This window comes from Lycorma delicatula, chromosome 5 (genome assembly GCF_047948215.1).
Source record: "Lycorma delicatula isolate Av1 chromosome 5, ASM4794821v1, whole genome shotgun sequence".
In the NCBI taxonomy this organism is placed as follows: Eukaryota; Metazoa; Arthropoda; class Insecta; order Hemiptera; family Fulgoridae; genus Lycorma; species Lycorma delicatula.
Window position 1 is genome coordinate 66,230,504 of NC_134459.1, and position 60,948 is coordinate 66,291,451.

The window sequence follows — 60,948 nt, forward strand, 5'->3', positions numbered from 1 at the left end:
CGGATCCGTTCCATGGCCATCAATAATTGAAGCATTACAAGGAATGAACATTAGCGATTACCTGATTAATCAAATCAATCAATACCTTCATCAAAGATATATTGAAGTGAAAACGCTAGAGGGGAAGTCTACATTCCAAATTTTTGGAGGTGTCCCTCAGGGGTCCGTACTTGGACCCATCCTCTGGAACATCTTTTACGATGGGGTTTTCAGACTGAACTACCCGGAGGGGGTATTCTGATGATTTAGCGGTTTTATTTGAAGATAAGGAGGTCGTGAACATAGAGGAAAAAGCCAATCGGGCTTTAAGTCTAATAGATGAGTTGCTAGAAAGGAACTTGCTGCAGATATCCCCTACGAAATCTAGCTGTATAATTTTCTCTGGAAGAAGACGGATAAGGAATATCAACTTAGACATTAGAGGAGAACGAATTATAGAGGTCAATAATGCAAAATATATTGGAGTTATACTGGACAAAAGCCTAAACTTCGGGAACCATGTCGATATAAGTAAGAGGGTAACCCCCACTATCAAGGCTCTGAGGGGTCTCTTTCATAACCACGGATGGAGATTAGGAGGTTGATAAGTGCAGCCACTACGTCTGCGATACTATATGCGGCCCCGGTATGGGAAGACGCTATGAACATCCAGAGGAACAAAATGAAACTAAGAAGCGTTCATCGGCTTGCTTTGCTACGGGTTGCTGCAGGGTACAGGACTGTTTCATATGATGCACTGTGTATACTGACTGAGGACCCCCCTATTGACCTACAAGTCAAAGGGCGTACATTAAGATTTACGGGACTGTCAAGAGATGAGGTTGCAGTTTTAATAGATCAGGAATGGTAGAATGCATGGGCTTGCTCAAACGTTGGGGATTGGACCAGAAGACTAATCCCTAACATAAGAGATTGGAAAGGTAAAAGAAGGGCAACGTAGACTTCTATGTTACACAATTATTGACGGGTCATGGCTCCTTTGGTCAGTACTTATATAAAATTGGAAAAAGGGCTACACCGCAGTGTGATTACTGCCAAGAGATAGACAACGCTGAACATACTATTTTTGTTTGTCCCAGATGGGCACGCAACAGAAGTGAGATCTCTGCAAACAGGCTAACACCGGATATTTTAATCAACTGGCTGGTGTTCAGTGATGTAAACTGGAATTGGTTTAGAAGGTTCGCGGGTGAAATTCTCCGATCTAAGGAAGAAGAAGCTAGAAAACGGGGAATGTAGTAGGGATGGAGGACAGTCCCTCCGTGGAGGGCCCGTATGCCGAGGTATGCGGGTTCCTGAGAAGGGAGGGAACTCCTGGGGAGAAGTTGGTAAAAGAAAGACTGAGTCCCGGCCGGCGGTGTCGGCCTGCGGGTGCCCTGGCACTTGGTGGGGTCGGTGCCGCCGGTTTGAGGCGTGGCATAAAGACTGAGACCCAGTTCCCTGCTGAGGTGGTGGGGGGCGGCGTAGCCAGACTTCATCTCTGAGGCGGGGAATTTGAAGCAAGCAAACAAAGAAGTAAAGATCCGAGACCTGGGAGGCTAACCTATCGTGCCGGGCGTACTACCAGTGGGCGGGGGACGCCTCCTTAGAGTAAATGGACACTCTCCCCAACTGAGTTATACTTAATTAGATATCCGGTTGGGGGGAGAAGGGGATAAAAAAAATAAAAAAGGTTTTTTAATTTTTCTATGAATGAAACTAATAATTGTGCAGAAGTCTTGTAATAAAAATAAATAACCCTAAATCTCGTTTATCAAGGAAACCTGTAACAAGAGGCGAATTTCGAGCGTTTATGGGACATTTTACTCATGTGGAACGTTAAATGAACAGAATAAAATTTTACTGGTATACAAATGTTTAATACTTGCTTTCCGTAATTGTATAGGCCGGAATAGATTTACGGTAATTATGAGCGAGAACAATAAATTTCTGTAATAATGAACAAGCAGCAGGTAATTAATTTTCATAAGATATAACTTTTTAATTAAAAAATGGTTAATTTATCTTATCCTAAAAAGGAATTATGAATAGACGAGGCTATGGTATTGTGGCGTGGGCGCCTAATTTTTCGACAGTATATTAAGAATAAAAAACGTAAATATGGGATTAAAAATGTATTGGATAAATAGTATTTTTTAATAATGATTTTCATAATAAATTAATTATATTGCATATAAATAACATGGATTACTAAGAGAACCATTAAAAACAGGCGGTGCCAAATAGTGTGTGTAGCCCTACAGAACATGCATTCATTAAGGAGGCCAAGAGGCGTCGTACACAGTTTATCTTAATATTAGAGAATAAAATGTTAGTAACCCCCTTTTTTGTTACTTGTTATTACTACTAAAAAAATCTGATGTGGACACTACATGACTAACTTGTACGCCTATTAAATTACATATACACATTTTTGAAATAAAATCTTTAGGCGCGTTGTCAGAATTTTTTGTACATAGGAAATTACATGGGAACATGTAATTGATCAAAATCTGCAACGTAACGCAAGACGCTAAGCTTATATATATATATATATATATATATATATATATATATGAAAGAGAAAAAGGCATAGAGCGAGAATATATATATGAATGTATAGTATATCTAGTAGCAGAGGATGGGAGGTGGGAGAAAAAACTGCCGGTGATTCACAATAATGGTCCTTTCTATCGCTCATAGTAATAAAAAAAATTGTTTAAATTCAGTGTAAGTGTAACATATTACGAGGGTTATTTTTTTTCAGGTCCGATCGGTCGCGAAATAAAAACCCGCGCAAAAATCGGATGAACCTATGCGCATATGTGTTGCGCAGCGTCTTTAGTATGGCCTGCAATCACGCCGCATTACTTCGTTTAGTTCTGAACACGCAGCTGGCACGTAATATGTTTACAACAATAGCATCTCCCACCAAGTGTGAAGTGCGTGCGGTAATTCGATTTCTTCAGGCTGAGGGGTGTAATGCAGCTGAAATTCATCGACGAATAAGTAATGTGTACGGTGAAACTTCAATGAGTGACAGCAAAGTGGGACAATGATGCAAAAACTTTAAAGCAGGATGTGCTGATGTTCATGATGCAGATGGTCGGGAAGGAAGAGTGTCAACCGATGATCTCGTTGAGCGAATGGATGAGGCAATTCTAGAAAATCGTCGGTTCACAATTTATGTATTGAGTAATTAGTTTCCTGAAATTTCAAGGTCAGCTCTCTACACCATTGTGAGTGAGAGACTTCAGTACCGCAAACTATGTGCGAGATGGGTTCCTAAGATGCTGTCCGACCATCACAAAACAATGAGAATGGACGCCTCCCTAACGTTTCTCCAGCGCTACCACAATGAAGGAGAAGATTTTTTGAACAAAATTGTCACAGGGGACGAGACATAGGTCCATTTCGAAACTGAAGAAACAAAAGAACAATCCAAACAGTAGATGCATTCTCATTCTCCCAGTAAACCAAAGAAGTTCAAGCGAACCTTTTCCAACAGAAAGTGTATGGCTACTGTGTTCTGAGACCGGAATGGAGTTCTCTTAGTGGAATTCATGGAACGTGGCACGACCATCACTGGAGCCTCATACTGCGTGACTCTTCAACGTCTACGAAGGGCAATTCAGAATAAGCGGAGAGGAATGTTGTCATTAGGCATTGTCTTTCTCCATGACAATGTTTGGCCGCACACTGCAGCTGTAACAAAGAAGCTCCTGCAGCGTTTTCGTTGGGAAGTGTTTGATCACCCACCATACAGCCCGGACTTGGCTCCATCCGATTTTCACCTCTTTGCTCACATGAAAGGCTGGCTAGGAGGACAACATTTTGGCACAGACATTGAGCTGCAGACCAGCGTAGAAACATGGCTGAAAACACAGGCGGCTCCGTTCTATGACGAGGGTATTGGAAAGTTGGTACCTCGCTACGACAAAAGTCTAAATCGAGTGACGATAGTCGGAGTGACGACTATGTAGAGAAATAGCGTAACTGTAAGTACTTGTTACAAATAAAAAAGTTTTTATTTTCACTGTGGTTTTAATTTTGTGACCGATCGGACCTTGAAAAAACCCTCTTATAATACGAGGGTAAGTCAATTATTATCCGCAATGTAGTTATACATTTTATTGCAATACAAATAGGAAACTTACATGTACATCATTTTTCAACATAGTCCCCTTGCATTTCAACGCACTTGGTCCATCGTTGCACAAGCTTCCTGATACCCTCATAAAAGAAGGTTTTCGGTTGAGCTGCGAGCCAGGAGTGCACAGCTTCTTTCACTGTTCGTCCGAGGTAAATCGACCGCCCCTTAATGACTCTTTGACTGGACCAAACAAGTGGTAGTCGGAAGGGGCAAGATCGGGACAAACAAGTGGTAGTCAGAAGGGACAAGATCAGGACCATACGGAAGATGAGTCAGTACTTCAAAGTTGAGTTTCTGGTGCGTTTCAGCATTGTGTGGACTGGCATTGTCGTGCAACTACACAACACCTTTCGACAGCAATCCTCGGCGTTTGCTTCGAATTTCAGGCTTCAGCTTGGCAGTAAGCATCTCACTGTAATGCGCACTGTCTATTATTGTGCTCCTTTCCACATAATTTTCCAGTACTGGGTCTTGTGAGTCCCAAAAAACTGTAAGCATCAGTTTTCCTGCGGATGTTGGGTCTTGAACATTTTTTTTCAGGACGAATTTGGATGTTTCCATTTCATACTCTGTCGCTTACTCTCCGGCTCGTAATGATGGATCCATGTTTCGTCACCAGTGATGATTCTGTCTAAGAAGATGTCCCGTTCGTTACCTTCTTCTTTGGTGCAAACAGAAAGCGGAGCAGCCATGGTTAACGGCAGGCAGCGATAGTGGAACTAACCTAGCAGCATCAAACCTGCACAGACATGACAACAATTAAACCTCGCATGTGTCATCTACGCAATACGATAGTACTACCAACATAAACAAAAATATAACTAATTTGCGGATAATAATTGACTTACCCTCGTATGTTTTTATTGAGTTTGGATAACATACGTATGTAAAGATTTTCAACACCTAATTTATATACATTAAAAAATCAATAACCTTAAAATATTGTTGGTAAAGATTGTTGTTTATTGTTAAAAAATTACTTTATATGAAATATTTTGGTCCTGTAATTCTGTGGGGGCGAATTTCGCTCGAACTAGTATCTCGAAAACGGTAGCCACTAGAGCAGTGATTCTTAACCGGAGGTGCCCGCACCCCCAGGGGTGCTGGAAGGTATTTTTTGGGGTGCGGGAGAAGCCTCTAACAATATACATATATTATTTTTGGGATATTTGAAAAGTATGTATTTTAATTTTCGATGACATCAACCAATTGTTTTTGTTTAAAAACGGTTAGGTAGATTTGGCTGCGTCCACTCCCACTCCCTTACTGAGTCTACCTGAGTCTATTATTGTTTCTTCGTCATCGGCAGTTTGTTGAAAAACCTCTTGAGACGGACATCTGTACGCATTTAAACATACGATTAATTACATTATTTACCTATTTAATACATTCGTATTGATCAGTGATTCAAGCCCAAATAGGATACATTGATAATACAAATGTAAGAATTTTTCTCACTAATTTAAAATAATACACCCGAGCCTCGTATAACACAGTTATATGGTTCCACCAAAATGTCGTGTAATACAAATCCGTGTTATACAAGGTTTGAAGTTCATACAAAATTAGGGTTTGGGTTCCAAAAAAAAAATATCGAAGAATTTCGCAACTGAAATGTTTCAAAATAAACGAAATTAGACGAGCCAAATTAAATATTAACATAGAAATAATAACAGTGGAGCTGAATTTTGGCACATCAGTTAAGTTCGTCATTGTGAATAAATCTCTAATAAATAAAACACCAAAAATTTACATCGATGCGATATAGGGAAAAAAATATTTACGATAAAAGGATAAAAACACTGATTTTTCGAAATGTATTTTTCAATGGGGTGCGGAGACCTTTTTTCAGATTCAAAGGGGTGCGGCTCACATAAAAGGTTAAGAAACACTGCGCTAGAGGCATGGGACTAGGACCTATCGTTCCGGGTGATCGCAAAGCACCCCCTTAAATTTAGGCTTTCAAAATCGCGTTAAGAATGCCCTAGGATGCACCATTTTTGAGATACGCCCTTTTTTTATTTAACGAAAGCTATATCTGAGAAATCCCGTTTTTTATGTAAAATATAAATAAAATAACATCAGCTGTCAATAATTAGCTATTACCACTATAAAAAAGTATAAATCCGCAACACCCGCATCGCTGAAAGCAATAGTGACTGATTGATGCAGAATATCTTTATAGATTTACAGCGTTAACTGAGTAGCTGTTAGATTCTAAAAACCAACAATAATTTTGAAGTTTGAATCGTAAATAATGATCATTGCATATATTAAATAATGATCAATGATATACACACATTTCCTTTCTTTCTTTTTCCTGTTTCGCCTCCGGTAACTACTGTTTAGATAATTCTTCAGAGGATGAATGAGGATGATATGTATGAGTGTAGTCTTGTACATTCTCAGTTCGACCATTCCTGAGATGTGTGGTTAATTGAAACCCAACCACCAAAGAACACCGGTATCCACGATCTAGTATTCAAATCCGAGTAAAAATAACTGGCTTTACTAGGACTTGAACGCTGTAACTCTCGACTTCCAAATCAGCTGATTTGGGAAGACGCGTTAATCGCTAGACCAACCCGGTGGGTTATACACACATGTCGCTGAAAGTAATGATGACCTACATAGTTGTCTATGAAAGTAATGATGACCTACATTGTTGGGGATGTAGGATGTAGAGGGTATACTGAAATGAAACGACTAGCACTAGATAGGGAATCTTGGAGAGCTGCATCAAACCAGTCAAATGACTGAAGACAAAAAAAAAAAAACATAGTTGTCATAAATTTAAAATTAATCATACTGTTTGCAGTTAAAACATATGTTTAACTATGAATTTTTCAGTAAATCAACTGTTTCAACACATGAACACACATTCACAATTGAAAGTAGTCGTTATTTAATGTGTTCGAATAAATCTATGAAAAGAGACATGGAGGTTCAATAGCCAATTTCTTTGTTGGTTCTTTGTTGTAATTTTGGAGGCATCTCAAACCTGTGTTTTACTATGTATTTTGCAGTAAATCCACTCTTGAAGCATGAAAATTTAACTACAAACAGGGGATAATTGTGGAAAACACATGTTAAAATTTTGCGTCAAATTGGTTCAAGGGGTCAGAGGTTAAAGTGGCTATTGAATGTAAACATTATATACTACTTGTAATGTATATTAATTTGAAACGATTGCAATCCCATACAAGTTTTCGCTTCGGTCGTGCGGTCTTAAGCACACATATTTTTTTTTAAATGAAAAGTACATATAATTTTATTTCATTAATAACTTCTGATTTTTTTTATTGAATTATTATTTATTGTAATTTTTTTTACAATAAAAGGTTAATAATTATTAACAAATCAATACATTTAAATTAAAAAAAAAGGAAATGAAATCGGATTTGAACCAACGTGCCTTCCCCTTCTAAGATCCAAATATTTCATTAATTAAAATTTCATTTGGCTATAACACTGGAACCAAAGAAAATAAATACCACTTATGATGTATCATTGAAAAGCTCTGAATGAGAGCTTAATACTGCAATTAAGAAAAAGTCCAAAATTCAATTTTTTTGGATTTTGGGCTTTTTTGGTCAAGTCGATTGCAATCAAAAGGGGAGATGCACAATTATGTGTTACAGCAGTCCTAAATCTAAAATTTCAACATTCTATGGCTAATTGTTTTTGAGTTATGCGAGATACATATGTACGTATGTATACACAACACACCAAAATGAGTCAAAATGGATTGTGGGATGGTCAAAATGGATTCTGTTGAAATCTGAAATTTTTCACTATTACAGTTGTGTTTATATTCAGCTGATGAATGCTTTACTCATGAAAACTATTCTTTTTATACTAATTATATTTGGCCTAAATTATTAGCGTGAAATTACTCTATATAGGAAGAATGAAGAGACTTCACAGTAAAGAAAATTGAAAATTGTTATTATGAACAGGTAAAAAACTGAGTAAATGGTTACAGAAGAATGTGTGGGTTCAGGAAGGAAAGTAGCAAAGGGCTTCAACTCAACTAGTAAGAACTGTTGGTGAGAGGTAAAAAAAAGTGTGTGTTTTATAGATATGACAAAAGCACTGAAACAGTTCCATAATCTAATGAAAATAATAAAAACCAAAACATAGTTTGAAAATACAGATGATTCTTGAACCTGAATCAGAAAATTCTGTAAAAATAAAGGATTGACCTAGGAGACTAGTAAGACAAGAATATTGCTTTCCTTAACCTTGGTTGATATGAATGTTGAAGATATGATCAAAAATGTTACAGAAAAAGATTAAAGGATCAGCAGAGATAAACCAATGAATGTCTATGTAAAAAGAAGAAGAGTTGAACAAGAAATTGAATTTATGCACCATGATAATTGAAGATTGAAAACTACATGAAAATAAGAATAGCAATGGCTATGTAAATTTTTAATTGAAAGAAATAGAGTTATTATGTACAGAGTATTTCTAAATTAGTTATTTAAAAGTAACCTTAAATCATGAAAAAAGTAAATAACTTACAGAAATGTTTGATACAACACTAAGTACAGTATACCTTCAAGTTTTATTTACAAATGTTCAGTGTTCTTTTGTGACATGGCAAATTTTCCATCTGCAGTCAATTTTTTACCAAATCCTATGAATCATTTCTTGATCTATTGTCACAATTATTTGTGTTACCTGTTGCTGCAGCTTTGACATTTACTGAAAGCAGGACTAACAAAACTCTGTCTTTAACGTAATCCCACACAGAGATGTCTGTCCATTGGAGTTAAATCAGGTGATTGTCCAATCCAAGTTGGTACTTTGCTATTGAGATAAGCGACAACTGTGTGATGATAATGTGTGGCTTGCCATCTTGCTGGAAAATGAAATCTTTGCCCATATCCCGTTGTAATTGTGGCATTAGATAATGTTGCAATATGCCAGTTACAGTCGACTCAGCAAAAAAGAAAGGACTGTAAATTTTTTAACAGCTTTCAGCACAAAAAATCATTTATCTTAAGCAAGTCCTGTACATGTTCAATTGTGTAATATGGAATCTATTCGCTCCATATCGTCACTGAACACAATTTTTATAAGATAGCAAATTTACACAAAACTCAGTTCGTTTTTCTTTATCCTTCACTCAAATCTTGTATCAGTTGTAATTTGTAAGGTTTAAATGACAGTCAATTACGTACATAATAACCTCCATACTGTAATCCTAGGAATATTCATTCCTAAGCCGATGTGCCCTGTTGATTTACCTGGACTAGGAATGAATGTCTGCCACACTTGTTCTATTGCCACTTCAGAAACTGAAGGTCTACTCTGACCTGGTGTCCTATGTGATACAAACATGTTTCAATAAAATGATTGTACCATGAAATAACAGACTGTCTTTGAGATGGTTGCTTGCGATATTCAGTCATGAATTGTCTCTGAATGATAGTAGCTAATTTGGATTAATGAAACCATAAACAATACAGCACACTCTGCACTGGTATACGACTCCATGTTAACTAATGGAATTACTCATTCGCACATGCCACCTAGTGAGAATGGTGGGAACTAACAGTGTTAGGCGGGAATGAAACTTAAATATACACTGTATTTAGTAATGATGTATCATAAAATTCGTAAGTTATTTATTTTTTTCATTATTAAAGGATGCTTTTGTATAACTAATTTAGAAATATCATTTACTGTAAGTTATTATAAGCATTAAAAGAAATTGTTATATTTGGAGTATACTTTAGTTGATGTGGACACTAAGAAAAAGGGTGAAGGGATTTGAAATTGTGTAGAGGTTTGGAAAAGATTAAATGGATAGAGTAAAAATTTGAAATGGTAGATTAAATGGAGAAGAATAAAAGTTTAATCATTATAAGAAAGGTATCTGGCCAGCCTCTTCTGAATCATAAAAGAAGAAGATTTGATTAAAGGAAATCTAGGATTATTAGAGAATGAAGAGAGGTTGGTAATGATCTCTTTAGATCTCTTGCAGATGATCTAAAGGGATTTTGGAGTTATCAGAGACTCAAAAGAAATGAGGAGAACCTAACAGTCATAGTGTAAGGGAGCTGTCTAAGGGCTGATGATCATATAATGATGATTTTTAGTACTATATGTAGTGATGATTATAATAGTTTAATGTTCTAGTAATAACAGAATCATTCACCTTATATTTATTTTGGTAGAAGTAATGCAGATTTCTTTAAGATTTCATTTGCCTTACACAATTATAGAGTAGTTGTCTTTTACTATATACAATTTTAATATTTCCAAATGTAATTAAATCATTAAGTTTCACCTAAAAGAATCTTAGGGTACAGAAAATGTTAAAATTTTTGTAGAGAGCAGGGAGAAATTGGAAATAAAATATTTTTGATTGTAAGGTAAAAAATTTGTAAAACAACAAACTGTGTTTTATCTAAGACAAATGTTTTAAATTTTAATACCAGAAATACTCTTCATGTTCAGAATTATTTGTAAAAGAAAAAAATATAAAAAAATTAATTGGCATTAAAAAACGCCAATTTTTATTGCCTTTTAGTTGAAATTAAAAATTCTTTAACCGAGAGTTAAAAAAAAAATCTAGTACATTTTTATAGATTATGCGTTATTCACGAAAATAAAATTGTGAATATGAATATGAAAATTTATCGTTTATATTAATTTGAATTTCCCGGTTATAATTGTGTGACAGTTCAGTGTTTGGCCTCGCCCACGATTCGACTCGCGACTTGGAAAAGAATGTGAAAAGGAGATTACGTCTGGTTTATGTGGCTACAAAAATCTGATGTAAAGTACTGTGTACGTTTGAAATTCCAGTTTATGTGTTTTGAAATTATGCTACTGGCGAAAAGGAATTATTTACTTAACTACTAATGACACTTAAAACTTCCGAAATACGTCGATGATATGGTAGAAATCATTTCTATGTAATTAGAAATGACCACATCATAATATTTTATCCGAATTTTTCTTGTAAGTATTAGTGACTTTTTTAATGAATGATTTACAGTACTTTGTTTATTTGCATTATATAAAAGAGTATAAAAGTATCGTATAAAATAAATATATTGTGCTATAATGTACCAGGTAGTTCTAACCTGTTACAATTCTTCAGTTAAAACATTTAGTTTGATTTTGTTTTTCATTCGTATCGTGTAATAATATATTACTTTATGCTCATTTTATATAAATTACAATCAGTGATTTTTATGCAGTTTATTTTAGTTGTATAAGAAGTATAAATTATTGTAATTATGCTTACTGAGAAGAGGTTAATCTCGAGTGGTTTTCATTTTATGTAAAAAAAAAACAACATAATTTATTAATAACTATAGGTAATATGTTTCAGTCACTACTCTTTAACACAGTATTTATACAAATTTTAGAAAGAAACTTGCGGTTTCTTTTTTTTTGTAAAAAATATTTTTAATAAAATAGATATAGGTTGATGTAATGTGATTTAATACCAATTTCTCGTAACTGAATTAATGTATCGCTAATGTAATAATAATTTCTGTTATTTTTATTTGTGAGGTGCATAAGAAAAATTAAAAACATGCTTTTCTTCAAAGAAATAACAAAACAAAGTAATCTCACTGAAAAGTAAAAAATAATTCTTTAAAACAAACATCATACTTATCCCATGTTTAAAAAACTTAACTAAACCCTTCCATCATCAAATTCTATATTAACTCAATTTAACATTACTGCACAGTACAATAAACGCTTAAAAGTCTCCATAGTAAATAGGGTTGGCACAACATTGACAACTACCGAGGTATCCTAGATCCTAACCACCATAGGGGAAGACACAAGTCTTTGATTATTCTGGTTGTCACCCCCCTCCCTATCATGGTATCCTACAGATAAATAGAAGGGAAGCATATTAATACTTAAAAAAAGAAAAACGCAGCCACGATTAAGCTAAATCACAGCATAACAGAAGATGCCACTGATAATGACTGCAGATGCAGTAGAGAATGTTTTGATATGAATAAAAAGTTCTTTAACATTTCTAATTTGCCTTCGTTTGCTATTAAAATTGTAATCTTATTCTTTATTGTTTATTTATTTTCACTTTTTTATGAATATTCTGGAGGTCTCCAGATATCCCGTGCAACTTTGTGGATCAGAGCTTTTAGGCAGTCGCATCCCTTGTTCAACCATACCCAAGATGTGTGGTTAATTGAAAGGCTAACCACCAAAGAACACTAATAACCACAATTTAGTATTCAAATTCAAATAAAAGCAACTAACTTTATTAGGATTCCAACCTAGAACTCTTAAGTTTGAAATCAGTTGATTTATGATGATGAGTTTAACCACTAGACCAACATGACTCTTGGTGACTATCATGGATAAGAAAATCAGTTCTTAAATCTTACAAAATCAATTGATCTAAGAAATCGTTAAATATATTTGTTCAAAATTTAGCAGTTTATGCTCATAAAACATAGGACATAGGAATACAGAAAGGAAAGAATGTAGGGTTTAAAATATGGTGTAGATGGTGTTGAAAATTTGGTGGGTTGATAACATTCAAATGAAAAGGTCAGACAATGAATAGGAGAAGAAATCTAATAAAGAGACTAGTTAGTTGTGTTGGTCATCTACTACAATATGCAAACGCTATTAAATTTGGTGTAATTATATTGATGTTAAATTAAACTTGAATTAAATTTGGTATTAAATTAAATATGGTGTTATTAATTATTGAAGGTAAAAATTATATTGGAAGAATGTATAAGACTGGTAATTGAACGTGTAGGATGTAGTAAATATAATAGAAGTTAAAAAAAGTAGCATAGAAGAGAATGGAGAATAACATAAAAAAGACACCATTAATTTTTAAAATAGATTTAAAAAATACCATGTTCAACACATTACAATGTTGGTGTTGGAACATAATTTTGTAATTATTAAATCTAAAACTTGAATAAAGTTAACTCTGGATTATCTGCAAGCAATTTAATCATGTTGCGACTTAACTAACCATGATGCCTCTTAAAAAAAATTTTTTTTAAACTTATAAAGAAGATAAAAATTTAAAGTTTTTTCATCATTCTGTTTACTACTTCATTCATTTGCTACTTGAATATGTACTTGTTCTGAATATGATAATGCTGTGCAATAAGTTCTTTTTGGATATGATAGTTCATTGTTAGTTTTATTGTTTCATTGTTGTTGATAGTCATTGATAGTTTTTGGGTAGTTCATTGTACAATACTATTATGCTGCACAAACTACAAAGTTAGAAGAAAGTGTTTTCAGACACTAAAACAATGATCATTTGTGTCCTATTAAAAAAAAAAAAAAATCTGAAAGAGTAAAATGCATAATTTATTAATTTTTTTTAATGTATATATTCTTTTTTCTCGTTAGCTACTATAATTTTAATAATTGTTTGTTAATGTGTTTTAATAAGTGTTTGTTAATGTATGTACTGTGTACATACAGTACCACATGTACAATATATTTATGCACAGTATTAGTGGTAGAAAAATTATTTACATACAGTATTAGTGGTATTGAAAATTTGTTATATGTTATGTACTTTGAATAGTTTCTGGATGTTAATTTTACCAGGTATGTAATAGTATAGTGTACTGTATTTTATTCTATTATTTACCGTTAGGTAATGTAATGTGCATGTAAATACTGTACTGCAGTACAGTATTTACAGTGCGATTTTGCTATGATTTTGGATTATTCACAAACCTCTTCTTGGTTATTGTCACGGATAAATGGGAGTTGACTATACTACCATTTACTACTAAAGACACATCAAAAATATGAAAATTCTTGTACTAAATTATAAAGTAAAATTGTGTTTCAATGATGATTAAAATTAGAAATAGTTTTTTAGTAATTATGTGTGGACTGTTGCTTTCAGAGTTATTGCTCTTCACAAATTACTAAATAAAAATTTGTGTGTGAAGTATTTGTTAATGAAATCAGGAGGATATTGAAGTTGCTTAAGAACTACTTTGTCTCCAGCACAGCAAAGTCCAGAAGTTTAATCATTCCAGTTTTTTGGCTTGCAATGTTTACATATTTTAATCATGTAACCAATTTGAATATTTTTCAAACTCAGATAATCAATTTTAGGGTGATAATCAAAAGATGATTTGACATACTTCTCCAAGGTTAAACTTGATTTTCAGCCGAGCACATTCGTTATTCCTGAAGTCTTTGACAATGCTCTGGCATAGATTCACCTTGTGTATGATCATAAATTCTAGTAGCCCTAGAAGTTCTAACCATCATCTGTGACCTTGTTGACCTAGGCAGGCATTATGAAAATATTAATACAAAATTTAAAGCCAATCTAAGCCAGTTACGTGTATGGCTTACCTCAATGGAACTTCTTAATTTAGGACTTAAAAATCTATAGAGTGCTACTTTACTAGTGTGAGGATAAGTTTTTATGGATTGCCACCAGATTAGACAATGGCATTAAAACTTCTGAAGATATTGATATCAAAATTCAATATTGCTCAAACCATCAAAACTTTGTAATTGTCATTCTCATTAATTTTATAATCAAACTAATTTGTGTTTATATATATATATTACAGTAAAATAGTACAGATTGACCTTTTATAGACATTAGACATTGATATTAAATTTCATAAATAAAATAGTAACTGTCTGAAGAAGTCGATATTGATATAGCAATGACAATCAATATAAACAACATTAAATTTAGTAAAGGAAGTTCAAGGCTATTTATTTATTTATACTTTCTTTTTTTTATTTATGGTTTATGTATTGTAAGATTGTTGAGGTTTGAACTGTGGTAAACATTCTGGGGGTCATAAGAAAGCTACTATTAAAATTTAATTTGGATTGGTTCAGTAGTTTTCATGGTTATATCAGGAACAAAGAAAAAAGATGTCTCTTTGTAGAGTAGTGAGTGAGATTTGCTAATATATATTAGCAAAAAATGTTGTGAGTATAGGTTATTCACCTAAGAAAAACGCTGTTAAAATTATTCATACCATATATGTATTTATCAAATTATTTGTTAAACAGTTCTGTTTTATACAGTGAGATTTAGATTTTTAAAACTGTAACAAATGTAGCAGCCAATACATTACCCATATTCTGTTCAAAAATCTCACAGCATCCAAAACTGTTAAATTCTTTATCACACACACACACACACTCTCTCTCTCTCTCTCTCTCTATATATATATATATATATATATATATATATCAAAGACAAAAATATAAAACAATTTACCACCAAGAGTACAAATTCAATTATCTTATTACCTCTCGCCACATTCTTTAAATGAGGTTTAAATCACCATCAGGCGGGTGTAAAGGAGGCCCTTACATTTTATTTAGGAACACAAAAAAAAAACTACACAAAACATTTAGACACACACATACATATATTAATGACACTGTGAACATTGCATATCTTAGTATAGGATTTCTCTTCTATAATGTAGTTTATCCCAGCTTCTGACATTATACTTACTAGTCTAATGTCTAAGGTCAATAAGTGCCTGTGGCGTATTTATTCTGCTGTTATGTATTACATCTAACTTTCGTACATGCGGTTTTCCTAGTGGATGAATATACAATACATCTGTAGTTGAGTTTCGATTGAACAAATGCTTTATACAGTCTCAGTAGTATTTTTTTATCTGAGCCCCAGTTGATATTGGATAAACATTTAATAATGTTTAGGGCTTTTTTGCATTTTATCACTCAAGTCCTGTATATGTAATCCCCATGTAAGGGATTTATGTAGTAATAGACCTAAAAATCGCACATTATTCTTGTATTCTATTGGATGGTTGTCGATGGAGAGGAATTCTCTTTTTATAGAAATGTACACAGAACATTTTCTGTGGTGAAAATTTGAAACCATTATTTCTTGCAACTTTGTTGTGATCATTTATCACATGTTGCAATTTGTACTTCACCATTGCTGGCATGTACAATTGCCAGATCATCGACATAAACACTTTAGCTCATTTCTGCTGGAATGACTAATATAAATTTATTAATTGCAATTGTGAACAAGGTACCACTCAACGGCGAACCTACCTTGAGGTATGCCATTTTTCAATCTTTTTTCTGTTGAGTATTCATTGTTGACACATACTTGAAAAGTACATTACTCATATAGTTGCCAAGTACTACCGGCACATTGCCGTGAATGTCCCATTCATGTAATTGAAGCATTATTCCATGAAGCCAGGTCATATCAAATGCCTTCTGCGGGTCAAAGAAGACTCCCGATACAATGTTTTCTTGTCATACAACTGTTATATATTATATTCTCTAAGTTAATCATTTAATCAGTAGTCAAGTGGTATTGCCTAAAACCTGCTTGAAGTGAGGACAAGACATTTTCTTTTTCTAAAATTTAGACAAGTTGATTATTTATCTTTTTTTCAAATATTTTTCTCATAGTGCACATCAAAGAAGTAGGGCAGTAACTATTAGGATCTGTCAAATTTTTATCTTTCTTTGGCACTGGAACAATATGTGCTTTTTTCCACTGCTGTGGGTACATCCCATCCCTCCATATCTGATTATATAGTTCTAACAATCTACGTTTTGCAGTGGTATTCAGCTGCCTGATCATGTCATAATGAATTTCATCTGGACCAGCAGCTGTGTTGCCTGCTTTCTGCAACGCTTTTGCTCATTGTTCTATTTTAAGAGGTATTATTCATTATATGAATAATTTATTTCAGTTTTGAAATTTAGTAGACCTTCAAGTTCTGCTTTTTTCGTCCTAAAATAATCATCATAGTTAGCTGTTTTGCCGGCTTTTTCGAAATGATTGGCTAGTAACTCTGCAATTTCATTTGGAATATCTCTAATTTCATCCTAATATTAAAGGTTAGATATGGGAGTAAAGTTTGTATGCCCACAAACAGCCTTCATCTTTTTCTTCTAAACGTCTTGACACAGTTGTAATTCTGTTAATGGATGACACATATTGCTGCCAGGATCATTTTTTAGCATCCATCTTTTTGCATATGTCCTGTATTTCTTAAAGACAATTAGGTTTTCTAATGTTAAATGTTTCTTAAAAGCCTTAAATGCTTTTTTCTTTCTTGTAATAGCTTCACTTATTTCATTGTTCCACCACAGAACAGGTCACTTCATGAGTTTCCCAAATGTTTTGGGAATATACCATGATGCTGAGTCGAGTATGGCATTAGTTATAGTGTTGACATAGGCTTCCATAACTCAGTTGTTTCAGGGAGTATTGTCCTGGCTGTGAAGCTTGTCCAGTCTGCCTTATCAAACAGCCATCTTTTGGAGATGGGTTATAGTTGCCTTGTAACAAGTCAGTTACAATTTGCACTGGAAAATGATCACTTCCATGTAGATCCCCTAAAACACGGAAAGTATACCTCGGTGCTGTTGATCAACTCATAAGTGTTAGATCTATACAGGATGTCATCCATCTTTGGCATTGAAAAAAGTTCCACAACCATCATTTAAGATAATGAAATCAAAATTCAGTAGGAACTTTTCCAATTCTGTTCCACGGGGATACTCAATCCGACCCCCAAAGAGAATTATGTGCATTGAAGTGGGGCAAGCTGAGGAATTAGTTGTGCTATGTCATCCTCCTTCCAATCAAGATTCGGCAAATATATGCTGCAGATAGTGATCTGCAGTGGATGCTTCATTCTGACTGCGACCACTTGTAGATTTGTGTTTATTTCAACCGCTTTGGTGGTAGCTCTAGTCGATGTTAATATAGTTACTCCACCTCTGACTCTTATATTTGGCAATTGAAATGTATTGTGTCTTCTTAGATGAAAATTTTCATTTCAGTAGAAATGTGTTTCTTGCAGGCATATACAGATTCGGTCTATATCATGTACCAAGTGTTGGAGCTCATAGATGTTTGACAAACATCCATTGATGTTCCATTAAATTATCGACTTGCGAATTTTTAAACTTATTTAAACGCTTGGTTTGCCTTTTGAACACATTTTTCCCTTTTTTTTCCATTTTATGAACAGCTTCATGTTCGTTAAGAATGTCATCGCCCGTGTAGCTCCTGGCCTCTGAATCGAAGCCACAGACATTAATGGACATGAATCAGCACCTGGTTCAGGTGTCAATTGAGAGGTAGGAATCTCTGAGACCCCTGCAACAGGAGTTGCATCAGTTACCACCTCAGGCAGAGGGGAAACAGGTTCCCCTGTGTAGTTTTTTTGTGGCCTCTGTGGTTTAGAGGCCATCTCAGTTGTAGGAGGCTTGGGAACCTCCATAGAAGACTGCAAAGCACTTATTCTCCTTGCATAATCATCCAAAACGTCACAAAAACTCATTTTTACCTCTGGTTTAGTAGCTATATTCTTGTGATCTGATTCGCTTTTATTCATGGTCGACATAGTGTCTGGAGGTTGTACTTTTATCAAAGGCTTTTTAAATTCCGTATGAGTGAGAGATCTCATTCTAGTATTTATAATTCTCTCAATCATGGTAGCCAATGTGGGCACAAGTTTGCTGAAAAGCTGGTCTGTGTCAACAGCAGTTGGAGCAGGAACTACAGTTGCAGCCTGAGCTTAAGTTGTTGTTGCTCTAGGCTTGCATGCGCTTACAATTTTCTTTGCTTTGAAGTAACTAACCTTCTACAGGGTTTTGACTTCCTGCACAGCCAGCCACCTTGTCTTTGTAAGCAGGATAATTCCTCGATCTACATGAGTGTTGTCCTTTACGGTTTACACAGGAAGGAAGATCGTTGCATGGTTCTCCTTCATGAATTTTCTCAACACACATTTATATTTGTGGCCTTTCGCACCGATCAGCATTGTGGCCAAAACGTTGACACCTGAAAATTTCATGGGTAGCACAAAAGCCTACACATCCAACCTGTGCATCCTTGCACACACTTTCTCTGGCAGGGTTGGCTTGTTGAAAGTAAGGACATGAAAGGCAGATTAGAAGAACTTTGTCACTCCTTCTCATGTTCAGTCTTTGGCATTCAGTACCTCCTTGAGGTGTCAACTCCTCTACAATCTCCTGCTCCGTGTAATTGAGTAGATCCCAACAAACCATAATACCCTTTGAGGTATTGAGGGTTCATGAGGATCGACTCTTACAGCAAACTCACCTATTTTCTTTAGCCCAAGGAATTTCTGTAACGGTTGTTATTAACTGTCTCCACATGAAGTCTGTTGTATGTTTTATGAATCCTATACTCCCACTGCAGGGTTACCAGCCCTGGAGGCCCAGTCCGGTACTGCGGTAGAACTGGCATATGTCCTGGCAGAGAGCTAATGTGCAATCTCTGCACTGACTCCAGGCCCCTTCACACTGAAGTTTTCAGGGCCTCATGCACCGACATACAAGGGCACCTTAGCTACATGCTCACCATCGCAGGAGGGCACGTGGACAGTGGAAGGGCCTCCTTACACTAAACTAATATTATTAACTATTTCCACACTGGTTATAAAATACTACTTTATCTATTGCAAAATGCACTATAATTTTATTTTATCTTTGGAATCATGGGTTCTGGGAGGCCCCGAGGAGCCCCTGTGTTGGCTTCAGGATTCTCCTGGGCTGTGTTGAGCCCTGAGAGTTAAGGTTCTGGCCGCCTGGTTAAGTAATAGATTATTTATAACTCATTTTCTAAATATCTGGAAATACTTTTCCTGAAGATCTTTTCAGAATATTTTGTAGGTTAGTGGTTTTGTTAATGTTAATAATCTTGTTACATCTCTATTTTGTTTATTAGTTTGGGGTTTTTTTTTAACATATTTGCTGCATTACCAAATTAGTTTAATGTGTGCTTTGTGTGCTATGATATTTATTTATGCGAAAACATGTGGTCAATCTAACGTGTCTCATTTCTCCAGGGTAATTTGCAAAGGTTGATTTTGATTTTTGTAGCTCTTGTAGTTTCTTTTTTTTTAATATTTTTTTCCAAATTATCAAATATGATTTTTATATATTTTCAGTTTGGCTGTTTTAAACCTACATCCAACAGGTTGAGTTCCTATGTTCTATACAAAGTATATATAATCATATGGATTTTAAAAGATATAATATGTGAAAAAAGTAAATTTCAAGTGTTTTAATTTTTATTAGCATGTTTAATTTTTATAATGATTTTTGATTGTAGTTTAAGTTTTTGATTTAAACATTCTTTTTTACAGATCAGCAGTGTTGTCTTTAAAAAAATACTTATTTACATATCCTTTAGTAAATGATAAAAGTGTTTTTCAAAAACATAGATTGATTAATATATAATTAAACTAATAATGGGATTGTGCAAGTGCCCGAAACGTAAAGTAACGAATCAGTTTTGTTACGAACATAGAGTTAATGTTTGTGAACATTGTATGGTAACTAATCATCCTAAAGTAAGTAATAAATCACTTTTATTTTTATTTTAATGTTTTAAATTAAACAGACCAGCAAAAAATTATTTTTGGACTATATTATAGAATTTTTTATATTTATTTTGAGTGCGATATTACCAAAATAGATTTATTGTCTCTCATTTATACATTCAGTATACACTTTCTTTAAGAAGGATGTGTAAAAGCAAGACTACAAAAACTATATTCTTGATATTTTTACCAAAGGAAAGGTATTTCTCATTTTAAAATTCCATTTTTATTCAAAATTAAGCATGAATTACATACACATATGGAATTTGAAAATAAAAAGTTTTCTTTAATTCAGTTCTTCTTTAGTGAAATTTAAGTTTTTCTCTGTTCTACATTGTAGCAAATTTCATTTAACAAAAAAATTTTTGTAAAACTACCATTTTGCTTATTTCATATGAAATAACATCTATACATATTTTTTTGGTATTTTTATGGGATATGTAATGACAACCAACTAACAGATAATTTTATATTTATATACTTATTTATTTAAATTGTATTTACTTATTTATTTAAATTGTATTTACTTATTTATTTAAATTGTATTTATAGTCTCTAAGTACTTAATAATTTAAATCTAAAGATATTTTTGCTTGAAAATTAATTTACTAAAGAAGCTTGAAGCTTGTGTTGGAAATATGAAAATGGAAATTTTATAGCATATCAAATATGCCATGCCTGACCAGGATTCAACCTGGGACCTGTGGATGAAAGGCTGAGATGCTACCATTCCACTACAGAGATCAGCGTAGTTTCCATATAGATAGATATGAATTTATATTTCCACATAAATCTTCATACAGATATTCTATAGATGTATGTATGTTTGGTGCTATTGCAAAAAAGGTTGTTGTGTAACCAGAAATGTTATATAAGTCAAAAAATTGCCCATTCATAAGGTAACAAGCATACTAAGCAATACTTACCAAAGAAAATGAAGAGTGCTGTAGTTTCCTGTTGTCTTCTTCACAGAACTGAATATACAGAGTGTTTAATTTTAATCATCCTAGGCGATTTTGTATTAAGCTATGCACAGTACAAAAATATGACTGAAAAACAAAAAAAAATTTACTCTGATTGGAAGGGGACAACTCATGGTGACCTTGACCTTATATCAAGGTTAACACAATTTTTTCAAATGAAATGACCTATTTTTGACTTCACCAGTGAAAAAATCAAAAGATTTTACATTCGAATATGTGGTCACACATATGACCTTTTAGCATTTTCATACAGCTAACTATTAGAGATAGTGTTATATGGGTGCTGGATTCTTTTCGCAGTCACTGGTTTCTAACTTCTGAGAAGATGATTGCTATCTGGTACTGTCTTGAATCAGAAGATTGTGTTAATCAGATGCTGTATGTGATTCAACTTCTAAACCAATTAATGGCCTATGACCTTCAAAAAGTTCCAAGTTCAAAAGTTCCCCTCCAATCTGAGTAACGTTTTTAGGTAATCTTTTGTATTGTGCGTAGTTTACAAGAAAATTGCTTGGGGCAATTGAAATGAAATACCTATATATAATGTATGGCACGTCAGTATTATTTAATATAATTATATTCACCCAGGAAATAGCCAAAAAATGAACTTCATTACTGTCAAAGAAAACAAAGTGCCTCTTTTACCGCAGATGCATTGCAGTTGTAAGAAAGATTGAGCCAGATATTGTATAGCATCAAATTAATGTATCCTTTCTATTCAGAAACAGTGCATTAAGTAGACTGGCTCAGTAGGAAAGGTGTTTCACATTATCTCTGACACTATTTATTGTAAAGAACTTTGCTCATTTATTATTATTATTTTTTTTTATCAGAAAAACATATTGAATGATTAAGCAATTTTCACCATAGTTTTCAACATTTCGCTTGAAAAAAAACAAAATCAACTTCCATTGTTCCTCTGAAATGGAGTTCATGAAATTCACATCCAAATCCATTTTAAAAAGATTTACTTTATTATTTAATTTAACTGACGTATGCATAACCACAGGGGGGGGGGGGCTTGTCTCCCTGGCTCATTTAGTAAAAAAATTATAGGTCAATATCAATAGGTTATAATAGTATTCCACACCAACAAAGCATGTTTGAATCATGGTGGGAACATTCTCTGGTAAATGAGTGGGGAACTGGTGATTCAAGGTTTGGATGGTCTGTGGTAAAACACAAAGATTACAGAATGTTCAAGGTTGGATTTACCGAGAAAGTTCGAGTACCTTTTATTCCCTATTTAAGCACTGCAATCTGTGCAAGTGAGTCAGTTGAATGAGTTGACACATTTGAGCTAGTTCAGACCGCAATCCCATAAGAATAACAATCTGAATTTGATATTAGAAAATTTTTTACCGTGAAAGGTATGTATCTATCTGTATTTTCATTTGTGTCGGTGAGTTGCAAAACCATAGCAACCTAAAATGTTCAGCAAATGCGAAGATTGTTTTTTTATTTTTAATAATAGTGATTTTTGATGTCTTTATTATTTCAATTTTAAGAAAAATCATACAATTCTAAACTAAATGTAATAACAAGTACACCACACTACTACTACTTTTGCAGTAGCTTTGCTTAATTAGATGGTTTTACATTTTTAAATGGTTGATTTTGCAACTAGCTGCTTCTGTTAGTTGCAAATAATAAAAAAAAAAAACATGAAAAGTTTGATAGCTAATAAATAGTGAATGATTTAAAATTCATAATATTCCAATTTTTGTTGTGGTCAAGTTCAATCATTACAAAAGTTGTTATGTTAAACACAACTCAATCTTGACCCAGAAATTTCTAATCTCAAATCAGAACCACATTGGTTCACATTAATTTGAACCAGACACAAACACAGCCTGTTAGATTTGACCATTCCACCAGTTTATTTGTGTTTTTTCCTACTTATTCCACTAATACACTTTTTTAGAAATGAAAAAAATTTACTTTTGTAAATTTGAAAAAAAAAACTATTAGATGGTTTTGAAACTCATCAACTCATATTTAGGTTAAGAACATTTTTCACAAACAAAAAAAATTTTTTACTGATTTTCAAAACACTAACTCTGTGAAAAATTATTGTATGGAGATGATAAAAAACATTTTTAAGCTTGAAGTTTCTAGTAGAGTCCATTCAGAAGCTTAAATTTTAAGTTGCTTTAATTTTTTTAAGAAGTTTAGTAGTAGTTATTTATTTTCTTTTAGGGAGACAGAAGAGGAAGCAACCAGACAAAAGTAGTAGCAAAAGTGATAGCGGCGGAGAAGAGAAATCAAAGCAGAATGTTGGGTGAAAAATCAATTGGATCTTTGCTACCATCTGGTTCTGGTGTACAGGATCAAATGTATTTTGATAATGGTGTGGGTCACTGGCTTGGATGTTCGTTTAGTATGACCTCATCTCAAAGTTGGAAGTTTTAAAAAACTGTCACGAACTCCAACTTATGACTTTATTAAGGATGTTGTGCAGTTAAAAAGAAAATTCAAGTACAGCTAGTTAGTGGATTATGCTCCTTGGCTGGTGTATTCCAAGAAATTAAAGAACATGTTATACATTTACTGTGTGTTGTTTCTACCAACTAATGTGTGTTTTGGATTCTTTCATAGTGAGGCTCTTTACTTGCTATAAAGACATGCACAAATTTACGAAACCTCACACGTCATCTCAGTGGCACAAATTGGCAGCCACAGCAGCAAACTGTTTTGTTGAAAGTATACCCGTTGATATACAGCTGATGTCTGTCCACCAATAAGAAATAGAAGCCAACAAGAAAATTGTTCCATCAATAATTTTGATTGTGATGTTTTGTGGAACATATGACCTACCTTTGAGGGGTAAAGAAAATCATGAAGGTGTTTCTGGAGACTTGATCAAACTGAAAATTGATGCTGTAACCAAATTTTAAAAGAACATATAGAAAAGAGTGCAAAAAATGCCATTTACTTGTCACCACAGATTCAAAATGAAATAATTGGCCTGTGTGGCAACATCATTATAGATGACATCACTACTGATGTAAAGAAAGCATGTGCTTACAGTATCCTGGCAGATGAGAGCAGAGACATATCAGGGAAAGAGCAACTTTCCATTAGGATTAGATTTTTTGATGCGGAAATGATGATTTGTGCGGAATGTTTAGGTTTTATAGAGTTGACTGACATAGATGCAAAATCTGTAGCATCTGCAATTAAAAAATTGCCTTTGTAAAAAAGGTAGGCCTTGATCCAAAAAAGTGCGCTGGACACGGATATGATGGGTATTCCAGTAAGGCAGAAAAGGATGGTGGTGTCCAGAAAATTATTCGAGAAAAGTATATGAGAGCATTATACTTTCACTGTGCTAGTCACAAACTGAACTTAGTTTTAAATGACATAAACAAAATAGCAGTGATATGAAATACGACCTCCCCAATAAAAGAAATAATAAGATTCTTCCGAGAATCAGTCTTCATCGAAAATGCATACCGATATACTGAAAAATATAAAAGTATCACCACATTCAAGAAACATATGAAATATTATGGCGCTTGAAAAACTATCCACAGACTGTAACAGTTCAACGAGAAAAGCTGCTTTTCAAATGCATTGCATTGCTACAAAATCAGAATATAGTGTTTTCAAATTTTTTGTTAGTGCTTGTCTTGTAGCAAAATATTTGGCACTCCTGCAACCGGTGATAAATGTCTTCAGTTAACAAGTGTAGACGTACTTCATTGTGGAAATCACATTAAAAAAATGACATCATGAGAAAACACCGTGGAAATGTGGTTGTTGAAAGTGAAAGTGTTACAGCAGAGGTTGAAACAATCACCAGGTATCTGGGAACAGATTTCAATAAGCTGTGAGTCATAAATCAACAAAAACATCGTCCAAATCCACCAGCACAGAGTGAGTTTTGGAGAAGATCACTAATTATTCTGTACATAGATTCATTAATAATGTCTCTGGAACAGCATTTTTCTGAGGAGAACTTGCCCACATTCTCATTGCTTACGTTGCACTCTCACGTAATGCTTGATATGACATATGAGGATTTTTTAAAAAATAAAGTTTTTGTGGTTACTGCAATTTAAATGATTTCCTTCGTGAAGCTGGACTTAGTACAATCAATGGAAACGAAAAAATTTGCCAAATGCTGAACTGAAGGAGATAAACTAGATGCACTAGTTAAAGAAACCCAGTTGTTCTACCCATCCATCAAATGATTGCTACTTATCCCAGTTGCACAGCCCTGTACAATGTGATTGTTGAAACATCCTTCAGCACCTTACACAGGGTAAAAACTTGGTTAAGGTCATCAATGACAGAAAATCGGCTTGTTGGTCTTTGTATGATAGTGTGCATATAAAGGGAATTTTGGAAGCTAAAAATAAATTCCAGAAAGAGATTGTGTCAAGATTTAGTCAGAACTCTCATAGGCTAATGCTGAAATAAGATTTAGGTAGGTTCAAATAGCATTGTAACTAATTATTTTTAGCGTTTTGAAATGTTTAAATAAAACTATTTTTTAACAAAAAATGTTATCTTATATTTGCCCTCCCCCTGGAGAAAAATCTGGCACATGTATGTTAAGTGAGCTATTATTAACTAGTAATTTTGTACCTCTAGCACATTGGTATTGTTAAAAATGTATGGATTAACCAAACTTAAATTGGTTTGTTTGGCAAAAATAAAATTATGTAACCTAAAAAGTGCAATAAATTAATTTTTGTTCTGTTCTTTTTTTTTTGTGAATTTTGAATTATTGACAGTTCCATTTGTACCACTTATGACTAGAAACTAGCTGGCTTTTTGAAAAAATGGCAAAAATCTGTTTCAGTTGTAATTGATGATAGCGATTAATGTTATAAATCTTTAACTTTGTTTTCAAGTGTGACTCATTTGATTGCCATAACTACTATATGCTAAAATTTTTTGTAACATGTTTTAAATAAACATCTATATTTAGCACTGCATATCTTCTGAGATGTGAAGAAATATGTTTGTTAATACTTCCACCAGTGGAATCCATCCTCTGTTATATTTAATAATCCAGAAATTATACTATTTTCTAGTTATTTACTGTATTAATCCAGTCTCTATTTAACTACTATTGCACTTTTTTCGTTTTTTGTGTAAAATTATTATTTTAATTAGCATCAATGATACATTACAGTTTTTTTTTTCAGTGCATTGTTCAGTCATATTTACAGTGGCTTCAAGATAGTGATTATGAAGCTGTTTGTGAAATATGTTCTAAAGATCTAAATAATGAAGATTGTGTTAGACTTACTTGTTACCGTAAGTAAAAGTACTTTACGTTTAGTTGATAGTAACAAGTCCCCACATTAACCAGGACTCTCCAGGTTAGATCTGATAATTTAAACAGTAATTGTAGTGCAATGTCTATTAATTTAATCAATTAAAATTTTTTAATTTTAATCACATGAGACATTGCATATATTATATAACGATAGTGGGAGATGAAATTTCCAGCTTTGAAAATAGAACGTTCTTGAATAAAATTAAAATCCAGTTAGGAACAAGATTAGAAAGTTTGATTTACTAAATGATTTAAAGGAATATACTTGAAGTCAACTTGCTCTTAATTCTAAATGACAGTAAAATAAAATAATGTGCAGTTTATAGGGTGTTACAAAATGTGTTATAAATTACAACACAGAATAATGAAAAAGAAGAGGAAAATGAAAAGGTAGAAGTGGAATTTGAAGTACAGGAATGTACTAAGTTAGAAAAATCTTAAAACTCAAAAATAGAGGGACTAACAAATGAAGCAATATGCTCGAAGAAATTTGTGCAGTATGCTCAGAATGAGCAACAAACAAGATTCCTTATATTAAACAAGAATAAACAGAATTTATTAAAAATTATAAGATTAACCGTTTTGACCCTTCACGGGTAGTGATGTTATATGGCTGTAGGCAGAAGACATTTTCAAAAAAAAAAATTTCATGCAAAAATCTATTTAAAGTAATTTAAAACATGCATTCATGCATAAAAACAACAAAATCATTGTGTTTTTGCTGAATTCTGCCACCAATCTGGTTAAGGAACACTGCTTTATTATCTTACAAAAAAAAAGCTTACGTGAAAATGGAACAAATCTCACTGAGTGCATTAGAATTTGCAAACTGTAGGTGATGATTTTGGTTATGTTTTACATTGAGTTCTTTTCATGTAAAAGACACAAGTAACAGTAGTAAGATTGATGGTAATATAAAAACAGCAATTTTGAAGTAGTGCACTTAGCCAGGGAATAGTACATTATGGTTTTATTATAAGTATTTTTATTCATTTCCTTCTGAATTTTTGTCTCGAAAATTTTGTTTGAATTCAAACAAAGTAAGCCGAAAATGAAGTTTTGGAAGGAGCAGTTTATAAACAAATTACTTAAAAATGAGCGAAAAACATGAAAAAATAATGCACGAGTCTTGTTACATACGCATGGTCATTGAACTCATTTGATAAGTGAAGTAAAATGGTTTCCAATCACATTGTATTAGGAATTACTGTCTCAAATTGATTGAAAGAACATCTCCTGCCATCTCTTGGAATTTATATGTAACTATGTGAAGACAAGTAGCTGGTCACATTCAGAGACCCATGAATGGGTTTCCACCCTCCAGCATAAGTACAGGTAGCCCATATATGGGTTTCTGCCTGCGAAGGGTTAAGATCTAAATGCAACCAATTACAAAAACTATTTAAATGATAACACTAGTGTTTGTTGTAATACAAGCCTTAAGAACAGACACTAAGTGCAGGTAAAATGCATTCTTTCATAGCTACTAATCAGTTAAAATTATACATAAAAGTTTACCTTAAATGTATTGAATATAATATTAATTATTGTATAATACAGTGAACAACTGCTGTCATTATAGTAATTTACAGAACATTACTTATTGTATCACAGTTATTAATAGGAAAACAACTCTGGTTTAATAGACTTTTTTGGTAACTTCCTATCAGTTCTGATGAAGTTGAATCAAGGAATCCTGTTTATTTTTTTTGTTCCATTTAAATTTTGAAGTGTCAAAAAAGCATTAATTTTACTCGTGCCCATCAAATACAGTTTATAAAAGAGATTTATAAACTAAATGTGTTTATTAGTACTGAGTATTGCTGTAAAGTAATTATTTAAAAGGTTTTCCTTTACTTTCTGAATTTTTAAATAATATTTTTCTTTTTTTAAATGATTATTGTTCCCTTAATGTTATGATGTTTATATTTACATTTCATTGGTTGATTTTTATATTTGTATAATTGCATTAAGAAAACATTGAAGCAAAGGTAAGATAAACTTAATAAATCTTCAATAAATACTTCGTAAAGTATTACATTAAAAGATTCGGAAGTGTCAATTGCAATTTTATGTTTGCCTTGATTTCTGTGTGTTTTTTGAGATTTAATTTATGTAAGTGAAATATTTTCTCATGAAACTTTCTGCAAGTTTTTTAACATGTTCACTGCCCTTAATACCATTCTAGCATCACTGTCTAACCAGGTCTGTCACACCAGACTTATTTTAAATTAATTGTTTTATGCATTCACTTTAGTGTTTTTATACAGTACTTTAGTCATTTATTGGGGGGTCAGTAGTCAGAATAATTCTCTCAGTAGTATTGTTATGAACTTCAGAGCAGTACTTTGATTTAAAAATATTGTTCACTATATCTCTGTTGATAATACAAGTACTGACAGTGATTTTTGTGCTAGTCAATATATATATATATGCAATTAGGTTTTTATGCTAATTTTTTTAATAAAAACAATTGGATGAAAACCTATTTCCAGTCCATCTGGACATTCTACTGAGCAGATCAGGCTTATTTTTTTTATTCTGTTTGATATAATCCACAGATATGTCATCAAATATCATTGAACCCCAAACTAAGTCCCCTCTGAGAATTCCTCTAAATATCCTCATTCATTACTTAATCAAGGAACTTTCTGAGGTTATTACTCACAGGAAAATCACTTTGAAGGTCTGTCGATGCTTGATGACATGTGTGCAGGCATTCCAAGCAGAATAAAAAAAAATTAGTACGATCTGTGCAGTAGAACATCTGGATGGACTGGAAATAGTTTTTGAGCATGCATTTTACCTATGGTAGGAAAGGAAAGAGAAAATAAAGGGGGTTAGGGGGTGAGTTGTGTTGCAAGTGGATTTGGAGCCAACTTTTTAATATAACATTACTTTGTTATAATAATACTTTGGAACAGTATGGACCCACTAGATTTTTAGTCTATATTTTAAATATATAACTTTACTTTGTAATAATAATGCTACAGAGCAGCAAGAGGCCCTACTATAATTACTAAAATGCCTGCATTTTTATGTAGGTGTATACTTACTAGTGCTGTATTCTTGTTTTGATCGTTATGTTTGATAATCAAAGTTTAATTTATTTTTTATATTTCATTAATTTGAATTCTGTGTACTGATAGTTGATTAGTATTTTATGGGTGTGGTTTTGCTTATTCCTGCGATTGTGTTTTTTATATTTTTACATCTTCTAGTTTTATGATATAATATTATTACATAAACATTTTGATCCTATAACAGCTACTGCCAGCTTTAGATACTCACTAGGCGTTTCTGTTATATTCCAACCATTTTACTTGGTCAACTTGTTGACAAATATACACATTTTTCTCTATGCTTTCCTTTATAGTTTTTTCTATTTTGCCATTTGATATCCTCTGGGTTTTCTTCTATCCGCTGGTAGTACTCTTTCATTCTTGTAAACGTTTGTTTCACATTTCTGTAACATGACCATAGTCCATCACATTTCATTTTCTTAACTCTGTCTTACATTTTCCTGTTTACTATCAACTTTTATATCTTTATTTCTCAAAGTTTCTTCCCATTTTTCTTTTATAGCTATATAACGTACATTTTTAATTCTTTCTTGTTACTTAAACATATGCTTAATATTTTCTCTCATTTTGCAATTGTTTTGAAATTTTATTTTTTGCTCTCACAGACTCATCAGGCAAGAAAAACTTGTAATCATACTCAAAGGTTTTCCATGTAGCATCTTAAACTCTTTTCGCTTCCAAAAATCATCACTTCATATTTCGTTAACATTAAGTACACTTTCATTTTCCCCCCTTCCACATCATGCCACTGCAAAAAACATTTATTATTCTTCTAAGTTTCAGCCCACTTTTATACCAAACTAGTTAGTATTGCCAAATGGAGTGCTTAATTGTGTATTCCTCATTTTTTCCCCACAACTTATCCTGTTCACAGAATTATACATCTTTCATCATTATGAATGAATAACATTTTCAAATTTTTATGTTATACCTGGACAGTGTTCCAGAATGTGGTTACCATTTTCACTATACATTAAGAAAACAAAATTAATTCACTATCCTGCTCATAAATTAGAAAATTTGAGAAAGCATACAATTTTTGTAAAAATGTATTCTCTTTTGAATTTTTGTATTCTAATTTGAATTTTAAAGCCTACAAATATAAAAAAAAGATTAATAATTTTTATTTTGAAAACCAACATAGATAGTACAATCATCTTTTAACTTGAATATTGTACAGTATGTGTTGGTTGTGACTTTTATACAGTTTATTTAATGTAGTTTTTTTAATTGGAATAATATTTTTTTTGTTACATGTTTATGTATAATTATGGTGACCATATGTCCTGAATTTTAGAAATTTGTCCCGAAAAACTGTTGAAAATCCCAAATTTCATTGAAAAGGGCCCTTTTACTTTTAAAATTATAATTGCAATTTATAGGAAAATTTTACTGCCTTGCCTGCTCCCATCACTGAATGCTGCACTAATATAATTGTTTAGCTAGCAATTCATAGCATAACTGTTTATTCCAGCAATTCATTTTGATCTGAAGTGTTATATAATAAGTATCCAACAAGTCTCATCTTTATATTAATTTTATCAAGTGTGTCCGTATCTCTTTCTTGTGCAGAGTGGTTTTTTAGTTGTTTTAATTAAGCAGTTTGTGTACTACCTTGTGAAATTTGTTATTAAGTTATTGTGGTTTTTATTTAAAATGGCCTACAAAGTTGACAAAGGCAAGAAACATAAGTGCACATTAATGATATTTTACAAAAAGATTATATTTCTTAAAAGATGCGATAATCCACTCATAGGAATTTGCAATGCAGTAATGAAATTAATCTTGCTCGTGGTGGTCACACAGATGTAAAGGCAGTGGTCACACAGATATAAAGGTCCACCTCAGATCCAAGAAATATCAAGCAGTTTAGTGGTGTAGAGTATAGGTTAGCATTATAGCTTTAATCTCTTGAATACGTTTATTATTAAAGACAGTTCAGATAAAATTGAGCTCATGCTGAGAGGCTGTGAATGCCTATCACACGATAAAACACAACCGTAGTTTTAGATTGTTAAACTGTACATCTTAACTTCTTTGTAAATTTTTTGAACCTAAAACATCTTGAAGATAACTGATGTAAGATCATTTTGTATTGTAATTAAACAAAAGTTGTAATTTTTTGTAATACAATTGAAAGACATGATAATGTATAAAAAATAACATTTTTATTCTGTACCAGATGTTTTAATCATAATTCTCTTTAATAGATGTATTTCATTGGGGATGTCTCGATAGTCTTGCTCGTGCTCTTCCAGCTACTACTGCCCCTGCTGGTTATACATGTCCTAAATGTAATACATGTTTGTTTCCTCAGCCCAATCTAATTTCACCTGTTGCTGATGTGCTAAAAGAAAAACTAGCTGGTGTTAATTGGGCAAGAATTGGTCTTGGTCTACCTCTTGTAAGTGTTTCCTTTCTTATTGTAAGTGTCTTACTGGATTATTCTAAGGATATAGAAGAAATACAGCTGATAAAGTAATTGAAATTAATTGTAAAAAAAATTAGCTAAGATTATAGAAAAACTTTTATTGGATAGTAGCGAAAAGAATTGTATAAAAATTTATTTTATTGTATAATTATATTTCAGTAATAATAACAGAGATAATTTTTCAAGTAGTTATATACAACAATTAAGTTTCCACAGTTATCTGCTCAAATCTGGTTTTGACATATTGCAACACCTACAAACAGTGGTCAGGTATAATAAACTGAGAGTTGAAGGTTGAGTTGATATATCTGTTTCCAGAAATACACTCTTCCCACTAATGGTTGATATATTACCTTGATAGAAATACACTCAACTGACTTAACATATCTCCACCATGTTTTGATAATAGTTCATTAGTTTACTAGATTTGAGGACTGAATAAATTAACACATTAATTCAAATGGCTAATTAATTGTTTAGTATTTATCAGATAAAGAGAATTCTTGATTGTTTTTTCTTGTTGAGAATTTGATAAAGTGATATCTACAGAATGACCTAGTCAGTTTCCTTGCTTACATTTTTAAATTAACAGTTTTTCTTTATTTTAATAAAGAAATTCGATTTAAAAAAATAAAAGAGTAAATAAAAAATAGAATAAAAGAGACTTAATATGATGTGCTTTACCCAAATTAAACAAAAAAACAGGAATTTCCATTTTAAAATTGTTTGCTCCTACATTGGAAAAATGGGAACGTACTGATGAGGATATCACAAATGGGGATACTTTACTTATTATCATAAAAGAAAGAATACTTTTTAATGCCAGTGCTGGTATCCTTGAAATAAGCATTCTATATAAGAAAACTAAATGAAAATGTGCAAGTAAAACTAATACATAAGTGAAATTAATATATATATATATATATATATATATATATATATATATATATATAAATAAAGAATCTATTCTTTTACTTAAATAGAAGTGTAGAGATTAGTCTAAAACTAATTTTAACATTTTTTTTAAAATGCATTATAAATTTTCATTTGTTTTAAGTAGCTTTAATCAGAATTGACAGAGAATTTTGTATAAATCACTCAATGCATTACCCAACCCGAGAAACTTATTTTTGCAAATTAGTAGGTATCATAGCTTGAGAGTCTTTACATTTGGATCAATTAGTTTTAAGGATAATACAATAATTAATATTTATCTCAACAAAAGTGCATTAAAATAACTATCGATATTATTTATTTATTATTTTTATTTTACTTTGAGAAATGAATCCTCAACCCAAGAGATATTTTAACTACTCTTTGTTACGATATGTGTATCATGTACGTGAGATGAGTCTTGTTATACAGTCAGTCTGACCAGTGCTGAGAGAATGCCATTGATTGAAACTGCTGACTCTCAAAACAAGTTGTAATGCTTATAGAAAGTCATCATCAGATTGACATCTTTGATAACAGCAATTTTTTAACTCTCTAATCTATGCATCACTACAGTTCACTTTTTACAACTGCGTGTAGTTTTGTCAAAGTTTTTGCATGTTTGAAAATTTACAGATGCCTACAAAATAATCATCTTAAGATGAATGTTAATGAAGTTTGCTGTACTAATTACGGACTTAGTTATTATTTAAGTTCTAATAGTAATTGTTAAAATTACCTTGTTTAAGTTGTTACAGTAAGTGTTTATTATTGAAAAAGTAATTATGCATACCAAGATCAGTTAATAATTATTGCAACCTGAACTTGGCTTTTATAAAATTCTTCTTGAAATAATTCATTTTGAATATAAGTATGTGCGCATATTTTTTTTACGTCATTTTGTGATAAAAACATGATTGACTACAGCAGTTTGTATACTACTACATAGTATCATTAATGCAATTATCAAACACAATATTAGCATATAATTTGTTTCTTTGATGCCAAACTTCCTTTGGAGTACTTGAAAATATTGGAATAGTTTTCTATATCAAATTGCATTAGAAGATTTGTTTTTTCTTTTAATGGACATAAAAATATCTCTTTAAAGATATAAAATTACCGTATTTTTATTGATTGTCATTACATTGGACGAAGTAAAAAGCAAAAAAACTATATTAGTTTGTTTTTGCTACCATTTTAAATTATTAGTTTGCTAGTGTTGTTAGTATTTAAATTATTGCATGGAGAGCTAAAACCATAAAGAGAAATAATAATCATTTGGCTGTTTTGTTTCCTAATCTTTTATATATGGAATGAGTGTATTACAAAGGCCCTAGAAAAGTTTTGCAATGTTGAATAAGATAGCTTGTGTTTAGACTGGTCCCAACCTGTACTGTAACTGCTCCAGTTACTGTCTTAGTGCCATTTTTGTTTTTCAGCATGTTACTAGAAAAAATATGATCTTTGTGGGTAAAAATTAGGTAATTTTGTACGCGGGTTAAATGTTGATCAGTGTTTAAAGGAAATGACTCCTGTGCTTGGAGAGGGTTGTTCTCATTGTAAACAATGTTTAGGTTGAACCAAGAATTTGAAAGAGGAAATCTTGGCCTTGAGGCACTTTAAGATCAGGTCAAGACCATCTTCATCTGTGACTGAGGAAAACATTCCTGCAGTACGAAAGTTGCTGAGAAGATAGGCATATGACCTATCACCAAATAGAGGTTTTCTGCGGCATTAATGCACCAGCAGTTCATGTTATTCTGCAAAATCACCTTCAAATTAGAAAGCTTTGTTTCCTTTGGGTCCCACATAATTTGATTGGCAATCAGATGGCACGTCATGTTTCATGAATGAAGAGTGGTGGCCATATTTTTTAGTGTGAAAGTCGTTTTAGAACCAGTTGTGTTGAAAATTCATAAGACAGTTATAAGGAAGTGGAGTACTGAGGGAAGCCTGCCTACTGTTGAAGTTGTGACCAAACTCAAGGATAGATACATAGTTTCTTCACCAGGATAACGCTCCAGCACCACTCCAAAGTTTACTCTGAGTATTTGGCCAGCACTGGAATAAAACTGTTAGAGCACCCTTTCTACAGTCCTGGCATCATGCTGTTTAGATTAGACTAAAAGGAAATCAATGATTACCTACAGGCAATGATACCTTTTAAGATTTTGGGACGATGAGTGTGTCCACATCTCCAAGGAAACATGGCAGGATTTTTGAAGACTGATTTCAAAGAATGGAGAAATTTATACCATATAGTAGAAAGTGTTTTAAAAAGTTAAAAAAATAAGTCACATATTGCAAAACTTTCCTAATGCCCAAGCGAATGTATCATATTATTTGTTTATTAAAACATTTTCTCTTCATTTGGGATTTTGACTCTTAATTTTCTTTACATTCTTATTAGTAGAATTGTTGCAGTTATGAAAATTGTTTTTAATATTTTTTTTCTGTTTTCAAACACTATTTTATAATTTTATTTGTTTTGTATTTTATTTGAAAAAATAATTTTCAGAAAAATTATTTTATCACTTAATAATTAGGTATAAAAATATCTGAATGGCTCTACTAATAATGGATTTTTTATACTTCGTACACCTAGACACACCAGACTTCAGTTCCCTGTAGTGAATTGATCATTGAAAAAAATTCTGAAATTGAAGTCAAAAGAATGTTCTTAATAAATGGTGTTATTAATAAACTATTAAGTAATTGTAATCTGTTTGCATTTACCATATATTAGTTGTGGAAAAAAGCTAGGCTGCTTTTCTTAAATCTGGCCCTGTTGCAGGTAGTCTCTCTCTACAACGGTTTTGAAGAGTTTTTTAATCCGTTTAGGGAGCAGTAAAGAAATTACTAATTCATACCTTACATGTCAAATAATCTAAGTTCTAATACATATGTTGATGATTTTATAAAAATAATCTGTTTCTATTATATCTTATGCACCCTTTAGTTGAGTGAAGAACGTGAAATTCGACCATTACCAGAAGATGTGAGAAGCAATTCTATAGCAACTTCTGTCCATCAGAATAATTGTTCTGATGCAGTTGTTCATGTTGAAGATACAATAACACCTTTCAGCCGGTCTGAAAATACAGGTAAACTAGGAAACAGGATAAGTAAAACTAAATCATATTATATTGAATTTTTCTTTAATTAGATGCTTACTTAACTGACAGTGAAGTATTCTGTTCTTTTTTCTCCTTTGCTCTGATGTTCAGGGTGTTAACTTAAAAGTGGCCCAATCATTCAGTAGTTTATACTAAATGCATATTTTTGTTAAAATCGATTTATTGGTATGAGATGAGTAAAATAATGTGGAAGATGTTGGTACAGCTAGAGCTGGAGTGGGGAGATAGTTTATTGCTAGCACATTTGATAATTGTCAGTCTGTGTTGAATATTGACTTTTGACCAAGGTTGTGTAATTGTCTGTTGTTCTTGTTGTTCATTCAAATACCTATATTTGTGATGGAAACTTACTTACTATGAGATGAAATTTCATGTTATATGTTGGCGAAAGTTCAGAGAGAAATTTGAAAAGGAAACACCAGTGAAAAGTTATTCAGAAGTTAGTTTTTTTTGTCTTCAGTCATTTGACTGGTTTAATGCAGCTCTCCAAGATTCCCTATCTAGTGCTAGTAGTTTCATTTTGGTATACCCCCTACATCCTACATCCCTAACAATTTGTTTTACATATTCCAAACGTTGCCTGCCTGCACAATTTTTTCCTTCTACCTGTTCCTCCAATATTAAAGTGACTAGTCCAGGATGCCTTACGTTTGCGGCAAACATATACTTTCAAAAATGTTTTCCTGACATTTAAATTAATTTTTGATGTAAACAAATTATATTTCTGATTGAAGACTTGCCTATACTATTCGGCATTTTATATCGCTCCTGCTTTGTCCATCTTTAGTAATTCTACTTCACAAATAACAAAATTCTTCTACCTCCATAATCTTTTCTCTTCCTATTTTTACATTTACAGGAGGAGTGTTCCATCTTCATTATTTCTACTACGTTTCATTACTTGCGTTTTGTTCTTGTTTATTTTAATGCGGTAGTTCATGCGTAGGGCTTTATCCATGCCTTTCATTGTTCCTTCTAAATCCTTTTTACGCTCAGCTAGAATTACTATATCATCAGCAAAGCATAGCATCATTATCTTTTCACCTTGTACTGTTACTCCGGTTCTAAATTGTTCTTTAGCTGCTAGTTCTATGTAAAGATTAAAAAGTAACAGGGATATGGAACATCCTTGTCAGACTCCCTTTCCTATTACAGCTTTTCTCTTATGTTCTTCAATTATTACTGTTGCTGTTTGGTTCCTGTAATTGTTAGCAATTGTTCTTCTATCTCTATAATTGAACCCTCATTTTTTTAAAATGCTGAACATTCTATTCCAGTCTACGTTATCGAATGCCTTTTCTAGGTCTATAAATGCCAAGTATGTTGGTTTGTTTTTTCCTTTAATCTTCCTTCTACTATTAATCTGAGCGCTAAAATTGCTTCCCTTTTCCCTATACTTTTCCTGAAACCAAATTGGTCTTCTCCTAACACTTCTTCTACTCCTCTCTCAATTCTTCTGTTCAGAATTCTAGTTAAGATTTTTGATGCATGGCTAGTTAAGCTAATTCTGTATTCTTAACATCTATCTACTCCTGCTTTCTTTGGTATCATGACTGTAACACTCTTTTTGAAGTCTGACAGAACTTCCCCTTTATCATAAATATTACACTCCAGTTTGTATAATATATCAATCGCTTCCTCACCTGCACTGAGCAGTAGTTCTACAGGTATTCTGTCTATTCCAGGAGCCTTTCTGCCATTCAAATCTTTTAATGCTCTCTTAAATTCAGATCTCAGTATTGTTTCTCCTCTTCTTCCTCTATAACACCATTTTCTATGACTTATATGTTTGGCCTACCCGGTGTTACGAGTGTGTTCACCGCGGAACTACTCGCTGTGGATAGGGCTCTAAGTATCGTTGGCCCTAAATATAGGAACATACTTATTTGCAGTGACTCGTACAGTGCTCTCCAGGCGTTGGAAAACCTTTATTCCGGACATCCTGTTGTCGTTGGCATTTATGATAAAATCGCTGAGTTAGAAAAACGAAACAAGGGGGTAGGTTTTTGCTGGATCCCTAGCCATGTTGGGATTCTTGGTAATGAGAGGGCAGATTCTGCTGCGAAAGATGCGTGTATTCAGCCTCCTTTCACCACCCCAGTTACTGATTTGATTTGACCACCCCAGTTTTATATGATTTTATTAATCATATAAAACAATCACTGCGAGCAAGGTGCCAAAGTGGCTGGACGGCTGCCGTCGATAGTAAACTTTGACGGATTAAAGATTCAGTGTTGCCGTGGAGCTCCTCTTGCAGGAACTCTCGTCATGAGGAAGTGGTCCTCTGCCGGTTACGGTTGGGGCATACGAGGATCGCACACGAATATCTAATGTCAGGAGGAGACCCACCCCTGTGCACATGATGCAACTGCCGCATGACTGTGCACCACATTCTCGTGGACTGCGTATGTTATGCGGCGTTGCGTCGTCAATTTAATATACCCAGCAGCATTCGGGATATCTTGGGCAATGATGGCAGGGTTTTGGAACGAATGTTTCTCTTTTTGCATAGTACTGGGTTACTGCAAAGGATTTAAAATACTTATGTATGTTTTTCTGTAAGGAGAGTTTTTTAATAATTTTAACCTTTATTTTCGATTTGATTTTTTAGTTCTATGTGTTTAATTTTACTATCCGGGGTGGGATTTTTGCACAACCCATCAGAGTTAAGTAAGTTTTTATACTTTCTTTATTCTATTATTTTATCTTTAATGTTTTATCAACTTTGTCTGTGATATTAGTTTTGTGTTTTATTTTGCCTTCTTCGCTTGTTTTAGTAAATTTTTATTATATGATTAATATTATGTTTACACCTTGTATAGCTTATTATTTTGGAGTTATATTACTCTTTTAATAATAACTACCGGGCGATGATAATGCACAAGCGTTTTTCACCCAAAAAAAAAAATAAAAAAAAAAATATAAGTGTCTTTTTCAGATTCAACTGAATGTGACATATGAATGTAAACATTTTAATACGAGCGGTTATTAAAATTGAATATTAACCTTTTATCTTTTACATGAAGTTGAAGGGTTAAAATTCAATCAGACATATTTTTTTTTTATTTTTGTATCATTGCGCGTGATATGTAAATAGAAAATGGTGACACTAATTTAATTGGTTAGTACACATAAAAGTTTTTTTGGTGAAATTCTTGTTTTGTGAGTATTTTAATATCATATTCTTAATGTATGAAAGTAATTGGAAAGGGCAGTATTTTGTAAACAAAAAAAAAAACATTTTCTAATTAATTTCCTCCGTATAACTCAATATATTCTACCCACCTATCAATTTTGCCTTCCATATTATCTATCAGTGTACCATCTTTGTTTAATACATTATTAGATTTTGATTTATGTACCCAAAATTTTCTTTAAATTTCCTGTTTGCTCCATTTATTTTACCAATGTTCATCTCTCTTTGCACTTCTGAACACTTTTCTTTAATCCACTCTTCTTTTGCTAGTTTGCACTTCCTGTTTGTAGTATTTCTTAATTGTCAATAGTTCCTTTTACTTTATTTATCATTAGCATTCTTATATTTTCTACACTCATCCATCAGCTGCAATATATCATCTGAAATCCAAGGTTTTCTACTAGTTCTCTTTATTCTGCCTAAGTTCGGTTCTGCTGATCTAAGAATTTCCTTTTTAACATTCTCCCATTCTTCTACAATTTCTACCTTATCTTTTTTACTCAGACCTCTTACGATATCCTCCTCAAAAATCTTCTTTACCTCCTCTTCCTCAAGCTTCTCTAAATTCCATTGATTCATGTGACACATTTTCTCTCTATAAGTAATAATAATTTATAAATATATAGTAATAATTTTGACTCTATAAGTCAGTTCCCTCTTTCATTCCTTTGGCCCAGCCCGTATTCACAAACTACATTTCCTTCCTTGCCTTTTCCAATCTCCAACTATTATTAAATTTTCATTTCCTTTTATGTGTTTAATTGCTTCATCAATTTCTTCATATACACACTCTACCTCATCATCATCATCATCATGGGCGCTAGTAGGCATATAGACGTTAACAATCATAGGTTTAGGTTTCGATTTTATCCTTATTACAATGATTCTATGCATTTTGAAATACTCTACTCTCTTCCCTATCTTCTTGTTCATTGCAAAACCTACTCCTGCCTGCCCATTATTTGAAGCTGAGTTAATTATTCTATAATCCCTGACCAAAAGTCGTTTTCCTCTTCCCACCGAACCTTGCTAATTCCTATTACATTTACATTTATCCTATCCATTTCGCTCTTTAAATTTTCTAACCTACCAACCTTTTTTAGACTTCCAAGCTGTGACTTGTAGAATGTTATTTTTTTATTTTCTGGTGACTCTATCCTTAGTAGTCCCCACCCAGAGATCCGAACGGGGGACTAGTTTACCTCCGGAATATTTTACCAAGGAAGGTGCCTCCATCATTTTTATATGAAAATGCAGAGAGCTACATTTTCTTGGAAAAAAAGCAGCTGTAGTTTTCCATTGCTTTCAGCTGCGCATTACTCAGAGGATTAAGTGATGTTGATACCTACGCCCTTAACAACTATTGAAAGAGCTGCTGCCCTCTTTCTGGAATCATTCCTTAGTCTGGCTCTCAACAGATACTTCTCCGATATGGTTGCACCTTTGGTCCAGCTATTCTGTTTCACTGAGCACTCAAGCCCCCTCACCAACGTCGAGGTCTCATGATTCATAGAGGGAGAGAAATTAGAAAAAAATTTCATCAAACAGGTTCAATGTTAGATCAGAAATGTGCCTGACGCAGGTTAGTTTTAACTATGAAGGTTGTCAGGATATTAAAGTGGCAGTTACAAGATCTCTTAAATCTTTGTGGAGACTAAACCAGGAAAAGGACGTTTCACTAGGTTCGGCCTATAGTGTTGAGAATGCTGATTTCTTATCCACATCGAATGCAGGTTTTACAGGAGTTAATTAGTCCTGATTATCACTACTATCAATGATTCAAGAATTTCATCTGAGGTAGTATTGGCATTTTAGATCAAGTGTTTTTCATAGATGAAGCGTGGTTTCACCTTGCTGGATATGTTAATAGTCAGCACTGTTGGATATGGGGTGCTGAAAATCTGTACATTTTCTTTGAATCTCCCCTACACCCACAAAAAATATGTGTATGGTGTGTGGTTTCAAGGCAATAAATAACAGGAACCCTTGTTTTTTTTTTAAAACTGTGGTTACCAATTCAGCAGTTCATAGCCTTACTGTGAGAGGATGAATATGAATGCTGATTGCTACAGGGCAGTGCCACTTGCCATATAACTCACTCTACTGTAGAGATGCTACAGAAATGATTAAAAAATCATTTTTTAGTGGAAAAAAGGATTGTGATTACTAAGATTTCCTGACCTGACTAGTCCAGACATCTTTCTGTAGGGTTACAGGGATTGGTAGTGTTTATCTTCAGTCCCTGCAGTGTATGAATTGCTCCTATAAATGTTTTCTTTTAAGTAACTCCACAGAAAGAAGTCTGCACTTGTCAGATCAGAGGATCTTGGTGGCCACAATCCTTTAGAAACGATTATCAATGCCATCCAGGAAATAGACAAGTTACCGCTAACAAGTGTAGCTAGGAACATGTTCACAAGTGGATAGAAATAGATACACATCATTTTCAACACCATCTGAAAAATAATTACGTGTTTACGAATAAACTGTTGTTTGTAGACTAAGCTAAGTGATGGGACCTCTTTTAAGTTGAACACTATTTGGTTGGTTAAAAGTAGCTATTTTGAGCATATATTAATAAAACCTATTTTTCCTTAAGAATTATGATTTATTTAGCAGTTTCTAATGATTGGTTTGTTGAAAAATGTAATCTGTTGTTTAGAACTGAATTGTTTTGATCCAGTTAAATGTATTTTTTCACCATTAGAAAGACATTCCTTTTTATCAAATTTCATAATTAGCATTTCTATGTATATATTTCCTATATCAGTCATTGAGTAAGATGAATTACCCTGCTGCTGTTATTGTTTATTGGTAGATAATGAAACTAATTTGATACTTTTAGGTTTTTAAATAATTTTAATTATAATTTTCCTGAGTCAGTCATTTGAGGTATGACAATAAAGTTTGTGAAATAATGTAAAAAAAAATAATTTATTGAAAAAGATAATATAATTACACATTTCAGTCTTCAAAGACTGAGCTGTAATGCACTTCTCAATTCGCCTTTTCCAGCCTTCGAAGTCCTTAAGAAATTGTTTCTGTTATTTCTGACAGAGCCTCTAATATTGATGCTTTAATAAGCTCCAGAGTCTGAAAATGGTGTCATTTCAATTTTTCTTTAATTTTTGGAAATAAAAAAAATCACAGGGGGCCAAATCTGGTGAGTAGGTGTTAAAGGACTATGGTTGCTTTTTTGCCCTAAAACTGAGTTAGATTTTCAAGATGGGCTGTTAGATACATGGTACTTTACAGCATATAAAGTCCCCCCACTCTTGCATGTGGGTAGACCAGAACACCTTATAGATAGGGACTACCTCTCTAGCCCTAGACATCATGTGCTTTGTTCCAGGCTGCATTATTTTAGTAGATCCTCTCACCACAAGACTACATAACTGTCAGTCTGCACCCCACATGCTGTACCTTGACTCCTTCCGCAGGATCGGTTTTTTACTTGTTAAATATTTTATATAAGAATTCATACATAGATGTTTTAAACTAATTCCTAAGAACATCTGTTATAAAGATATTCAAGTTAATACAATATTGATGACTGTGTATTATAATGTTTCAGGACAGGTACCTAGACGTGTGTATCAAACAGTAATAGATGATAAACAACCACTAATATTTGATCATGATGAAAATAAATATAAAAGAAAGTCAGCTACTGAGTGGTTTAGTAGGTGGTGGAAGTAAGTTTTAAATTTTTATGGTATAACGCTGAGGATTTTAATACTTAACCAAACGTTGTTGGAAATTTGAACATGTCTACAACAGTATAAAACATCTCATTTTACAGGTCTTGGGTTTTCTAACTGTAAAATATAAATTTCCCCCAAATTTAATTTTAATGTTTATGATCTGCTTTAATTTCACTAATGCAGAAATAAAAATTTATCTTGTTATATCACAACTACAACAGAAAATTAACTTTTATCTAAAAAAAGACAAAATTGATTTCATTGTTTCTCAACTTTGTTAATTCCAATTAATGACAACATGCTTGTTTAGGATATTTATAAATATAAATAAAGAGCTATCCTAAGTGATTATTAAAATAGATTGAAAAACAGAATAATTCAAAAACTATGTACAGAAATTTTTACCTAAGATATAAACATAGGTACATTATACACTACTGAAGTTATATTTTTTTAAAAAGTAAAAAAAAATGAAGACAAAGAAGTAATAAATAACATTGATTTAAAGTAAACACTATTTACAAAACTTTATACAACTAGTACTTTTAGCTGGGGATTTAGAATAAGAATAAAAAAAGAAGTAATTAATTGTCATTCTAGATTCAATAGAATGAGCCTCTGAATGAGAAGATTCTAGAATGAATACCTCTAAATTGACTAATTAATCTCCAGTCCAGACTGCAAGTTATGGTTTTATTGCATTCCTCATTTACAGGTTGGGTAGATAAAATGTTTTTCAACAGAGACAATTACCTCACAATATTGAGAAATTTGTACCTAGCATAATGGTTTGTAATATATGTAATCTAAAATGGAATTATTATCTTTAAAAATCCAGTTTATAAATGCCCATTCATTCAGGTTTAGTTTAGCATTTCTGAGGACAGAGGCCAATTTTTGAATTTTAGTTATTATATTACTTTCAATGTCACAGATAAATTTAACATTTTTGGTGATTTGATTTAATTTTCTAAAATCTCAAACACTTTGTAGAAATGCCTGGAGTATTGTGGAATCAGATAAAAAAATGTAAAACATTTCACAATTTGGATTATAACGTCAGAAATAATTAGCCTGGATTCTCTTTTTAATTCAGAAAATTATTATGACTGCTTTACAACCTGTTCAGGTTCTTGAATGAAGTAGAGAAGTTTTTATTAGTTTTTATATATATTCCTATTTGTGAACTCTGTTAGTTATGATCAGTCTTATCTGAAATCACAATCTCATTTTTGTTTTCTTTGTAATTTCAGTCTTTTCTCTTTCATCAGAGAATTTAATACTGGTCTCAGCATTCAAAATAAATATTCCAAATCTTTAGACAGTAAATTCCTTTCGTCATTAGTTAACTGTGCAGTGAATATATTGTGAACCAGTGTTTGTTAGAGATATTAAAATCATTTTCAAAGTTCAGTTCATTTAGTGCTGTTTAAATTTCAAAATCTTACTTTGATTTGATCTTACTTGCTATGCATTAATACTTTTTTTATTATATTTATGAAATTCAACTTTCTAAATGTTAAAAAAGATATCACAAAAAAGGCTTAAAATACATTTTAATAAACCTATCCTCTTTTATAAGAAAAATGGTAAGTAAAAATTATCAAGATCAAATAACTTTAGAAAATAAGTTATTCAGTTAGACTAATAGTACTAAAACTCCTTAAATCAGTCAGTGAGACCTGTATTAAATCTCCTTCATAATTACTACATTTCTTTACTTTAAGTCTTTTGTCCCCAATAAATCCAATTGAGTATGTTAAAATTATCTGGACTTCTTTTTTGCATGAATTAATTTATTCTCAACTCTTCATTATTAATATTCATGTTAATATTGTGTTAAAGATGGATGTAATTATTAGGATATATAGTATGCTTTATTTAAGCATTCATAGTTTGCGTACAAAACTATGGGTGAGATGATTCCTTCCCCTTGGAATGCAGGCAGTAATGTATAGTCTAGTGTCAAAATATTTTTCCTTGTACGAAGTACAAGGGAAGTATTGTAATTGTGAAAAATTTGTAACATCTAATTGTGCACCTCCCCTTTTGATTGCAATCGACTTGACCAAAAATGTCCAAAAAACCCAAAATCCAAAACAATTTGGACTTTTTCTTAATTGCAATAATAAGCCCTCATTGGGAGCTTTTCAGTGATTCATCATAAGTGGTACTTATTTTCATTGGTTCCAGAGTTAATGTCAGTTCAAATCATACTTCATTTCCTTCTTTTTTTTAAATTTAAATATATTGATTTATTAATAATTTTTAACTGTAAAAAAAATTGACAATAAATAATAAGTCATATAGTAACAATTAAAAAAAAAACCAATGAAAAAAATCAACAGTTGTTTGTGAAATAAAATGTTATGTACTTTTAAAAATGTAATAGGTGTACAAGGAAGTCATGTGGTGTCCCACAAGTTTCAACAACTTGTGGGACACCTAGTGTATGATAGCTTCTTCCTCATTCACTGCAGTAGCACAGATATGAATTAGATATTGAATAAGAAATTCCATTTTTAATCAACAGTATTGAAAATCAATATGTTGGCACTGCTATATGAAATAGATTTAAAAATATAGCTTTAAAAATATTTTTATTCCCTTCAAGTTAAATCAAATTGTTCCTTCCAAATTGGCTACTAGGAAAGAGCAGCCTGCGAGGGTTGAATATTTATTATGATTAAAATGATAAATATATCATCTTTTAGAATTAATTTTTTTTGTTACATCTTTAGCAGGAATACTTGTTTAAAACGATTAAGACAAATTAAAAGATATTTGGTCATTGAATTGACATCATGTCAGTTTCTAAATATATTAATGATTGATTATGATGCTAGCAGTCCATTACTAATTATTTTTAATTCTTAAAACTTATGCTAAAAATGCCCCCAAAAAAACAAAAATTTTGTCTAGTAGTGTTTCTTGAAGGTGCTCACAGTTTCAATCTCATTTGAGTTATGCAACATAACATATCTATAGAATTGCACACAATTTTATGACAAATTTTCTTTGAGATCTCCAACATTTTACAGGTGTGGATCACTGAAAATCATTGAACTCTTCAAATAACTACTATAAAAAATTACTTGCTGTTAAAATTGTATGATTATCACCCCATTTTGTGAAAACCACAAATAAAATTGATTTCAGGTTATTTGAGTAAAAAAAATTCTTCCTGGAAAGTTTCATCATTAGCTTTCTAGCAAATCTTAATGACTTTTCAGCTGTAAAACTATCATTTGTAGAATGCTTTAATCACAAATTGCACACTGTATGTCTCTATCCTCCAAATACACCATCAAAACTAAATACTGCAGAAATAAGAATCTATTTTTTCTAAACATTACTGAAAAAAACTATGTTCTCCTATATCAATGGTATTTCTGTGTTTACCATATTTATTGGATATTATATTTCTGTATTAATTTTTTTTTGGAAAATGGACTCTCAGATACCCATTACATAAAGCCAGGACATATAAAACTAATTTAAAAAATGTGTTTTTCTTTTCAGATCAGTTGCTAATTCTGGTTCACCTACTTATAAGTCTGGTCATTTCTATCGTCGTTACTTCATGGCTGCTGTTATAATGTTCATTTTATTAGGTGGGCTTATTGTAGTATTTTCAAAACTTGGCCGTATGGCTACAGATGATGATCCATCATTTTTACCCGAAAGTAATCCCAATATTAGAATATCTAATAATTAGTTATTTAATAATAAGTTAAGTTGTATGATTATAATTATTGTAATAATTATCAATTTTATCTAGATTTAAAACAATAATAAATGAATTTTCTAAAATAATACTTTACAAATTTTTATCTGATTACATCTTGGTAATTACTTTTTTTAAATTTACTAATACATATGTATTATATTTTTTAATGTAATATATATATATATTTTTTTTTTTAAATTATATATTAAAGTCTTTTATAGGCAAAGTCTGCATTAATTTTTTACATCGTACATTAAAATAAACTATTTATATTGGTTAGAAATACTGAAGGTCTTTTATTGGCAGGTTCTGTATGGAATTGTGATTTATAATAGTAATTTGGATCATTTTGACCTGTAATTTTTTAATACTTAATTTAAAAAAATACCAATTTTGGCCTATATGAAATCGACCTATATGAATTTTCTGAATTCATATAGGTCAATATAGTTTACAGAATACCAGTTCCTATGGTTTTAAGCATTTAGGTATTCATTATGGAAATACTTAAGATTTCAAGTTACTTTTATTAAATTCTAGGGACCACCCATTAGTCAAATTTACTTTTATACTTTGTAGGGTGATATTGAATTGCAGCAACTATAAAGATGGTATTTATCAAAAAAGCATTTTCTATATAGGTCACTGTTTCTAATATAGGCCACACAATAAACATTATTATGTATATATAAGAAAGAGTTTTAAAATAAAATATATAAACAAACATAATATTGCTTATTGTATGGTCTATGTTAGAAACAAAATTTTCTATATAGGTCACTGTTTCTAATATAGGCCACACAATAAACATTATTATGTATATATAAGAAAGAGGTTTAAAATAAAATATATAAACAAACATAATATTGCTTATTGTATGGTCTATGTTAGAAACAAAATAGAAAATCCTTTTTTGATAAAAACCTCTTCAGGAATCTTCTTAAAATATATTTGCATTCTTTTCTTTAAAAAACAGTGCATTTTTAGTGCTGCTGCTGCTGCTGTAGGATCTATTTTTTGTGATGCAGTATATTATTTTCACATAATGAAAAAACTTAACGGAAGTGCAGCAGCAAACTTACCACTAACTGATGAGACTGCAGTATTAGTTAAAATCAAAATAATAGTTGAAAAAACATTGCAATTGAGGATGGCCAAAAATATTTAATTGAAGAATCATTTATTTCATATCTAAATAAAATTCAAATACAGTATTTTGTTCCAAGTACTAAAAGTAATATAAGGGAATTTAATTTGGATAGGAAAGGTTATGTGTGGAATAATATGGCATACAAAAAGAGATTATTTTATTAGTTAAAATCATAATAATAGTTGAAAAACCATTGCAATTGAGGATGGCCAAAAATATTTAATTGAATACAAATACAGTATTTTGTTGCAAGTACTAAAAGTAATATAAGGGAATTTAATTTGGATAGGAAAGGTTATGTGTGGAATAATATGGTATATAAAAAGAGATTATTTTACATTTCAACATAATTTTGTTTTTAAAGGTACAGGAAATTAAGCAGAATTTTTAAACACATACATGTAATCAAGTGGAATAGAAGGCCCTTAAAAATTTACATCCAGAATGCATGTGGAATAGAAGGGCCTTAAAAAAATTTAAATCCAGATAGCTTGAAAGAATTAAATGCCTTCAATCCCAAGCTGGTTATCATTTTTTCATTGAAGTTTGGTCCCTGGTATCAGAAATCACAGGGTCTCATTTTTATGGAAAAATATTTAAAAGCTTATAATAATAATAATAAGTTTTTATATTCCAGTCATTTTAGTTAAAATTTTTTTGTTGTAAATGGTGAATGTGTTATATTACAGTATTAGATGATTTACTTAATATCTGATATACAGGTGTTACTAAAATGGTGGGCTGGCTATACCTTTTTGGATTCTACTTGTAAAATTAAACAAAAAATACCATTAGGAAAAATGGTTATTTCTCCTTCGTTCTCTCACTCTCCGCCATTTTGTTATTTTTATATAAAAATTTATATCTCAAGTTTGGTTATCACATTAATATTTGGTTAAGCATCTTGGTAATAAAGTTTTAAAAATAGCGAAAATACTTGCGCAAATTACAAAATTGCAGCCATGTTTATTTTTCAATCCGTTATATCTATGAAAATTTATGTTATTTGCTAAAATATTAAACATTTTATTTTTTTAAATTGTTTAAAATGTAGCTGAGTTATGGGAGAAAATTGATGTTGTAATTCTGTGTCTTGTTTTCATGTCCTCCACTTTACATTCAATTCGATTAAATATTGTTTTTATTTGTTGTTAATTTTAGTGTTAGTATTTTAGCATTACTGATGTAATGTTAAACTGAGCAATTTATATAAAAATATCTGTAAATATTAGTTTTATTTCGGTTTCTTGAATGAAATTTTCAAGATTACATTTAATCAGATAAAATATACCGTTACTGGGTATTCAAATGAGATTTAGTAATAGAATATTTAAGTTCTACAGGTTTGTAAGAGTAGCTTGGATTAACTTATCATATTAAGTAGCATCATATCTGAATATTTTAATTCTCATCCCAAGTACAAAAAATTGAACTAAAATGACTGAATTAAAAGCTTTTAATACTTTCCCACAAAAATGATGACCTATTGAGAGCAAACTGTGTGATTTGCTACTAGTGAACACACTAAATGAAAAAAGGTAAACTTTTTTTGGACTAATTTTAAGTAAATATAATGTGAAAAGTGCCTTAATGGACTGACAAATGCAGAGATATATGATGACTGCTTGATCATTCAGAAAAAAATTATTTAAAAGATCTCCAGATCTATGAATTTGAAAAAAACATTTCAAGTAATGTGATCATTGATTAGTAATTAATTTTTAATATTAAATAAAATGTTATAGTCTCTTTATATCTTAAGTTTTTGTTATATATATAAAATTCATGTTCTTTAAGGGTGCAAATGTTTGTTAAAATAAAAATATTGGATTTATGTAAAATTGACTTTTTAGTTATGAAAAATGAGTAATATGATGCCTGACATGTTTATTATCTAAATTTACTCCTACTATAAGAATTATATTTATTTATTTATATTGGATGGATGGACACAAATATGTACAAAGATCAAGGATCTTAATAAATCTCTAACCTATCTCTGAGTGATCTTTAAAGACTGGCTATAGAGAAGCGTTCTCGCTGGGCAGAAAGTGTAAAAATGTGTGTAATCTTCCACCATTGTTACATAAAATGAAGTAGTTCAAGCAACTATAAAAAAAACTGGGATGCATTATACCACTAAAAATTCACATGTGGATTTGTTTCTACGTAATATGCTTGTAGACTGATGGAGACTGAAAAATATATTTCTGAGACTGAATTCAGGAAAAGAAAAGAAAAACAGATGAGCTATATAATTTCTAAAAAAATCAGGTTTAAATCTGTTGCTAAAAAATAAGTCCTGTCATCACGTAATTTTGGTATCAGCACAAAATACTGTAGACACATCTTATAACCAACCACTTAGGTATCAAAATGTACAGATCATCTTTAATGATCTTAATATAATCTCTAATCTATTTCTGAATTATCTTTAAAGAAATGTAAAACAAAATCTAATAAAATCCTTTTTTTTATTCTAAAGAAACAAGGTTTGACAGAAAAAAGCTGAACTCTTAAAATAATTGTTAATTTTAAAAGATGTATTTGTAGTCCAATATCTCAGGTAGAATACAGGTAGTTGAAAATTTTAAACAGATACACATACAGTTTAACATTAAAAAATAAATTGTATTTCATTGTGTTGCTTTTGCCTTTATTTTCACTTTCTTTAGTTTCTTTAAGCCATCCAAATTTCCTTTTAACAAACTGCAGTATGCTTGTTGAAATTTGTTAACATCCTTTGGAGGAACCTAAAAGAAAATTGTTTAGTTTAAAAGCTATATTAAATGCAAGATAATTAACTGACAGATTATACTTTACTAACTTGTAAAATTGTGATTACAAACAGTAGCAGGATTAACCAACCACATAGTACCTATAGGTTTTGAATAACAAAATAAGACAGTATAATATGAATAATAGTAGTAGTAAAGGTTCTGCCCAAAAGTTTGCAAAGTAACCTATAAAAAAATAACTAAATTACCTTTTAATCTCTTTAAAGAAGTCTCCTTCTGCATGGACAGCAAAGTCCCCCTCGTCTTTCCAAAGGTTGGAAATACTTCTGGAATTACTCTTATCAGGGTATTTACTACATCCTATGATTCAGCCTGGATTTTTTCAATGGTTTTGAGATAACATCCCTTAAGTTTCAACTTCATCTTTTTGAAACAGGAAAAAGTCATATGGAATGCAGTCTGGTGAAAAGGGATGACTACTAGAAGAAACCAAAGTACCCAAGTGACTATGTATCCAAGTGCATTATGGTGAGTTTTCAACTGTTTCTTACAGAGCAGCAGATAAGGGAAATTTAATGGGAATTCACTCCTCTTGTCATTCATATTTACCACATATTTAAAAATATCATAACAAAAAGCAAACAAGTACAGCTTGCATTAATCTGGCACCATGCAGCTGTAATAAAATTGGTTTATGCTAGACATTTGAATAACCTGTAATTTTGGTTACCACTTCATATGATCTTATATCATATGCTGCTACATAATTAGAAGAATCAAGGGAGTTTAATAGTAAAATGCTAATATTAATTTAGTGTTTTGCTATTTAGTAATATAGGTATGTCTATTCAAAACGTTTTAACATTAATTCAAAAGTCTGTTTCTATAAGGCTATACTCTAATTTATCAATGGATTCAAAAAGATATTTTTAACTTTTCTTTTAGAATCCAATGATTGTTTCACATGAGTGAGTGTAAGTAGTACACTGTGCGAGTGCATAAAATGCTGCGTAAAAACATAACTACACATGCTACAAAAAAATGACAGATTATATTATACATTATGATAGATGACATTACGGTAGGTGTTTTGAATAGACATTTACTAAGTAGCAGACATTTTACTAAGTAGCAGAATAAAATTAATTTATACAAAGACTATTATACATTATACAAAGAACAGCAGTGATAATAAAAAATAATACTTTACAGATCCAGATATGTGATGATCCATTCAGATCTGCACTGTTCAGTCAAAACTCAGTGCTTTTGTGTACAATTGTGTCATGAGAGAGATAAACACAATGCAGTTGCATTTTTGCAATAGTATTAGATTTTATATAACTTGAAGATGAACTGAAGGTTCACCATGATAGTTGAGACATTCTCTAAAGAGGTATGTTGTGAATTCAAACAGGTTCAAGACTGCCCTATGTCAGATGGCTTGTTCATTTTCTGCACGACAGACTCTTGTGCCCATCAAATCTTTTAGAGTATTAGAAAGCATTGACAACAATACTAGATTAGACTGATCCATTACATACAAGAGGCGCCGTGCCTCAAACACATGATTGGACCACAATATGTAAAGAAAAAAAAAAATCCATAATTGGAGGATCTGGTTTAAATGTGGATATCAATGAATTTGTTTTCATATAAACAACTTTGTGGATAGTTAATAGCTAACTGCTATTAACCAAAGAATAAAACCGGGTCCAGAATAATTTCTGATGAATGACACGCTTTGGTCAAAATATGCCCAGACAATGTCACCAAACCATGAATCCCACTCACAATTCTGTGGACTCAAAATGGCTGTTCACAATAATCAAGAGCACATGGTGATTAATTGAACAAAATAAAGAATGGAGTGTGGCATCAACTGAGAATTGATAGACTTATATTTAAATTTGTGCCACTGTCACAAATGAATAGATTGAACAGATTCTGCCAGACAGCTTCAACAACAATCGTCAATATTAAGTAATATAATCTGTAACAATTTAGAAATATGGCAAATATTACTTTCTTAGTACTTAATAGAAAAGATTACAATTTTGTTTTGATTATTATAGGAAATTATCAATAATACAAATAATTACCACACATCTGATGTTCTCACAGATTATCTGATTTATTAAACCATATGAGTAAAATTTCCAGCTAAAAAAGAAGATATTAAGTCTATAATCATTAATTTGTATTCCATATTGTATGTATGAAATGAATTCAGAAATATTTTAACATTGTAAACTAAGGTTTTTTTTTTTAATTTTACTTAAATTGCCTTGAAGGCAATCATAAACATATTTGTTAAGATAGAATTAGACATTTAAACTTTGTTTATGAAAACTTACAAAATTTGAAAAGAACATTTTAAGAAGATCTGTATTGTTTTGACTGAAAATTTTACTAAGTGAAAACGGCTGATGAAGCATAAATATATTTTTTTTTGACAATTCAAGTTTCATTCTTATCAAATTTTTACTACAGAATGCAATTCAAGGATTTACTAGATCTCTAATAATGTACAGCACATGTGATCTAAATTAGTAAGAAAAACTGAACTAAATTATGTAAAAAAACATTTTATATAAAAACTTGATAAAAAACTTTGATGTATTCTTAAATTATTTTTTTTTTAGAATTTTTAATAAACCTATAAACAATTTTAATTAAAATATAAACACATCTAGTCATCTTACTTGGTTAATATAATGACATCAAACAAATTACTAGATAATCAACTTACAACAGTGCTGATTTTTTGTTTTTTGCAAGTGGCACGAATTAAGCACATATATTCAGATGGCTCAGGTAATTTTTTTTCTTTTGGTTTAGGTTTCGTCCTTCCATCATCTAAAACATTAAGAATTACAGTCAATAACCAATAATTATTATTAAAATTGGTACAATTTTACATAGCATTTCTCTCAATATGTTTTAATTTTCAATGATCAATAATTTAATTATTATTTAATAAACACCAAAAGCAATACATATGAGGAACATGTTAAAACTAATACTTTTAGAGATATTTCCATACCTAGTCCTTTTACTTAGTACTTATTAAAATATTTTATTATTTATAAACAACCATATTATACTAATCAAACATTTTCCTAAATGTTACATTTCCTTAATAAAATTATTTCAATGTCTATATTTTACAACATGTTAGTTTATTTTTTTTTTTATAATTATAATAAATTTCAATATATAATATTTTACTATCATTTACATGACTACAACATCCTTATTTATTATATTATGCATTAGATAGATACATATACATTTATTTATATTATGAAATTATTATATTATATTAAATTATATTTAACTTATGCATTTATATTATCTATTGATTTTTATTATTACTGTTTTATAAGGTAATACCTTTTTAATTTTCTCAAAGTGTAATATAGTTTTCTGCATTGTTTTCTTTTTTTAGTAGATAAGAGATCCACAAATAGAATCTTTCTATTAAAGAAGTTTATTTCATTGTCTAATTGAAATAAAAATATAATATTGAATCTGTGAGATCAGAAACAACTTGAGTCACTAGGTGTAAATTTTACAGGAAATGAAAAAACTATATTTTTTTCAAAACCTTGAAAAGAAAATACATTTTTTAAATGTAATATACCAAAGAATGGTCTTTTAAAATCACATGGTAAAGGGTTTTTGGACTTAACTATTTTGATACTTTATTACCAAAAAATAAAATTTTCTGATTTGTTGTTTCTGCAGACAATAGTTTCATACAAAATTTTTGAAGTAGCATATGTTTGTTTCTGAGGTTATGAAATTACAATCAGTTTTGTGATAAAACAAATTATATAATGCAAAATACTATTTTAAAATACAAATTAGTTTAAACTTATTTTTCACAAGAAATGAAAATAAAAAATCTTAAAAAACTCAAAACTCATACAATTCAAAACAACTGTTTTTATTTTTAAAAATAAGATAAAATGAGTTTAAAACTTGACCTAATAAAAAAGATAGTAGTAATTTTTAATATCAGTATAAAAATCTTGAAGTACATTCAATTCATATTGCACTTAATAATTTTTACTGACAATAAAATGAATCCCAAAATATTTTAAAAATTATAAGGTAATATTACATTACTGCATCATTATAAAGGATACTAAATGGTAATAACTAATAACGATAACCACTGATTACAATAAAATGTATTACCACTGACCGACACTTAATAAAGTTAAGGACAAGAAAGAACGATACATTAAAAGCTAAAACTGCTGGGACAAAAAGAATATGATGTAAAAGTAGATTAATTAACAAGAAAAGTATTACAAACTCTTTAAAAATTTAAAATAAAAAGTACATAACATTTTTGTAAGAAAAACGTTTTTAAAACACTTCATCTAAAAAAGGTTCATCAGTACCTTCAATTAGCCAATTATTTATTATTTCAAAATAAAAATTTTTGTATTCATCTGCAATATAAGCTCAATGTTCTGTTTTCTTTTGTATGGGCACTTTCCCAACTGTGTAGACTGATACGATGAAGACTTCTGGGTTTATGAAGGTTGAAAGTGTGTTTCTGCAATTTATCTACTCACTACCATCTCTCTTTTCTTTGAAAAGTAATATTTAAAAGACATAAATCCTCCTGAGAGTGTAAAGAACTGCTTCTGGTCTTTTGATATAGATTTGGTGTATGGTTCATTAGAAAGATTATTTCTTTTGTTAAGAAGTGGCCACCAACCTTTGAAATCCATTTTTCTAGTCTTTCTTTTTCAACTTACAGTTTTTACTAGTAGATGTTATAATATTTTTGTACTGATCAGGAAGTTAGATTCGATCATACTTTTTGAGGTAAATAGTTTCAAAATTTCTATCATTAGGGAGAAATGAATGTATAACATTGAAATGCCCTGCATCAACAAGCACCAAGAGAACCTCATTAATGTTCAGGTACCCATCACTGAACAGGTACAATTTTCTAATGTTATTTAAAACAAAATTTTGAATATATTTTAACATCATAGAGCACACCTCTTTTGGTCCTATTTTACAACTCCTTTTCTTATATATATATATATATATATATATATATATATATATATATATATATATATATATATATATATATATAAATCACTTAGATATTTGTTTTTATGTTATAAATACCAAAGCAGTACAACAATAACTGCCTCAAATAGAACATCTTACACTGGACGTTGTAGTTCAACTTCCAAATAAATATACATATTTAAAAATAAATATTACAACTTCAACTTAAAAAAATTGGTGGTTTAAAAACTCTCACAAAAATATAAGAAAAACCTAACTGCCACATAGACAACAAAAAGGAGGCAGAGTGCTCAACCCACCAGGTTGGTCTAGTGGTGAACGCCTTCCCAAATCAGCTGATTTGGAAGTCAAGAGTTCCAGTGTTCAGGCCCTAGTAAAGTCAGTTATTTTTATACGGATTTGAATTTTAGATCGTGGATACCGGTGTTCTTTGGTGGTTGGGTTTCAATTAAGCACACGTCTCAAGAATGGTCAACCTGAGACTGTACAAGACTACACTTCACTTACATCCATACATATTATCCTCTAAAGTAACACCTAAACGGTGATTCCCTGAGGCTAAACAGGATAAAGTAAAGTAAAGGAGGCACAGTGCTCTAGTGAGTGGCAATAGAGCATCAATCACTGATTCGTGTTGTTTCTGCACTCGCTACATTTTTATTCACGTAACTGCTTACATAAAAGACATTATTGATGCTGCTTCTGCATCCATTAATGCATTTATTTATAAAGAACATCAATCCACCATAATCTTGAAAACTTTTGACTCATGTTTTTATTCTTGCCAATTCATTTATATGTTAACTTTTAATAACAAACCAAAATATGAGTTACAAATGCATACTTTTAATTATACATGAAAAACTATCAAAATTTGACTATCATTCAAAATTTCACACATTCAATTTTTTTTTAATAATTTCCTTCAAATTTAAATTAAGAAGAAACATCACCACAAACAAACTTTTAACTGTTTCAATTTACTGCAATATTTCAGGACAGTTCTGAATTGCAAAAATGTATAGTTATTAATCTGTACTTAGAAACTTTATGATTTCATAAATTGTAATGGTGAAATATATTATAAATATTTTGTAGTTAAAATCTAAGTTTAAGTTTTCATTATGAAAATGCTTAGAAAACATTGCACAAAAATATTAGATTTGATTGACTTATAAATTTTATGTAAATCTTCAGACCTTCTTCATTTTAGGCTATTAGCAGCTGCCCTTTCCGATGTAGTAAGTTTATCTGTAGTTTGTTAGCTATTCATTACAGGCCAGGCTATGTTGATAATTAGACACAAGAACAGTATCCAGAAACATTAATTTATCAAGTAACAGTTAATATTAAAATAAGACTAACACTAACCATCTACAAAACTCAAACAAAATGTAAGAGAAAAATTTATAATACAGTGAGGAAGGAACGCATATCTAGTAGATCTTTGCATTATAACAACTGTAAATGTTAATATAAGTAAATATATAGGGATTTTAAATACAATTAGGAAAACAAAATGAACAAATGGAAGGGCTAAGGGTTAAGAGAGAATATTCCAAGAATTACATCAGGATCACTCAGCCAGCTTCCTTGTTTATATTAGGAAATAATAATTTTCTTTCACAATTATATCAGACATAAAACTACACAAGTATAAATAATGGTATTTAACAATGTCTAGCGTATAAATGAAACGTGTATAATATACAAATGCATGTAGTCTCATGTTCATTATATTTTAACCTGAGTAGCATTTAAATCACAAGTTTATGGTATAGTAAAAGTTATGTGAACAAATTAATTATTAATATAAATTCATAAAGGCATCAAGGATTACTTAAATGACAATAAAAAAAAATTGATGACCAAACTAATAATCCATCAATATAATTATTCAGTGGATTTTTAATAAAGTAATTTGCTACTCACATCTTTTCATAGTCAGAACAACTGAACTACCACCTCTTGCTCGTTGGAAAATTTTTGTTAGCTGGGTTAAAAACTGTAAAAAAAAAATAAACAGCTAATAAATGGAATATTCATCTAAAATAACGGATACTGAATACATATTACACCTAAAATTCAACATTATAACTGAGCTATAATAATAAAGGACATTAGCTCAATTAAAAGTACAGTTAACCAATTATTTTGTAATTAATAAACAAACACAATAAGTAGTGCCACTCTGAGAATATATCACTAGGATCTGGACTTGAACAAAACCTAATTAGAAAACTGGGGTAATAGACTATTGATGCAGTAAAATAGATTTATTTATTTATTGCTTCATATGGGTACTTTGCAAGAAGATCACCGCAGCCGATCTGTAGTAAGTTAGTTGTTAGATGGCGCCACTGAAAGGATAGAATAAATAAATAAATAGTACATATTTTTTCTTCTTAAATATTTACATTGTAATGTAATATCATTAAAATAATACAATGATACTGTAATAACTTAATAGTAAAATAAAGTACAGTTTTTTTTTTGAGTACTGTAATTTACTATACAACTTTACAAAAACCTAATATGTATTTCTGCATTAAAATAATGCAATCATACTGAAATAATAAGATAGTAAAATAAAGTACAGTAATTTACTTATATCATTTACTGTATAACTTAACAAGAACTTGACCTGTATTTCTGTATTAAATGCGAGTCTCAATTTATGCAATTTCAATACACGCAGAAATTTTCCGTAACTTTTTTTTTTTGGAAGGTGAAAAACGTTTTCGCGTTATCATCGCCCGGATCAAACTAAAACTACATTAAAAGATAACAACTGAAATGAATGTAAATTATATAAAATATGACTAAAAACTTAAAAACGAATATCATTAAACACTTAGGACTAATATCACATATAACAGAAAAAATAAAATAAAAAGCTAAAAACTAGTTTAAATTAAAATATATAAAAAAAAAACAAAAAAACAAAGCTTAAATATAAAGAACAAGTAAAATGAGCATATGAATAAAAATTATATAATATTATATCCAAAAATATAATTATGACTGAAGTTTAACCACTGCACTTATCTACAATTTAATAATCTATTATTTATTGCACAGTTATATATGAAAAAATATTAAGTACACAGTAAAATAAGAAATAACATATTTAAAGGTTTAGATAATATTGTGAGTAAGTAGATTACAAGGTAAAGTTTTTGCAAAAAAAAAATCTGAGATACAGAATGACATGCGAGTGAATCACATGTTCACCCAAGTATGAAAAGATTAATGATAGATATTTCCTTTGCTGAATTCTCTAAAACAGTACAATTGAGTATTATATGACTACAATAAGCTATAACAATTAAGAACTCAATCATTACTGGTCAACAAAACAGTTTTTCCTATTGTTTTACTAAATTATCAACCATTACTTTTTTAAATAGTAATTTATTCCTTATTCTTAAAAAAAAAATACCAATATCCAGCTCTACTCAATCAGTCAATTGAAATGTTTTTGTATAATACAATGTAATACTTTGGCTTACCGAAGTACTTAAAAACTCTTTCCAGCAGTTTATTTAAAATATAATTAAAAAAGTTTCTTTTACAGAAACAATATTAATCAAATTTTTAAATAATAATTTGTTAAAAATCAGATTTTTTTGCATCCCATTCAACATTTACATAAACACATACTCAAAATAATTTTCAATAACATCTTCCAAATTGTGAATTTTGTGGTAATTTTTTTATATTTAATGTATTTAACTTAACTTTATTTCATGCATTCCTATTTTAAATAGTTAATATGTCCTAATTATCTATTTTTTATCTTATAATTTGTGTTTTTATATTAAAAACATATAATGATGCGATCTATACAATGTATTATTACATTGTAATAATCAACCAATCAAATAAAAGCTATTTTTCCAACAGTTACACATAAAAAGCTGAAATGTAAGCATAAATTCAACAAGTAGGCACAAAATTTACAATCTGTATCAGAAAACCCAATTTCAAAATCCATAATTAAATATAACCCAACTTATTTCAGGTTCCAAGTAACTTAAATTTACCTATATGTAAAACGTGGGTTAAATCTATTTCCAAACTTTAAATAAGGAATTGTAACAGTATTTTGTCAAAGTTAGTCAACCTGAGAAAGGGCAAAATCAACTGCCGAAAAACAGTGGTCTTATTGTACTAAGGATGCCAATTTCAAGAAAATATAATATAGATAAAATTACCCTTATAGGAGCCTGAAACCTAATATTAACCTAATCCGAACTATTCATTAAAAGAAAATTTTCGTTAGACATTTAATATTTTAAAATAATCGATTAACTTATGCTACAAGCAAACATTTCATATCTGATAAAATTATTAACGAATTAGCTTTAACTGCAGTTATGAAAAATTCGAACTTAACTTTTAACATCGTATGCATTCTTAATTACTTTATTAATATGATACAAAATTATTTAAGGCATAATAGATACTTACTACTTCATTTTCAAGCAGCACCATCTCACATACGGCTGAAAAAGACACAACCTCAAAAAACTCTAACCTATAAAAAATAGATCTTGTCAATACATGACAGCGGTTGTAAAACAACGTTCTACGTCACACAATATCGTATCTGATTAAATTGTAAGAACAGGAGTAGTATTAAAAGTTATATCCATAAAATAATTAGTGAAATATATAAAGAAACGTAATTTTGAGATAGTCTACTCGGTAGGATAACTTTACTATAAATGTATTCCAAAAAGTCTTACATTTAAGTAGATTATTCATTGTTTTTTAAACGTCACTTTTAGTTATCCGATTTATCTATTACAGCATATAACGGTTTATAGTCCAATATATAAATGTAGTCTATATAGTCCAATGTTTAAATGTCATCAAGAACACTGATATCACGATGGCTTTGGTTGTACGGGCGTTCAAACCTTCAATCGAAAACTCCTGTTGGTTATGTGTTAAATATATTTATTA

At 31.1% G+C, this 60,948-nt stretch overlaps 2 protein-coding genes across 2 annotated transcripts; one reads left to right on the forward strand and one right to left on the reverse strand.

The window, feature by feature from the left end:
• Positions 1-10,834: 10,834 nt before the first annotated feature.
• Positions 10,835-47,108, forward strand: LOC142325052 (zinc finger protein-like 1 homolog). Its single transcript, XM_075366339.1, has 7 exons — positions 10,835-11,110; positions 20,293-20,499; positions 26,672-26,783; positions 32,099-32,292; positions 36,215-36,359; positions 43,163-43,283; positions 46,815-47,108. Exons 2-7 carry the CDS (start codon positions 20,398-20,400, stop codon positions 47,008-47,010), a joined length of 870 nt encoding a protein of 289 aa, XP_075222454.1. The 5' UTR covers positions 10,835-11,110; positions 20,293-20,397; the 3' UTR covers positions 47,011-47,108.
• A 3,586-nt stretch (positions 47,109-50,694) lies between these two features.
• Positions 50,695-60,607, reverse strand: Srp14 (signal recognition particle 14). Its single transcript, XM_075366352.1, has 4 exons — positions 60,451-60,607; positions 57,910-57,982; positions 53,663-53,769; positions 50,695-50,925 (listed from the first exon to the last, which is right to left on the reverse strand). Exons 1-4 carry the CDS (start codon positions 60,472-60,474, stop codon positions 50,809-50,811), a joined length of 321 nt encoding a protein of 106 aa, XP_075222467.1. The 5' UTR covers positions 60,475-60,607; the 3' UTR covers positions 50,695-50,808.
• Between the last annotated feature and the right edge of the window lie 341 nt (positions 60,608-60,948).

Excerpts from the sequence above, each read along its gene's own strand:
- LOC142325052 (XM_075366339.1), top strand. The coding sequence starts at position 20,398 with ATGGGATTGTGCAAGTGCCCGAAACGTAAAGTAACGAATCAGTTTTGT. Across the intron at positions 20,500-26,671 it reads TGGTAACTAATCATCCTAAA|TGCATTGTTCAGTCATATTT; the intron begins GTAAGTAATAAA and ends TTTTTTTTTCAG. Across the intron at positions 36,360-43,162 it reads CAGCCGGTCTGAAAATACAG|GACAGGTACCTAGACGTGTG; the intron begins GTAAACTAGGAA and ends ATAATGTTTCAG.
- Srp14 (XM_075366352.1), bottom strand. The coding sequence starts at position 60,474 with ATGGTGCTGCTTGAAAATGAAGTA. Across the intron at positions 53,770-57,909 it reads TGTTCTGACTATGAAAAGAT|ATGATGGAAGGACGAAACCT; the intron begins GTGAGTAGCAAA and ends TTAATGTTTTAG. Across the intron at positions 50,926-53,662 it reads AACAAAAAATCAGCACTGTT|GTTCCTCCAAAGGATGTTAA; the intron begins GTAAGTTGATTA and ends ATTTTCTTTTAG.